The sequence below is a fragment of the Myxine glutinosa genome, chromosome 7, assembly GCF_964187855.1.
Source record: "Myxine glutinosa chromosome 7, kmMyxGlut1.1, whole genome shotgun sequence".
Classification (NCBI taxonomy): Eukaryota; Metazoa; Chordata; class Myxini; order Myxiniformes; family Myxinidae; genus Myxine; species Myxine glutinosa.
The window spans coordinates 64256373-64328461 of record NC_136267.1 but is presented as its reverse complement, the minus strand read 5'-3'; the positions used below and the strand labels follow the sequence as shown (position 1 = coordinate 64328461).

Below are 72089 nucleotides of genomic sequence, written 5' to 3'. Positions count from 1 at the left end.
GGGACGGTCTTCAAGCAGCCATCAATCGTCTGGATTGGTCTCCCATCTCCACTGCCTCTGACATCAATTCTTCCTGGGAATTCTTCCAAAGCAAACTGATCTCTCTCATGCACAGATTTATCCCATCTCGCCTTCAATTGTCTTACCCTTCCTCCCGTCCATGGTACACTGAATCTTGTGGTGAGGCAGTTGCCCTGAAACAACTTGCCTTTGCCTCTTGGAAGGCTAATCCAACTGAAGGAAATCTCAGTTCCTTCCACCAAGCTCGGAACCAGTGTGTGTCTACCCTCAGGAGTGCCAGGAAGCACTATCTCTCCTCACTCAAGAATGAACTCTCAAACCTGTCTCCTTCCTCCAAATCCTGGTGGCGTCTGGTCAAATCCGTTTCTGGTGTTTGTTCCCCCTCCATCCCCTCCCTTACCTCAAATGGACACACAGTTGACATCGCACGTGACAAAGCCGAATGCCTCAACTCTGTGTTCGCCTCGAAATCCTTAGTCCCAAACCCATCTCTCTCTGTTCCCACCTTTCCCAGTCGAACCCAACTGCTCCTGGACTCTGTGTCCTTCTCTCCTGACAAGGTGGAGGAGTTTTTGTCAAACCTCGACTCTGATTCTGCAACTGGACCAGACGGCATCAGCCCACGGGTCCTAAAATCCTGCTCTGCCGCTCTATCTCACACTCTCTCTGTTCTTTTCACCCTATCTTTTGCTCAAGGTCATCTGCCAGCATCCTGGAAATCAGCTAACATTACCGCTTTACACAAAAAAGGTGCAAAAACAGATCCTTGCAACTACAGACCAATCAGCCTGCTCCCAATTATCAGCAAAGTCATGGAATCCATCATTGCTTCGGATATGAAATCTTTCCTCTTCTCCAATGGCTTGATCTCTGATCATCAATTTGGTTTCAGACCAGGTCACTCTACTCTGGACATGCTGCTTCTGCTGTCTCAACAATGGATGGAGGTCCTCAATGCCAAACAGGAAATCAGAGCTGTCTCCCTTGACATATCAAGGGCCTTTGATACGGTCTGGCACCCAGCTCTGCTCACCAAACTTTCCTCCTATGGTATCCATGGAAATCTCCATGCATGGCTTGCGGACTTCCTCTCTGGTCGTAGTCAACGTGTGGCCCTGAATGGATTTCTCTCATCTCCCCTTCCTGTTCAGGCTGGAGTTCCCCAAGGAAGTGTGCTGGGCCCTGTGCTTTTTCTGGTCTTTATCAATGATCTCTCTGACTCTCTGGAAAATCCTCTCTATCTCTTTGCTGATGACTCCACTCTCTGCCGCTCCATTCCTCTTCCCTCAGATCGGCAGTCTGCAGCCTCCTCACTCTCTGAAGACCTGGACAAAATCACTGACTGGTCAAACAAGTGGAACATGTCTTTCAATCCTGCCAAATCTCACTCTCTTACTATGTCTCTCCGAAAAGATCGACTGGACAACCCTCCCATCTACTTTCTCAACAATCCTCTCCAAGAAGTTCTGTCACTCAAGCTTTTGGGTCTCACTATCTGCCATGATCTTTCTTGGGAAAACCACATTTCCAAGCTGGCCTCCAAAGCCAGTCGCCGACTGGGCATCCTCCGTCGTGCGAAGTCCTTCCTCGGCACACCTGAGCTCCTCACCACATACAAGGCTTTCATCCGCAGCTCAATGGAATACTGTTCTCCCCTATGGGCTGGTGCTCCTGCCTCACACCTGGCTCGGCTTCACGCTGTTGAATCCAAAGCTTTCAAAATCATTGGAATCTCCCGCGATGAAGCTATCTCTGAGGGCCTTTCACTCACTCACCGCAGGCAGGTAGGTGGTCTTTCTGTCTTCTACCGACTCCTCTCCGGCCTTGCTCCCCCAGCTCTCTCAGTGCTCTGTCCCCCAAATATTCCTACAGGTCGCACAAGATCTGCCAGCAACCCTCTGATGGTTAAACTGCCGAAATCTCGGCTCTCTGCTCACCTTCACTCTTTCATTCCTCTTTTCTCCCGCCTGTGGAACAAACTCCCACACTCCCTTCAATCCCTCTCCTCCCTCCAGGTCTTTAAAACAGCTGTTCACCACCATCTCTTATCTTCCCCCATCCATAACCTTGATCTTTTCTACCCCCACTAATTCACCCCAGATCCACCTTGTTTGAAATTCCAACTTATTTCCTGGAAATCCTGGCAGTGTCCATATGTTTATACCTCTCCCACCCCCCCCCCCCTTCACATGCCTCCCCCCCTTCACATGCCTCCCCCCCTTCACATGCCTCCCCCCCAAAGCCCTCTCCCTCCCACAGATCTCTCGATGTCTCCATGTCTCTCGGTCCCTGCTCTCAAATGTTGTGTTTGTGTCCTTCCCCCTCTCTCCCCATCTTGTCTACCGCTCCCGATGTTATTTGTTTTATGTGTCTGTTTGTCTTTCTGTGTGATTAATGTTCGCTCTTTCACGAGCCTCGATCTTGTATACAAAAAAAAAAAAAAAAAAAAAAAAACCCCCGCTCTGCGGGGGAAAATGGCCTCTAAAGGTGGTTCCTAAGTTATATTGTTTAAATAAAACAATTTAGCAACAAAATTAATGTGTTTATGAATTAATTGTCACCTTCCATATTGGAAAATAAAAATGTTGGAATTTCTTCGATTATTATATGTCACTTCTCGAGCCTTTTGAATGCCTCTTGTCCCTGAGCTGTGATGGAATTAAATCGTGTAAAGTACAAAAGCACTCTCATGTAGATTCCTTTTTACAAATGTCATCTTTCCATGGCCGCAGGATTAAACACTTTGTCAACCGTCATACTTCATCAGGCCTCATTAACTCTACAGTAATTCTGCTGTCATCCTAATAACTGTAGTATGCCACAGACTCATCGCATTCCGTCGTCTCCCCATTACCTCCCATTATAATATCATCGCGGCTCTCATTGCCCCCCTGAAAAGACTATTGATGTAGTAATTACAAGGCGAGTGCCAGATAAAAAGGAAGGTCATGGCACTGCAAAGACTTGAGGCATGCCTCACAAATGCAGCATCTCACGTATACAACGTGGGTATTCGTGGCACGCATGCCAACACAAACCTTACAGATTCCTCATATACACAGAAAAGGCATCGTCACTTTTACCTTGTCAATGCCTTTTGAAGAATATATTATCTATGCCCCAAAGAAGGTCTGAAATAAAATCAGTGTATGACTTTACTTGAGAAAGTCCAAGTGACATTATTTTAAAATGCCATTGAAACATTGCTGTAAAAAAAATTTGAAAAATTCCATCAAATATTATGTTTGTCTTCAAAAATCAATAATAGGACAATAAGTAGGCCTACACAGAAGTGCGTTAGTTCACTGATCAGTTGGGGAGTTTTCAACTGGACAAAATAATTCCCTTTGGAGAGCAACTGATTGTAATATAATTGTAGGTGGCAGACAGAAATAAAAAGAAAAAAATTCTAAATTACACAAATTTGATTTTTCACTAAGATGAATCTTCGATAATTGTGCATCACATTTAAAAAAAATGGAAAACTGGCAGGGAAATTGTTCTTGCAGTAAAGGTGCAGCTTACATTTGTTTTGTAATGCCATGGATGTGTACAGAATGGGAAACTGCTCCAGGAGTACAATTTATGCCACAGGTAACGTGCAGGTATGTACACAGCAGTAAGCTGAAGCACATGCAGAGGAATGAAGTGCACAGCATACACCAAGGTATATGCTGTGCACTTCATTCCTTTCCTTACTTATTACACTAATCACATCATCTATCATCACACCTTTTCTTTTTGCCCATCATTTGTTCTACTTTAACGACTGCCTGATTCTCTTTTCCTGAACTGAACATTTGCATCTGAGAAATTTCACTTTTTATTCAGTTGTTACAAATATATATACGTATATATATTTACGGTACCCGCCCTATGGACAGGGCTTCAATTGGGAGGCCCAAATGAAAAGGCAAAATATCAGAAATTGAAGGTTTTTTTTATTTTAAACGATTCATATAAACATCCGTTGAATCATTTCACACGCAAATCATCAAAATCTAAACAGTATCTTTAGAATTTCAATAAAAGCCACATCACTGTTCATATCGGTAAATATTATTCCATCGTGTTTCAAATCGTGATCGATACACGATGATCGTGATGATCGTGATCGTGAATCGTGATCGATAATCATCTTCACAATCGCTATGTCGTATGTACTCCCGATACGTGTTTCCTTCATTGTAAAAACGACCAAATCAACAGTGAAAAGGATTTTGAGCCGATAGGTGTTACGGCCTTGGCAAGATCGATGGAGACAACGATGTGTTAGCGTATACACCGCCCAAATAGCTATGTGGAATTCTCTCATGTGGAGATTAAACGTCGTTTGAACTTTGGCCGAGGTCATTATTTACTTTTAATGATGTTTATATACGAATGATGTTTAATGATGTTTATATTGGTTTTGTGTCGTCCTTTCCGGATATCTCGTGGGATTGTGAGTTGGAGAGACGGCCGTGATGGCGGGGAGGGGGATGAAATTCTCTCAAGCAGGGATTCAACCCGTGTCCTTATAAAAGGTCTTTGTCCAAGGTCACCGAGTCTGATCGGTGCAGCTGTGCAGCGATCGGTGCAGCCGTTTGTGCGGCACCCGGGAAAACAACATCGTCACAATGAAAACATCGTCACAATGAACGTTATGTGAACGCGAATGTTATGCGGGAGTCCAAACCTGAGAATGCTGGAGACCAAAGCTGAAATTGGAAAAATTAAATAGCCTGTTTTACTCCTGGGGATCCCAGGATTATCCATCCAAAATATCGTTGCGATCGGTTCAGCTGTTTTTGCGGTACCTTCGAACAGACAGACAGATGGACGGACATTTGGTGAATTATAGTAAGATATATATATACGGTCACGTGAAAAAGTAAGTACACCCCATGTAAAGTTTTGACCTTTTCAACATATTTCAACATACAGCTATTTGATTCTCATTTCAGCAATATTGATAGATAAAGGTGATATAATGTAACAAATATCATGAAACATTTACATTTTGTAGTCCATTGTATAATTTATATAAACATAAAGGCAAATTTTGCATGTGGAAAAAGTAAGTACACCCTTGGCTCTAATAGGTGGTATTGCCCCCTTTGAAGAAACAACCTCAAGTAGGCATTTCTTATAACTGTCTACCAGTCTCTGACATCGACTGGGAGAAATTTTTGCCCACTCCTCCATGCAGAATTCTTTCAGCTGTGCGATGTTTGAGGGGTTTCCTGCATGCACAGCTCGTTTCAAATCCCCCCACAACATCTCGATGGGATTTAGATCCGGGCTTTGACTTCGCCATTCCAGAACCCTCCATTTCTTTCTTTTCAGCCATTCCTTGGTGGATTTACTGCTATGTTTAGGGTCATTGTCATGTTGCAAGGCCCACCTTCGGTTGAGCTTCAACTTTCCGACAGATGGCCTCACATAATCCTCAAGCACCCTCTGGTACAATGAAGAATTCATAGTGGATTCTATGATGGTGAGCTGCCCAGGCCCTGATGCAGCAAAGCTGCCTCAAACCATAATATTTCCACCACCATGCTTTACAGTTGGTATCAGGTTCTTGTGGTCAAATGCTGTCTTTGGTTTTCGCCAAACATGTCTTCTGGTACTGTGGACAAATAGCTCTACCTTTGACTCATCTGTCCAGAGCACATTGTTCCAGAAGTGCTGGTCTTTGCCTAGGTGTTCATTGGCAAACTTTAGTCTTGCCCTGATGTTCTTTCTGGACAGCAACGGTTTCCTCCTGGCACACCTCCCATGTAGATCAAATTTGTGCAGCCTCTTTCTAATGATAGGCTCATGCACTTTGACATCAACAGTGGCAAGAGCTACCTGTAGGTCCCATGATACATTCTGGGGTTCTTAAGAGACTTCTTTCAGCATCTTGCGGTCTGCTCTCTGGCTGAACTTGCTGGGGCAGCCTGGCCTGAACAAGTTGGCAGTTGTTTGGAATCTTCTCCACTTGTAGATGATCTTCCGGACAGTCGAATAATTGATTTCAAATTGCTTGGAGATCTTTTTAAATCCCTTGCCAGACTCGTAGGCATCTATAACCTTCTTTCTGAAGGCCTCAGAGAGCTCTTTTGATCTAGGCATGGTGACACCACACACAACAACAAAGAGCAAACAAAACTAAATTTCTGAGGTTTAAATATGACAGGTTCCTCCAAGATCCTCTCTAACGATGTGCTAATCATTTGCACCTGAGCTGGTGCACTTGATTCAAATTTTAGGTATTTGAAGTAGTGATAAATGTAGGGGTGCACTTACTTTTTCCACATGCGAAATTTGGATTTATGTTTATTTAAATTATACAAAGGACTACAAAATGTAAATGTTTCATGATATTTGTTACATTATATCACCTTTATCTATCAATATTGTTGAAATGAAGATCAAATAGCTGTATGTTGAAATATGTTGAAAAAGTCAAAACTTTACATGGGGTGTACTTACTTTTTCACGTGACTATATATATATATATATATATATATATATATATATATATATATATATATATATATATATATATATATATATATATATATATATATATATATATATATATATATATATATATATATATATATATATATTGTTACGGATTCGTCACTTCCGTTGTGGTGGTTTGCATCCACTGTAAATATTTCTGATTCCATGTACTATTATTGTTTTCAAAAGGTTTATTGTCCATGAACTGTTTTCAAAAGGTAAAAAAGTTAATGTTAAAAGAAACAGGAAACCGGATCGGGAACTGGACGACGAAGAGGAAGAAGAGAGAGAAAAGAGGCGGAGCGAGTGAGTCGCACAAGAAAGCCGAGTCGCTCCGAGTTCTGAAGCGAACGTTGGCGAGCAAGAGTCACGAGCGAACTTTCGGGTTTCCGGGAATGGAATTCCTGTGACAGAGTTGTTATCGCTGTGACCGATCAACCTGCGTGTCAGGTTTTTGCGGTGGATTCCGAGGAGAATTATCACCGGGCTATTACGTGTCAAGAGCGGGTCGTCGGCCATTTTGACTCGCGCAGGATTTGTGCTTCGCTCGCGGTTTCGTCTCTTTTCGACCATTTTCACTGCATTCCGACGCCGATCTGGGGCGTGTGTGTGACGTGGCTTTTTGAAGGTTAATTCGTCCATACCCGAGGGTGTGATCTCTCAGTCGCCTGTAGGGCGCCTTTGGATTTCCCAGTCGCCTTGAGGGTGCCTTTGTACAGCGTCGGCTGTGTGACTGTACTTGCCATCCACACGGGATTCTGGTCTCGATTGGACTTCGTTCTGGCGATCGCTGGAGCGAATCAACTTCGTCTTGAAGCCGGTAATAAGAGACATTGGGGAATGTTCTTGTTTCACTCACTTGGAGCACAGTGAGTTATATATTACAAAACTGATGGTACCATCATAGGACATATTTATTGTACTTTTGAATACTATTGTTGTTGTACTGTTATTCTTGTGTGATCTTAATACAATATTTGTTCGTGAGTAACAATTGGGGTGGCTTCTCCATTGATCTTTGACACACAGAATAACACATTTTTCTGCCGTGACTTCTCTCAGGGCTCGGAGGTACACCGTGACCAGGGGGTCGGGGAGGGGCACGTAACAGAAATTGGGGGCTCGTCCAATTGGCTCGGGGGCACGAAATTGGGATCCTCATCCGGGATTAAATTCCCTGATAACATTCGTCCGGGATAGAATTCCCCAGCATTCCCCAAATTCTCAAACTTGGAATTTTTCTAACATGCCTAAAAATTTGGAAATTTTTGTGTGAAGGTTAACAGGTGCTAACTGATAGTCACCATGGTGTTTGACGCAGAACAGTTTGCGGCGTCCCTTAATGAGGCACAGTTCCAAGCGTTAAAACAATCGGAACTCTTGATATTGGCCAGACATTTTAACTTGGAGGTCCGAGTTAATATTAAGAAAGCAGAGATGCAGACATTGGTGGTAGAATCTCTGGTGGGACAGGGAACATGGACCGAGGTAGCCTTGGATTGGTTACCCGAGGAAAAAGAAAATGTGGAGCCCCGGAAAATGGAGATGCAACTGCAGAGCCAGGAAAGGTTAAAAGCAGAGGAAAGGAGAGTTGAAAAGGAACTCGAGGAGAGAAAAGCAGAGGAAAGAGCAAAGGAAAGGAGAACTGCAAGGGAACTCGAGGAAAGAAGAGTAGAACAGGAACGAGAACTCGAGGAGAGAAGAACAGAGGAAAGGAGAGCTGAAGAAGAAAGAAGAGCAAAGGAAAGAGCACAGGAAAGGAAAGCCGAAAGGGAGTTAAAGGAACGTGACATTGAGCATCAGAAGGAAGTTAAACTCAAGGAGCTGGAATTAATGGGAAAACGGGGAGAAGTCGTATCCATGCCGGCTGGTTCGACAACTAGTCAGAACACCTGGGATGTTGGTAGGCATGTGAGGCTGGTTCCACCCTTCAATGAAAAGCAGGTAGCCAAGTTTTTTTTACACTTTGAGAAAGTGGCTCAAATGCTAAAATGGCCTGTGGGGTCCTGGACTATGTCAATGCAAAGTGTTTTAGTGGGTAAAGCTCAAGATATATTTTCGGCTTCACCAATTGACAAATGTACAGATTATGAGGAAGTGAAGAAAGCCACTCTCAAAGCCTATGAATTGGTTCCTGAAGCTTCCCAGCAAAAATTTCGGAATGCCAGGAAGAGGGAGAGTGAGACCCATGTGGAGTTAGCCAGATTGAAGGAAACCATGTTTGATCGGTGGTGTGATTCGAAGGGGATTGGGAAAGACCTCAACCTGTTGCGACAGTTGATCTTGGTGGAGGAATTCAAACAGTGTGTCCACGCGGACATTAAAGTACATCTGGATGAAAAGAAAGTACCAGAGTTGTATGAGGCAGCAACTGTGGCAGATGACTATGCCTTGACACACAGGATGGGGTTCCACAAACCTAACTTCTCACCTAGAGTTAGCCAGGGGAGTTATGGTAAATCAGGGGCGGAGAACAAAATAATATTCGTGGAGGCGGCCGAGAGATGACTATGGGGACAAATCTGATACCGTGACTTTTAGGGATCAGAAGACTACAGTTCCAAGACAGACTTATCTTCCGGGGGGCCCGAAGCAGACCACGAGTTTTTCCTCCGGGCCTACTTGCGCTTTTTGCAAGAAACCTGGACATTTGATGTCCCAATGTTACGGCCTGAAAAGGAAAAATCAGGAGCGGAGTCAGACTAGTACAACTCCGAATGCATTGGCAAATGCGAGAAATCGTCCTTGGAGGACAGTGCCTTGTGAAGGTCCCCATGCCAAAGTTACGGCATCACAGAACGACCTTGTTCAAGAGGGTTACAAACCTTTTATTTCAGAGGGGTTTGTGTCACTGGATGGAGACTTGACTAACCAGAGACCTGTTAGGGTATTGAGGGACACAGGAGCACATCAATCTCTGATGCTTGAGGGCATTTTGCCATTGTCAGAGAAGACGGCAACTGGTGTTAGTGTTCTTTTACAGGGGATTGGTGGCTGTGTTAATGCCCCACTTCATGTCATCCATTTGAAGTCTGATTTGGTGTCAGGACCGGTCACCGTAGGGTTACAAGCCACTCTGCCTGTAGAGGGAATATCTTTTGTTTTCGGGAATGATTTGGCTGGTGGTCAAGTTTCTGGTAACCCGATGTTTGTTGAAAAGCCGAGCATGGAAAATAACACTGCACAGTTAGAGCAGAAGATTCCGGGTATCTTTCCATCCTGTACCGCGACTCGTGCTATGGGTCGGAAGCGCTTTGAAGAGAGAGGAAGGTACTGACGTCACGCTTTGCACAGGCACATCTTGTCAAGTACCCAAAAAGTAAGTGTCAGCACACACAAGTCATGGATGGAGGCAATTTTGGCAAGCTCTTTTTAGGTGGACTGAACTTCAAAACAAGGGAAGTTGTTCTGGACTCTGTCTTTGGCCAATATGGACCACTCTTGGCAGTGCGGCTGATAAAAGACAGGGGACGCAAAAGTCAAGAGGGTTTGGCTTTGTCACTTTTGAAAACACAAAGGATGCCAAAGATGCAGAAAAGGATTTGAATGGCAAGGATTTGGATGGTCGGACCTTAATAGTAGAGAAGGCAGGCCATGGGAGTCGAGGGGGCTACAGAGGAGGAAAACGTGGAGGTAGATTCAGGGATGGCTATGGCTCCTGGGGTGGGAGTAGTACTTTTGGTTGTGGCCACAGTCGATATTGCTATGGAGGCTCCCAGAGTTACGGCAGCTCCCGAAGGGATGATTATCAGAGTCGTGGCTGAGAAGGAGACCGCTATTCACGTGAATACAGCGACAAGCGTTCCAACCATGATTATTATGAGAGTTAGGAAGAGTTGAAGCACTGAATGCTGTGGAGCAGCCGAGCCAAGATTCCTACATGGATTAACCGTGAACTCCACGTGCCGAAAGGCGTCCATGCAGTGACCTTTCCTACATGGATTAACCGTGAACTCCACGTTCCTAAAGGCGTCCATGTAGTGAACTTTCCGACATGGATTAACCGTGAACTCCACATTCCTAAAGGCGTCCATGTAGTGAATACTTCCAGGCCTCACCACCCAACCACCATTAAACCTGGCTCTCAGCACGGCCTCCCTAAAAAGTGTTATAGATTTGCTTGACTTTGGATTTTTGATCACACCCCCTTAACCTTCATTCAAAAAATGAAAAATAAAATTAGAGGTTGATGAGATGGAGTTTGGCTTTGCAGGAGTTCAACTTGGAAATTGAGCATGTAAAGGGCAGGGACAATGTCGTTGCAGATGCTTTGTCCAGAGTGAACTAACTTTGGAAATATCTGTAGGTTGTTTGAAGTTTGTTGCTTTACTTTTGGGAAATATTGATTATTGTTGCTCACGGGAATTGATGATTTGAGGGTGAGTTTACTTTTGTTTGTTGGGAGAGTTTTGCCTACAAAGAAAGTTTTCACTATGTTCAAACTTTCTTTCTTGAGGGGGGATGGGGGGGGGGGGAGTGTTACGGATTCATCACTTCCGTTGTTGTGGTATTCATCCACTTGAAACATTTCTGGTTCCATGTATTATTATTATGGTGGTTTGAGGGAAATGACGGTTATTGTTGTCAAAAGGTAAAAAGGTTAAAGTTTTAAATGAAACCGGAACCGGACGATGAGGGAGCGGAAGGAGAAGAAAAAGAGGGCGGAGCGAAAGAGTGGGAGAAGAAGTGGGTTGCTTTGCAGTCTGGATCGAACGTTGTCAAGCAAGAGTCACGTACTTTGGATTTCCTGGGGAAAAAGGATTCCTGCGATAAAGTGGTTATCGCTGTGACTGTTCATCCTGCGTGTCAGGTTTGGCGTTAGATTCCAAAGAATCATCCCGGGTCGTTGCGACTCAAGAATGAGCCGTCGGCCATTTTGACTCGCACGCTTCAAACTTTCCTTGCTTCGTCAATCGTTTCCACCGCTTTCAGATGTATCTGTGGTGTGTGTGTGCACCGAGGCTTTTGACGATTACCTTGCGGCTCGCCGACTGTGAACAGTGAAAGTTCATACCTGGAGGGCGCCTTTGGATTTCCCAGTCGCCGTGCGTGTGCCTTTGTGCCGCTTTCACCACGTGACCCTTTTCTCCGCTTTGGCCGCGTGCGCCTTTGTGCCGTTTTGGGCGGCGTGACTGTGCCTGTCATCTGAACGAGATTCTGGTTTCGATTCGACATCGTTTCGTTGATCACTGGAGGGGATCAACTCTGAGCTCGAAGATGGGAATATAGAGACATTGGGGAATGTTCTTTTCCACTCACCTGGAGCATCGTGAGTTACCTTATGCATGGTAGCTGATGGTACCATCAGAGTAGATATATTGATTGTACTCTTGATTCCTATTATTGTTGTACTGTTATTCTTGTGTGATTTTTAATACAATATTTGTTTGTATTATTGGTGTTTGTATTATTTGCAATTGGTGTGGTTTCACCATTGATTTTTGACACAGGATAACATATTTTTCTGCCGTGACTCCTTTCAGGGCTCGGAGGTACACCTTGACCAGGGTGTCGGGGAGGAGCACGTAACACAATGACTGCAAGATCATTTGCAATGGGTAAAGGTGAGCAGTTCTTCAGGTGCAGGATCCTTCGTCTTCCACTAGAATACTAGATGCTCAGATTGTCTCCTTCAACACCCCAACTATGGTTTGCTGGATGTGGGGCATGTATGCTTGTGGGGCATGTATGCTTGTGGGGCATGTATGCTTGTGGGGCATGTATGATCGTTAAACGTTAATCGTGTTAACGAATGTTAAGGAACCACCTTTCGAGGCCATTTTTCTTCGCAGAGCAGGGGTTGGCCTTTTTTGGGCACCTTGGTCCCCTTTATGAAGCAATGTTTTATGGCCGGATGCTCTTCTTGCCACCAACCCATATAGTTTTCTCTTGCGACATGCAGGGAATTACCAGTGAACTGGTACTCAATTTTCCGACCTCGGAAGGATGACAGGCTGAGTCAACCCACCTGGCGTTAATTCTGCGATTGACCAGGATTCGAACCCAGGATCCTAGGATCCCAAGCCGGCACCCTAACCACTAAGCCACACCAGCCAATTATGAATTGCACTTTGATAATTTAATCTGAGGCAATGCTGCCACAAAGCATCACTAGTTGGAGACAGAGAGTGGTCCTCAATTCCTCCTACCCAAAAAAGACAATATCGAGCTTCATAAACAGATAAAACATTTCTGTCCGTGCAGTTCAGAAACAAACTGCTTGAATACCAGATGCGGATGTTCAGGAAGATCAAAGTTCCAGCCAAGTTCACTGGATGTATTGTGCTGACATTATGATGCCTGGACCATATCGAGGGACACTTGTGGCGGGCACAAGGGACAATAATTCCGCGCACCAGTGGGTGGCGCGAGCATCCAGGCGGGGAACTGAAATGCATGCCCCGCCTTTCGGCCGATCGGCCATGCCCGGGGGCAAGGCGTGGCCTCGGGAGATATATGCGGGCTCTAAGCTCGAGCCCGCCCAGTGCTGAAGTGCGAGCTCTTAATAAAGACTCTTGTTGTATCCATGCGTTGTGGCCTACCTCTCTGGCAATCAAGTCGTGTGTGCACAGCACCACACTGGTGACCCCGATTGGTTCAGCCGTTGCTGACCCCCGAACGCGCCATGGCTACCAATGCCATCGCAGTCAAACTCCCGGAGTTTTGGGAAGCGCAAGCCGACGTTTGGTTTGTGCAGGCCGAAGCTCAATTTCAGCTCCGGGGCATCACGGCGGACGAGACCCGGTACTACCACGTGGTCGCCGCCCTCGGGCCCGGCACTGCCGCCCGCATCGTGTCCATCCTTCGGCGCCCGCCGGGCGAACACAAGTATGAGGCACTCAAACGTCCCCTCCTCGCCACGTTCGGGCTCACAGAGGTCGAACGTGCTGACCGCCTCCTGGACCTTCCCGCCCTCGGCGACACACGACCATCTGTCCGGATGGATTTCATGCTGTCGCTGCTTGGAGACCGGCGCCCGGATTTCTTGTTCCACGCACTTTTCCTCCGCCAGCTACCTGTACAGGTGCGCCTCGCGCTGGCCGGTTCCAAAATAACGGAACTCCGCGCCCTGGCTGGAGATGCTGACAAGTATTTCACGGCCTGCGACACGCGGTCGGTGTACGGTGCTGCAGTAGTGGATCCCGGCGCGGAGGCTACAGCGCCCCTGCTTCCCTCGTGGCCGCTGCTACGCCCCGCCCACTGCCGCCGCCGCCACCACCACCACCGCCGGCACGGCCGCCGCGGGGGCCACCGCCACAAACCTGGTGCTACTACCATGCCAGGTTCGGCCGCAAGGCTAAAACGTGCCGCCCGCCATGTTCTTTTGATGGGTCGGGCCGGCGCTCACTTGCGGCCATGTGCGTCGGCCATTCCGGCAGCCTCCTGTTCATCACTGACACCTTGTCCGGGCGCCGTTTTCTTTGCGACACGGGAGCGCAGGTAAGCGTCCTCCCTGCCTCCACGTCCGACAAGCAAGCCACGGTCCGGGGCCCCGCTTTGCTTGCCGCCAACGGTACACCCATCCGCACATTCGGGAAGCATTGCCTCTCACTGCGGTTCAGAGGGCAGCGCTTTCAATGGTCGTTCGTTACCGCCAGCGTGCCAATGGCCCTGCTCGGCACGGACTTCCTATGTGCGCATGGGCTGTTGGTCGACGTTAAGCGCAGACGTCTCGTCCAGGCCGAAACCTTCAGCTCGCTCGCTTGTTCGCTGAGCGGCTCATTGAGCTGCTCACCGAGTGGCTTGCCAAGTGGCTTGCTGAAAGGTTCCGTCCCAGCGAGGTTAGTCTGCACGCTTCCGGCAGCGGACGAGTTTACCCACCTCCTCGCCAGTTTCCCGGCCCTCACTCGGCCCACCTTCTCAGCGGTGGCCATCAAACACAGGGTGGAGCACCATATCCCCACGGTCGGGCCGCCGGTCTATGCCCGGGCACGCCGACTCGACCCCACGAAGCTCGCCGTGGCGAAAGCGGAGTTCGCCACACTGGAAAGGCTGGGGATCGTACGGCGCTCCAACAGTGCTTGGGCTTCTCCTCTGCACATTGTGCCGAAGCCCGGCGGAGGATGGCGGCCGTGCGGTGACTACCGCTGGCTCAATGAAGCCACCACCCCCGACCGCTACCCGGTCCCGCATATCCAGGACTTTTCTGTCCGGTTGGCAAACACGACCGTGTTCTTCAAGGTGGACCTCATCCGGGGCTACCACCAGGTCCCCGTCCAACCGGACGATGTCCCAAAGACGGCCGTCATCACCCCTTTCGGCCTCTTTGAGTTCCTGCGAATGCCTTTTGGGTTGAAGAATGCGGCCCAGGCATTCCAACGGCTCATGGATAGTGTCTTGCGCGACTTACCTTTCATCTATGTCTACCTGGACGACATGCTAGTCACGAGCGCATCCCGGGAGGAGCACCTGCTCCACCTCCGCACGCATTTCAAATGCCTGGGCCAGCATGGCCTGATCATCAACCCCGCAAAGTGCCGTTTCGGCGTCGCCGCTATCGACTTATTGGGGCACCACATCACCAGGCACGGGGCCGTCCCTTTACCGGCCAAGGTGGAGGTGGTCAGGGATTTCCCATGCCCCCGCATGATCAAGGGGCTCCAGGAGTTCCTGGGCATGGTAAATTTTTACAACCGCTTCGTGCCCCATGTCGCCCAGCTCCTCCGCCCCCTGCACGAGGCCCTCCGGGGCAAGCCGGGCAAAGGTGACATCGCCTGGTCGGAGCTGATGGCTGCGGCATTTGCGGGCGCAAAGCTGGCCCTGGCCAATGCCACCATGCTGGCGCACCCGGCGCCCGATGCACCGATCGCCCTCACCACCGACGCGTCGGATTACACGGTGGGCGCAGTGCACGAGCAGTGGGTGCGTGGTGCTTGGCAGCCGCTGGCGTTTTTTAGCCGGCAGCTTCGCCCGCACGAACGCCGCTACAGCACTTTCGACCGTGAGCTGCTCGGGCTCCACCTGGCGGTCCGACACCTCCGTCATCTGCTCGAGGGCCGCCCATTCACGGCTTTCGTCGACCACAAGCCCCTTGTGTTCGCGATGGCCAACGTCGCCGAGCCATGGTCGGCATGGCAGCAGCGTCACCTCTCTGCCGTGTCCGAGTACACGATGGACATCCGTCACGTCGCGGGTATAGACAACCCGGTGGCGGATTGTCTTTCCCGGTCCGTCGCGCACGCGGTCCACCTCGGGATCGACTATGCCCGGATGGCGGAGGAGCAGACCGCCGACCCCGGCGTCCAGGCCTTGCGGACCGCCGTCACGGGCCTCCGCATCACCGAGGTGCCCTTCGACGTCGCAGGCGCAGCCCTCCAGTGCGATGTCTCCCTCGGCCGGCCTCGCCCCATCGTGCCCACTGGCTGGCAGCGCCCGGTTTTCGACGCCATCTACGGCCTGTCCCACCCGGGCATGAAGGCCTCCCAGAAGATCGTCGCGGCGAAGTTCGTCTGGCATGGCCTCAGGAAGGACGTCCGCGACTGGGCCAGGATGTGCCTCGCGTGCCAGCGCGCAAAGGTCCACCACCACAACCAGGCCCCATTGGCCTCGTTTACGGTGCCCGAGCATCGGTTCGACCACGTCCACGTCGACTTGGTGGGACCTCTGCCCCCCTCGCGGGGGTTCACTCACCTCATCACCATGGTGGACCGCACCACACGGTGGCCGGAGGCCGTGCCATTGGCGGCGACGTCTGCGACGGATGTGGCGCAAGCCTTCATCGCCACTTGGGTTACCCGGTTCGGCGCCCCCTCGGACATCTCGTCCGACCGTGGCCCCCAGTTCACCTCGGAGCTCTGGGGCACGGTGGCGCAAGGGCTCGGCGTCAAAATGCACTGCACCACGGCCTACCACCCCCAGGCCAATGGCCTGTGCGAGCGCTTTCATCGCTCGATGAAGGCCGCGCTCCGGGCCAGCCTCCGCGACGGCAGCTGGGCCGACAGGCTCCCCTGGGTGCATCCTCGGTGGAGCTGGTCTTCGGGCAACCACTGCGGGTACCGGGCGAATTTATCCCCGACTCCACGGCTCCTTGGTCCGCGCTCCACCCTGTGCGGTGCAACAGCGCTCCACCCTGCAGGATACCGCGCGGAGGTTCACCCCGGTGCCGACGGCACACCACGGTTGCCCGTTCTCCCACGTCGCCCCGGAGCTTTGCACGGCGGAGTACGTCTTCATCCGGCACGACGCCCACCGGGCACCGCTACGGCCCCCGTATGACGGGCCCTTCCGCGTGCTGGAGACTGGGGACAAATATTTCACCGTCGACATCGGCGGTGCCCCGGATCGTATCTCTGTGGACCGCCTCAAGCCGGCCCACCTCGATCTGGACCACCCCCCGCAAGCAGCTCTGCCTCCGTGTCGGGGCCGCCCCCCGGCGGTCAGACCCCCGGCACCCCCCAGCCCCGCTACCCCCCAGCCCTGCACGCATTGCCAGGGGGCGTTTCGGCCGGGTCATCCGGCTTCCCCGCAAGCTCACCCTTCAGGTGCGTGGGAATTCTGGGGGGGCACGTGTGGCGGGCACAAGGGACAATAATTCCACGCACCAGTGGGTGGCGCGAGCGTCCAGGCGGGGAACTGAAATGCATGCCCCGCCTTTTGGCCGATCGGCCACGCCCGGGGGCAAGGCGTGGCCTCGTGAGATATATGCGGGCTCTAAGCTCGAGCCCGCCCAGTGCTGAAGTGCGAGCTCTTAATAAAGACTCTTGTTGTATCCATGCATTGTGGCCTACCTCTCTGGCAATCGAGTCGTGTGTGCACAGCACCACACACTCTTCTTTCCTTTGGTTCTGAAACAACAGGTCCAGTTGCAACCCTTGAACACGTGCACACCAATGAGAGACGTGCATAAATCTTCGCCGAGGCAACGGAAGCCCTAGCTCAAATCTATTGGCCTAACCGCTTTTCCACGACCGGTATGGAAATTAACTCTTCCAAAGATATTGTACAGGCTAGACAGTAATATGATGGTGACATCCGTATCAGGACTACGTACCTGGGTGATGGAAGAGGGATTAGCATCGACTGTGTCTCACATGCAGGGCTAGTCTCGTGTCCACTTATTCATGATCCTTTACATTATAATTGAATATTTTATGAATAGTTATTACTGTATAATAAATCAAAAATAGGGGCACTACACTTGGGCTGACCTCGTAGAACCAGGAACCCACAAAATATGTAACAGAGAAGAAAGTAAATACCTATTTTGGGGGGAAACCCCCTGATTTTTTTTAATGCTGTGAACAAATTTTAGTATATCATGAGCGATGAAGGTTGTCGTCAAGTTTCATTTAAATTGTGTGTGTAGTTTTTGTTACATACTGCCACAAAGCGTCAATGCGAGTGCACCAGTTACCCCGAGGAGGGCAAGGGAGAAAATTATTTTCAGACAATAATATCGCCTCTCTGTCATAATTCAGGTGAAACCAACATACGACATGAGGCAGGCGATTTAATAAACAAATCTATTTTGTCCCTCAACCCTGCCAGGTCTCCATCTATTTTGTCCCTCAACCCTGCCAGGTGAATCTATTTTGTCCCTCAACCCAGTGAGGTCTCCATCTGTTTTGTTCCTCAACCCAGCCAGGTCTCCATCTGTTTTGTTCCTCAACCCTGCCAGATCTCCATCTCTTTTGTTCCTCAACTCTGCCAGGTCTCCATCTGTTTTGTTTCTCAACCCCACTAGGTCTCCATCTATATTGTCCTTAACCCTGCCAGGTATCCATCTGTTTTGTTCCTCAACCCTGCCAGGTCTCCATCTGTTTTGTTTCTCAACCCCACCAGGTCTCCATCGATATTGCCCCTCAACCCCACCAGGTCTCCATCTGTTTTGTTCCTCAACCCTGCCAGATCTCCATCTCTTTTGTTCCTCAACCCTGCCAGATCTCCATCTCTTTTCTTCCTCAACTCTGCCAGGTCTCCATCTGTTTTGTTTCTCAACCCCACTAGGTCTCCATCTATATTGTCCTTAACCCTGCCAGGTCTCCAACTATTTTTTAACTCAACTCTGCCAGGTCTCCATCTGTTCTGTTTCTCAACCCCACCAGGTCTCCATCGATATTGCCCCTCAACCCCACCAGGTCTCCATCTGTTTTGTTCCTCAACCCTGCCAGATCTCCATCTCTTTTGTTCCTCAACCCTGCCAGATCTCCATCTCTTTTGTTCCTCAACCTTGCCATGTCTCCATCTGTTTTGTTCCTCAACCCTGACAAGTCTCCATCGATTTTGTCCTTCAACCCAGCCAGGTCTCCATCTCTTTTCTTCCTCAACTCTGCCAGGTCTCCATCTGTTTTGTTTCTCAACCCCACTAGGTCTCCATCTATATTGTCCTTAACCCTGCCAGGTCTCCAACTATTTTTTAACTCAACTCTGCCAGGTCTCCATCTGTTTTGTTCCTCAACCCTGCAAGGTCTCCATCTATTTTATCCCTCAACCCCACCAAGTCTCCATCTATTTTTTTCCCTCAACCCCACCATGTCTCCATCTGTTTTGTTCCTCATCCCTGCCAGGTCTCCATCTGTTTTGTTCTTCAACCCTGCCAGGTCAACATCTGTTTTGTTCTTCAACCCTGCCAGGTCTCCATCTGTTTTGTTCTTCAACTCTGCCAGGTCTCCATCTGTTTTGTTCCTCAACCTGCCAGGTATCCATCGATATTGTCCCTAAACCCTGCCAGGTCTCCATCTGTTTTGTTCCAAAACCTTGCCATGTCTCCATCTGTTTTGTTCTTCAGCCCCGCCGGGTCTCCATCTATTTTGTCCTTCAACCCCACGAGTTCTACATCTATTTTGTCCCTCAACGTCGCTCGCTCTCCATTGATTTTTCCCTCAACCCCACTAGATCTTCATCTATTTTGTCCCTCAAACCCACCAGTTCTTCATCTATTTTGTCCATCAACTCCACAAGGTCTCCATCGATTTTTTCCCTCCACCCCACCAGGTCTCCATCTATTTGGTCCCTCAACCCTGCCAAGTATCCATCTATTTTGACCCTAAACCCCACCAGTTCTTCATATATTTTGTCCCTCCACGCCACAAGGTCTCCATCGATTTTGTCCTTCAACCCCGCCAGGTTTCCATCGATTTTGTCCCTCAACCCCACCAAGTCAAGTCTCCATCGAATTTGTCCCTCAACCTCGCTAGGTCTCCATGGATTTTGTCCTTCAACCTCGTCAGGTCTCAATCGATTTTGTCCCTCAATCCTGATTCGTTCTATGTTCGAGCTCCTCCACGATCCTCAACATTTTATCCATTGAAATAAAACATTACACAACGAGTGAAACGTTATCCCATTATCTTTCCACTTCCAACAGCCCACCTACCCCCAACCGACCCTAAAAGTGTGAAATGCTCAATCACTTCTCCCAGTCTCCGCAATTCATCAGTCACTGTTACAAATGACCTGTAAATGTAAAATGTCAAATTGTTAAATGTCATGGGAATGTCTTGACAAGAGCGGTATTTGTGTGACATGGTTTCTTCACTTTGACACGAAATTTCAATGACTTATCATCAGGGAAACAAACTCTGCCATCGTCCCGCGAATTGAACCCAAAACTCGAGTGTGTCATTGTTTTGGCTTCAGTCACACCGGTGCCTTATTTTACTTTACATAATATCCATTTGTGAAAAGTGCTTCAATTAGCATCCATTAAATACAGCAGTTGAGTTATCAGCCTTTCCATCTCCATTCCCCTGTGCACAATAAACATCCAATTAAGATGTATGAAAGGACTTTTCCCATGGATTGGTCACATGGAATGATAAAAGGAGATCACAGCGGTCGAAAAGTAGGTGATTCGATTGTTGAAGAACCTCCAAAAAATTGACATAAATATTATAGAACTGCATTCGGTTCACTAAGGGTGTATTTGGGTATTTAATCACAACTCCTTGAATCACTGTGGTTCCCACACAACGACACAAGCACTAACACTTCCTAACTTCTAACTACGCAAATCTTTCTATAGACTACAGTGTTACATCAATGCTTTTTCTTCTTCTTCCATATGCAGCACAAGTCTGAGGATAGCATCATTGGCTGAGGGTGCTCCTGTGCTGCTGATGCAGTGCCCCCTGCTGGGTAGGGGAGGAATTTCTAATTTGTTCAGGGTGCCGGCGATGGCTCGCCTACTCTTCGCGAAAACACCGTGGGATCTTTAACGTCCACTAACTAATTCTGGCAGACGGTTCGCCCAGTTTAACGTCCATTCGAGGGATGGCACACACGTTGATACTTCCCTTACCTGTGAGACACCATGATGACAATTTGTACCTGGGCCGAGATTCTAACCCATGTTGATGACTTCAAGGCGAGTGTGCATACCTCGAGGCCATCGTGTAATCGACGCCAAACTGTTTGTTGATAAGATTAATAACCCCACATATAATTCATTTTTTTATTATAAAAGAATCATGTAAATAACATTGTCATTATTTACTTGTCATTATTTACTTGTCATTATTTACTTGTCATTATTTACTTGTCATTATTCACTTGTCATTATTCACTTGACATTATTTACTTGACATTATTTACTTGTCATTATTTACTTGACATTATTTACTTATCATTATTTACTTGTCATTATTTACTTGACATTATTTACTTGACATTATTTACTTGTCATTATTTACTTGTCATTATTCACTTGACATTATTTACTTGTCATTATTTACTTGTCATTATTTACTTGTCATTATTTACTTCTCATTATTTACTTGTCATTATTTACTTGTCATTATTTACTTGTCATTATTTACTAGTCATTATTTACTTGTCATTATTTACTTGTCATTATTTACATGTCATTATTCACTTGACATTATTTACTTGTCATTATTTACTTGACATTATTTACTTGTCATTATTTACTTGTCATTATTTACTTGTCATTATTTACTTGTCATTATTCACTTGACATTATTTACTTGACATTATTTACTTGTCATTATTTACTTGACATTATTTACTTATCATTATTTACTTGTCATTATTTACTTGTCATTATTTACTTGTCATTATTCACTTGACATTATTCACTTGACATTATTTACTTGTCATTATTTACTTGACATTATTTACTTATCATTATTTACTTGTCATTATTTACTTGACATTATTTACTTGACATTATTTACTTGACATTATTTACTTATCATTATTTACTTGTCATTATTTACTTGTTATTATTTACTTGTCATTATTCACTTGACATTATTTACTTGACATTATTTACTTGTCATTATTTACTTGACATTATTTACTTATCATTATTTACTTGTCATTATTTACTTGTCATTATTTACTTGACATTATTTACTTATCATTATTTACTTGTCATTATTCACTTGATATTATTTACTTGACATTATTTACTTGTCATTATTTACTTGACATTATTTACTTATCATTATTTACTTGTCATTATTTACTTGTCATTATTTACTTGACATTATTTACTTGACATTATTTACTTGACATTATTTACTTGACATTATTTACTTGTCATTATTTACTTGACAAGTCTCTACCACGTGGATAATCATCTTTCCACCGAAGGTGGACCGAAGTTGAAGGTGGACCCCTGTCTGTCTGTTTGTTACATAAGAAATCGAAGATCATATAAGAATCATATAAGATCATTTAAGATCATATAAGATCATATATTGTCTTTTTATAAAATGAGTTATAAAGTTTCATAGAGAAAGTTTTCTGTAAGTCTCACTTGGCTGTGCCTGGATGGGTTTGAGGGTTGTGGAGTAGCGGCTGAAACCAGAATCCTATCCAAGTCCCTCCTGATGACTCCATCTTTGCTTATTGAGGTTCCTTCTGATGATTCTAATGTAGTATTTGGTCTTCCATATGGTTAAATCGTAGTGGTTTTAACTCACCTGAAACATAGTTCTGGGGAGCTTATGGGATGGTGCGTTGTCCGTCCGTCCGTCCGTCCGTCCGTCCATCAGTCTGTGGACACTTGCAACTTCTTCTCCGAAACTGCGAATGGGATTGTGACCAAACTTCGTACAAATGATAATTGGTATGTTGCAACTCAACTTTGTTCGCGGCATTAAAAAAAAATTGGAGTCTAATGGGGGTCTACCGGGGGTCAAAGTGCATCCAGGTTAGATCCCCCAAAATAGGTATTTGCTTTCTTCTCTGAAACTACACACGCTATTTTGATGAAACTCAACCACAACCTTCAACACCCGTCATGTACCAAAGTTTGTTCACAGCATTAGAGAAATTGGGGTCTAAGAGAGTTTAGAGTGGGGGAGGTAGGCGTCGCCCCCCCCCCCCCCATCCAAAATAGGTATGTTTTGTTTGTTTGTTCAAAGTCTTATGATTACGTTAGTATGATTCTACATGCTGCTCTGTCTCTTATCAACCATTGGAATTGGTTTAAAATACCTATAGTTGGTGTACTATAGTGATTTATTCTACCAGGCGGGCACCAGGGGTATTGCCCCCATTTTATATTTTAGTGAGAATAGTAAATAATGGGTCGTGAAGATGCCTCAATGGAGGGGGATTTTCAAAAGGCGTCGTGATAATATTTTATCATTAATACAAATTTGGGTTAAATTGATATGAAGACGAACGAATACTCCTGTTCTGCTTCCCCTTCCTCCCACACCCTGGTCCGCTACTCCCCCTCCCTTGCAAAAGATTTAAAAAATCGTGTGCACCTTAACTCCTCCATTATGAACAATTTTGCTGCCCTCGCTAGAGTAAGCGAAGCCATTTTTTCCACTGCCCACACTTTACCTTTCTTCTTCGTTTCGATTATCAAGACACCACCTGGTGGTGCCTGTGTTCCTCTACAGATCACGGAGACCATCGTCATTGTCTGAATAATGGAGACGAATATTTTTTTGAAAATCAGCGCAAGTGGGGCCATCTTGTGGCTGATCCTTTATAGTGACATTTTCTTGGTGCAAGAGATTCTGTTGTTTTTTAAATTCCTACTTTTCCAGAAAATATAACTTCAACAAATCTGAAGAATTCCCTCAACTTGTACAAAAAGACTTTGAGATGTACAAAAATTAAAGTAATCACTTGTACAACTCGTATATAAAACGCGCAAGTTGTACAAAAAGGTGTACAGCAACTTGTGACAAAATTGTGTTTGGCATGAAACATCACAATCATTAATTGAACAGTTATGGCTAAAGTAGTTGTTGTTTTTTTGTGTTTTTTTGTATACAAGATCGAGGCTCGTGTAATAGCTAACATTAATGACAAAAACAAACAAACGGACACATAAGACGAAATAAAGGGAGTGGGAGACAAGATGGGGAGAGAGGAGGAAGCACACAAGTACAACATTTGAGAGCAGGGACATCGGGAGATCTGTGGGAGGGAGAGGGCTTGGGGGGGAGGTGGGAGAGGTATAAAACACATGGACACTGCAAGGACTTCCAGGACAGAAGTCGGTATTTAAAAAAAGTGGATCTGGGGTGAATTAGCGGGGGTAGAAAAGATCAAGGTTTTGGATGGGTGAAGATAAGAGATGGTGGTGAACAGCTGTTTTAAAGACCTGGAGGGAGGAGTGGGATTGAAGGGAGTGGGGGAGTTTTTTCCAGAGGCGGGAGAAAAGAAGAATGAAAGAGTGAAGTACACTTAAACTAAGACCTTCCACTACCTGCAAGTGAGTGACCGATTTCTCCTTCTGCCGAAATCATAACTTGGGCTCCATTATTCAGAGATGCTTCAGCCTAGAAGCTCTCCAAACGATGGGTCCACAACCTGAGCCATGGGTCCACATCAGTAGGTACATGACCTCAGTTGTGTCTATATAGTCAGCCAATTAGGCAATGCAACCTCACTTTCTAATGGTCTACCTGTACCATATGTACCGATAGATGTTTACCTTCCCTGCTATAGGCTTTCATATATTATCAAAGATAAACAAGAAGAAAAAGACATAAAATGTCATAGACGAAGTCCAACGAGGACTAATAATACGAATGCATTCCATTATCTAACCATCCAAAATGGATAGACTACGTCACATTATCAATGAACACACATTGTTTTTTCACAAATGTAATCATTTATTGAACACTTTCAGCCATAATGGAGCAAGTGTATCTATATCCAGTCACTAACCCACGTGACTATATTTTCTTAGCTACGTTCTGTTTGAACGTCAGTTGCACCATGACTATGTCTATTAATTACGTACTGTTGGAATGTACCTTTTATACCTTTGGACCAGTGGTTCCCAAACTTTTTTGTCCACGACCCAAAATGTGAAATCTCAATCGCCTCGCGATCCAAATGATAGCGGTGCTTAGTTGTTAGCTCACCTGGAACGAAGTTCACGGGAGCCTATGCGATGGCGCCTTGTCCGTCTGTCCGTCTGTCCGTAAAACACGTCCGCAACTTCTTCTCCAAAACCGCTAAAGGGATTGTGACCAAATTTGCCACAAATTATGTCTGTTGTGTTGTGACTAAAGTATTTTCACGGCATTAAAAACGTCGGGGTCTAAGGGGGTCTACTGGGGTCAAAGTGGATCCACGTTTGACCCCCTCACAAAATAGGAATTTGCTTTTTCCTCTGAAACTACACACACTATTTCGATTAAACTTGACCACAACATTCATCACCCGTGATGTACCGAAGTTTGTTCACAGCACTAAAAAATCGAAGTCTATTGGGGTTTACGGGGGAGGGGAGGTGGTTGCCCCCCAAAATAGGTATTTGCTTTCTTCTCAGAAACTGCACACGCAATTTCAATGAAACTTCACAACAACCTTAATCACCCATGATGTACCAATGTTTGTTCAAGGCATGAGAAAAATTGGGGTCTGAGGAGGTATACACGGTTGGGGGAGGGAGGGAGAGGGGTTGCCCCCAAAATAGGTATTTTATTGTTTGTTTGTTTATTCTTATGATTATGTTAGTATGATTCTACATGCTGTCCTGTCTTCCAGCAACCATTGAAATTGTTTTAAAATACCTTTATTACTGTTTATAGTTGCAGTATACTGTTTATTCTACCAGGTGAGCACCAGGGGTATTGCCCCTATATTTTAATTTTTTACTGGTACTACTATAAACCGGCACCTACGATAAAAATGTCGGAAAAAATAAGTGAAAAATCCGTTCTCAAAAACCTGGATTTTGAGGGTTTATTTTTCAAGTTTGGGTCTGGACCCTGGGTTTGGGAACACCTGCTTTACACCTTTGACTGGTGAGACCCCTTAGACCTTTGAAGACTCTTTAAGGCCCTTTTGAAATGTTAGACCCTTGAGGCACCATTAGCCATTTACATCCTTTCGATTCCTTCCATCCCTTTCGGGAAGAAGTTTCGGGAACTGAGTGGCGTGCTGATGAGGAGGGGAGTGTCGTTGAAGCTGAAGGGAAAGGTGTATGCTGCATGTGTGAGAAGTGTTATGATTTATGGGAGCGAGACATGGGTAATGAACGTAGAGCAGCAACGAAGGCTGGAAAGGGTGGAAATGCGAATGGTTCGGTGGATGTGCGGGGTATCGTTGAGAGAGAGGAAGACAAATGATGAATTGCGAAAGATTATGGGAATAGAGCCTGTGATTGATGCTGTGAAGAGGAACAGGTTGAGATGGTTTGGTCATGTGTTGAGGAATGATGAAAGTGATTGGTTGAGAAGAGTGATGGAAATGAATGTAGAAGGATGTGGAGGACGGGGAAGACCGAGGAAGACTTGGCTAAAGATGGTGGAAGAAGAAATGCGGGCAAAGGGGGTTAACAAGGAGAGATGCAGAAAATAGGGCAAAATGGAGAAGATTGTCATGGGGACCGCAAGGATAACCCGCGCTCTGGCAGGGAAAATGGCCTTAAAATGCATGTTGTTGTTGTTGTTGTTGTTGATTCCTTCCATCCCTATATACCTTTAGACTCAGTTAGACCCTACAGAGCACTAAGAGCTCTGAAGACCCTTTATTCCCCAAAGACCCTTCAGAACTCGAATACCCTTAGGTCTCCTTAAGACACCTTAGAACCCTTAGACACTTAAGACCCAGTAGACCCGATATAACCCATTAGAACCCGTGAGAACCTTAAGACCTTACATACCCCGTTAGACCCATTAGAACACTTAGACCTCGAAGACCCTTTCACCCCCATTAGACCTCATTATACCCTTAAGAACGCTTAACCCCTCAGATCCTGGAGACCCTATATATCCAGTTAGAACCCTTAGACCCCTACAGGCAGTGTTATAACTTTTAGACCCTAAGATCCTCTATAACCCATTAGACCCTTTAGAATCATAAGACCTATAGTCCCCATTAGACCCTCTAGACACCTTAAACTTCCTTTACCTTTAAGACCCGAAGACCCCTTGACTCTTTTGACCTTTTATATATCCTTTATACCTCTTTTTATATGCCTAGACCCTTTAGACCTGAACACCCCTTAACTCCATGACTCCCTTTAGACACCTTAGGCCTTAACCCCCTTATAACCTTCAGACCATTAAGACATGTTAGACATTTTTCGACCCATTTCGACTGGTTGGTCCCTTGACCATTTAGCCCTTTAGACATTTAGACCCTTTAGACCCCTTCGACCATTTTAGACACTTTAGAACACTTAGACATTTACATCCTTTAGAGATTAGACCCTTTAGACGATTTCGATCCTTTAGAGGTTTAGACCCTAAGTACGATTGGAAAGTACCTATTAGACCTCGAGAACATCTAGAACCTTTTAGACGCACACCACACAAACACGTATGTCTGTAAACATTTGACTAAAACATATTCTCCTCACAAACTATCCGACTGATATTGACGAAATTTGGTATGATGCATCAGGACAGCAAGGTCTCATGGGATTGTGCTCCTCATCCGGATACACCCCTATAAAGGGGGTAAAATGGGGGTTTTGCCCCAAACATTGGGATTTCATTCAAAAATCGTCTTCTCAGAAACCGCCAGTCAGATTTAGACCAAACTCGCCACGAGGCATGAGGACCATGTCCTAACCTTAATTTGTGCTCCTCATGGCCGTATCTCCTCTGAAAATGAGGCCACAGGCCTCTTCCCTGTATCCCTCATTTTCACTGAAACATCTTCTTCTCCACAACCACCTGAGTGTTCCGGACGAAGTTTGGTACAATGCATCAGGACATCTCACGGTACAATGCATCTCATGGGGTCGTGCTCTCCATCCGGATGTGCCCCCTATAAGTAGGTTAAATGGGGGTTTGCCCAAAATATTGGTATTTTCAGTTAGGGCATTCAAAACTGGGCTTTGTCAAAATCCAATCAGGACCATATTCACCAAAGTCGATTCAGTTCAAACAGCCCCGACCCGATTTTGCTTTATCTGTCCTGTCTCCAGTCACCCGGCCTTTTGGAGAAATAACAATCAGCTCCCAACGGAGCTCTTTCTCAGCAAGTAATGCCCAAAATCCCAAGGGGTGGGTACTCTGCCAGTGATACTAATTCTACAACACCCGATACTTAACTTATCTTGATTAGAAACCTAAAAATAGTCCTTTACCTAAAGTAAAAACTTTATTAACCTTTAAGCAATTGATAGATTTTCTTACTGGCCAGAGCCCAAAACCTATAACGTCATCTGTGCTCCTTTCGTCATGGAGGTTTCAACCCTTTCGGCCCAGAACCTTTCCGAACAGTGGGACCACAACAGTGGTCACGGTCGACATCAGTAGATGCACAGCAGTGGCAGGAGAGCCTAAAAGTATGCGAAATTGCCTCCGAGCTTTCTAGCCTGGGATCAAATCTCAGGCCGACTATGAACTGTCATCCTGGTACTTCGCAGGTAGTGCGGAACATCGACCTGTGTGCCGTCCTCGGATGGAAATTAAACTGGGCATCCTGTCTGCCAGCATTTGGGTTTAATTGTGGTACTTGGACGATTAAATGTGTGAAACTGCTGAGCTTGATGGCATCCAGGTTAAGACACGTATGGGATGAACGACGTGTTAAGCAAATGCTACGGACTATGGTGTCGGAGAAATTGGCATTGTGTCTTCTGTTGTCCTTGAAGCATTCGTCAAGTTGGTTCCCACTTCAACACGATGGCTGAAATTCGGACGGAAGTTCACGTTTCAGCTTGACAACTACCCGAAGCACACAGCCAAAACTACACTGCAGAGGTTAAGGAGCAAAAAGATAAACGTCCTTGAGTGGCCCAGTCAGAGCCCCTAAATCCAATTGGAAATCTGTCATGACTTGAAAATTGCTGTCCATCAACGCTCCCCACACATCTTGACTGAGCTTGAACAGTTTTGTACAGAAGATGGGCAAATATTGCCCAATCAAGGTGTGCACAGTTGGTAGAGACCTGTCCCAACAGACTCGCAGCTGTAACTGCTGTCAAAGGTGCTTCCACCAAGTATAAACTCAGGGGTGTGGACACTTATACAACCAAGAAATTCCAGTTTTGTAATTTTAATAAATTTTCTGAAATTTGTAGAATTTATTTTTCACTTGGAAGTTGTGGGTTACAATGTGTAGATAAAGGTCGAAAAAGTCTGAATTAATGCAATTTAATTCCAGGCCATAAGGCAACAAAAGGTGAAAAATTTTAAAGGGGGTGTGGACTTTCTATAGGCACTGTATATAAATTAGATATTTCTGTATTGCATTTTAAATTATTTCGCAAAAATGGCTAAAAACAAAATTCCACTTTGACATTATGGGGACTTATGGGATATCTAGATCAGTGACAAAAAAATCTCAAACTAAATCCATTTTAAATTCAGGCTGAAACAACAAAATGTGAAAAAGGTCAAGGGGCGTGAATACTTTCTGAAGGCACTGCCCACACACACACAAACACACAAACAACCACACACACATATGCACGTGCACACACACACACACACACACACACACACACACACACACACACACACACACACACACACACACACACACACACACACATACATACATACACACACACATACAAACACACACACACACACACATACACGCACACACACATAAACATACTTACACATACATACAAACACACACACACACACATACAAACACACACACGCACATGTGCACACACACAAACATACACAAGCACACAAACAAACACACGCGGGTGTGCACACACACACACACACACACAAACATACACAAGCACACAAACAAACACACACACACACAAACACATACAAGCACGCCCACACACACACACATACACAAACATACACACACACACACACACACATGCGTGCATGCACACACACAAACATACACGAACACAAACAAATGCACACACACACACAAATGCACACACACGCAAACACACACACACACACACACACATACACACACACACACACACACACACACACACACACACACACACACACACACACAAATACACCACTATCTACTTCCAGTCTGTGATCCATTTGATTCCTACATCTGCAGCACACTTCTAATTTCACAATTAATAATGCAGTTGGACCCGCCGCCTTTACTTTCTTTAAACTTCTAAGAGCTGATTCAAGTTATTCACATATCTCTTTTTCGGGACCTTCAATTTTATTTCATTCCATGTCATTCCTTATTTTCTTCATTCCAGAGCTTCTTAAAGTAAACTTTCCATCCTTATCACGATCATACTTTTTCACTCGTTGTCCATTTTTTCCCACCACATCTCCTTCTATCCTTTACCATGTGCCTGGCTATTTTGAAAACTGTATTCTTGGCCTCTGTTGTGTTTAAGCTTTCCCCCCATTCTTCATTCACTTTGTAATGCTCCGCTCTTTCTTTCTTTGGTTCCTCCTTCAAATGTTTATAATGTTCTTTAGCTTGCGGATCTTTACTCCACCACTTTTTGAGTGCTTCTTGTACTCTAATATTCCACCATGATGTTTCTCTTTTTTTTTAAACCTGCCAGTGAATTATTCCACAAATATTTCTGGCTTTTCGCTTTATCCAAACATTTTTTCATTTGAGCCAACATCCCATCTACATCTTCAAATATTACAAACTTCATCTTATTTTTCAGATACTCTTGCTGAAAATTTTCTCTTATTTTTGCATCTTTGAGCTTCTGGAATGTATCCATGGAATTTGCTTCAGGCCCTTTCCGATTGAGGGTTCAGATGTATATGCAGTACACATATACACACAGACACACATAACCATTCATTGGAAGAAATAAGTATCTTTATTTTCCTATGAACATTCAAAACAATTAAAATTATTTCTCAATTGTAATTTTTGTGATTTAGGTAAAATTTACCATTCTTCATGAAGGCTGGGTTGTCAATATAGTATTGCTGATTTTACACCAGCAATATTACTGATATATATATATATATATAAAACAATTCTGTCATTATGACGGACACTAAAACAACTGTTTCACGTTTTTTGTAAAATGTTTCTTCATTGGACAAAAGTAACAATTATTACGACAATGAATGATCGTTTTAAGGCCATTTTCCCTGCTAGAGCGGGGGTTAGCCTTGCAGGCCCCATGACAATCATGGTTCCCTGTTTGAGGCAATGTTTTTATGGCCGGATGCCCTTCCTGACGCCAACCCTTGGTCACCTCGTTCGATGCGCAGGGATACGGTGCACCTATTCTAAATCAGGGTACACGCCGGGATCATTCATCCCAGCAAGCTGGTACTCAATTTGCCGACCTTGGAAGGATGACAGGCTGAGTCAACCCCCCTGGCGTTAATTCAGCGATCGACCGGGATTACGAACCTAGGATCCTAGGATCCCAAGCCTGCACCCTAACCGCTAAGCCAACACCAGGCTCAGGGTTAACAATTATTACTACAAACATCAGAAATAAATTCAGCTAATTGCCAAGAACAAATAATACTTAATTTCAATAAAATTAAACAATGATGAGATAAGAATCAGCAGGAGCATACATATGCTTTCCAAATGCTCCTGCTCGAAGATATCACAAAAGAATGGGAACATCCGGAAGTTCAGCACAGGCAGACATCTTTCCCCAAGCTCGTGTGATATAATCAGCAGGATTATTACATTTTCGTAAGCTTGAGTGTGTTTAGCTTAACAGACTGGCAGGTTGAGCCAGCAGCATATCGGATCTCCCGTAAAATTCCACTCCATTCTTTTTCATCCTCAAACCTGAAACAAAGTGAGGCCATACTGTCACGCAACGTCATTGCACACAGAGATCGAGTCATTTTTGTGAGCATCTTTTTCATTGAAATGTTATGCTTCCAAAACCAAATTACACCGTATGTATAAACCTCAGAGAATTGAAAACGGCTGGGCCGGTCACCAATTTTGCCAACTTGTTGAGGGTACCAGTGAACCGGGCATGGGTACAAATCAAATTGGCCCCTCACCCCTTAAATGTAGAACGCCAAGCAAGGAAACATATCATTTTTGGAGTCTTTGGTATGACTCGGCTGGAGTTTCAACCGCCGTCTCCCAAACTCAAAGTGGACTATCTAACCATTACACCGCTGAATCTGGTTAATCCCACTTGCAGTAGATTTGCACAAGAAAAGAGGAAAGGTTGGGGTGTTTGGTAGGTGTGCAAGAGCAGGTGAGTCAAAGAGCAACTCTAAACTTACTTCCAGACGTCAGTGATCTCAAGAGGTTCAAACTCCTCTTTCTCATTCTTGACCATTGCAATACCGCCAATGGCATACAAAGCTTCATTTGAGCTCACCAGGTTTATTGAACTACGCTCTTGCGGAAATTCCACAGCAACCTCCCACCTGCCAAAATTCAGCACAAATGTGGTATAACTCCTGGTAACAATCATCATTGTACCAATCACGGAGGTTATTAAAATAAAGGACACATGACAATTTTATCTCTAAAACTGCACTAATTTCAATCATAAGGTGATAACGTTTTTAGGTTGATTCCAAGATGGTCACAATTATGTTAAAATAGATGTTATTTATGTTTAATCGAGATACATCATGAACTATTCTGACTCTAAGTATACTGTATACTTGATTGCTTGCATATCGCGTGACTCCACAAATAAACTAGAAGGGCCCTCGGTAGAACGCATACCTCCGCCAGGCTGAACAGTTTGATATCCCACTGATAGGCCGGATCTGGATTCGGACCTGAACCAAAATCTAATCACCTTGTTCTTGTCATCTAACCAACTCATTCCCCAGGTTTAGTCATACCTCGTCCACAACTTTTTTAAATATAATGTTAAATATCGCTTTTCACCCGATTTGGAATTTGTTCATGGTGCCAGCAATAGCTCACCTACTCTTCGCAAAGGATCTCATAACATCCACCAACTAATGCTGGCAGACAGGATGCCAGTCCATCTGAGGGATGGCACACACATTGTTGAATCACCCTGTCTGTCACCAGGATGACAGTTTTTAGCTGGGTCTTGATTCAAACCCAGGCTAGACAGCTTAGATGCAAGTGTGCACTCCTCTCGGCCATCCTGTCAGCGTGTGTGTGTGTGTGTGTGTATTGTACACTGCTCCTTTCCTATGCCATCTCCAGGCGCTGCATGACGTAATTTCCGGGCACCGAAGGGGGCTCGGAAATGACGCACGCTGAAAGGGAGTACTCAGTTTTCACTCTGGTTGTTTGTTTGTTTGTTTGTTTTCTTGCTTGTTTGTCCAGGCAATATCTTAGCCATCATTTGAGCTAGGAAGCTGAAATTTGGGCACAATAGTGGGTAAGTACTTTGTCAAAAACTATCTTTTTTGTTTTTTGATTAATCAATTAATTGATTAGTTACTTAATTATTATCGATTAATTAAGTACTTAGACATTTCCTTTCTCTTCTGGGCATTATCTCAGGCACCTTTTGATTTAGGAAGCTGATATTTGGACATGCCAATGACCAAGTAATTTGGCTGTAAAGACTATTTTTGATTTATTGATTAATCAATTAATCGATGAATTATTTAATTATTCAATTAATTATTATTATTATTATTATTTTTAACTTACAGATTTGGATGGAATGGTGGTGGTTTATGTATTCTATTAGCCAATTGATTAATTATTTAATTTTTTTTGATTATTATTTATTTATTTTCATTAGTAGTTATTTCTTTATTTTCTCTCAGCTGGGCAATATCTCAGGAACCTTTTGAGTGAGGAAGCTAATATTTGGACACTACAATGATCAAGTGATTCGACTGTAAAGGGTATTTTTTATTTATTGATTAATCAATTAATTGATTAATTATTTATTAACTAACCAAGAAATTATTTAATTTTTTCGATTAATGACCTATTTCATTAATTTTCAAAAAGTTACAGCTTCGGATGAAGCACTGATAGTTTAGGTATGCTATTGGCCAATTGATTAAGAAAATATTTTATAATCATTGTTTATTGATTTTAATTGTGCAATTAATCAATCAATTTATTATAATAATAATAATAATAATGCATTTATTTTATACTAGGGCATGCCCGTACTATATATATATCTAAAATTATATCCCCCCCCTCTATTTACATGAAATGGTTTGGTCCAAAGCGAACGGCTTGCGAGTACGGTGACAATCCCCCCCCCTCTATTTACATGAAATGGTTTGGTCCAAAGCGAACGGCTTGCGAGTACGGTGACAATCCCCCCCCTCTATTTACATGAAATGGTTTGGTCCAAAGCGAACGGCTTGCGAGTACGGTGACAATCCCCCCCTCTATTTACATGAAATGGTTTGGTCCAAAGCGAACGGCTTGCGGAGTTTGGTAAAGAAATCGCCATAGCTCGGTAACTACTTGTCCGATTAATATGAAACCTTGAAAAGGCACATCCTCAGGTCCCCAGCAATATACCTGGCAAGTTTCAAGTATATCGGACCCGTGGTTGTCGAGAAACAGCGGTCACATACAAACATACAAACATACAAACATACACACAGAGATTACTGGAATTATAGATAGATAGCGCTTTTCAGGGAGCCCAAAGACGCTTTGACAGAGTGCAAAACAGAATGCATAGCAGAACATAAAAACAATTGCAAAAAAACAAGAATCAATAGGGAAATATTCAAAGCAAAAAGGAGGGAGAAGGAGAAGAGATAGTCAGGGGTTAAATGCTGTGGGTTAAATGTTGAATGCAGTGTTGAACAGGTGGGTCTTGAGTGATGTTTTGAATGTGGTGAGTGAGGAGGAGTCTCTGATGGTGTGAGGTAGTGAGTTCCAGAGGGTGGGAGCAGCGATGGAGAAGGCCCTGTCCCCCCAGGATCTGAATTTGGTCCGGATGGGGGGGGGGGGGTCAGGAGGTTGGTACCAGCACAGCGGAGGTTGCAGTTGGGAGTGTGTCTGGAGAGGAGGTCAGCCAGGTAGGAAGGGGGCAGGTTATGGAGGGCCTTGTAGGTCAAGAGGAGGATTTTGTACTGGATTGCACCTCTCCCTCCCAATACAGTCTCTATGCGTTGGAGGATGTTTTTTTTTGTTCGGCATGGGGGCGGTACTTTGAATGTATCTGCACTTGTCTGTTTCTTTGTTTGATTGTTTGTTTGTCCAGGCGATATCTCAGCCATCCTTTGAGCTAGGAAGCTCAAATTTCGGCACAACAGAGAGAAAGTGCTTTGACAAAACGGTATTTTTTTTTTTGATTAATCAATTAATTGATTAGTTATTTAATTATTATCGATTAATTAAGTACTTATTTATTTCCTTTCTCATCTGGACATTATCTAAGGCACCTTTTGAGCTAGGAAGCTGATATTTGGACATGACAATGACCAAGTGATTTGGCTGTAAAGGCTATTTTTGATTTATTGAAAAATCAATTAATCGATTAATTATTTAATTATTCAATTAGTGACGTAATTAATTAATTATTTTTTAAGATATAGATTCGGATGAAACCGTGGTGGTTTAGGTATTCTATTAGCCAATTGATTAATTATTTTATTATTTTCTGATTATTATTTATTTATTTTCATTATTAATCTTTTTTCTTTTTTTTTCTCATCTGGACAATATCCCAGGCACCTTTTGAGCTAGGAAACTGATATTTGGACATGACAGTGACTAAGAGATGTGGCTATAAAGGATATTTTTGATTTAGATTAATCAATTTATTATTTATTGATTAATCAATTAATTATTTAATGTTTTCGATTAATGATTTCTTTAATTAATTTTCAAAAAGTTACAGCTTTGGATGACGCACCGGTGGTTTTGGTATGCTATTAGCCAATTGATTAAGAATATATTGTTAATCTAACTAACTCTATACAGTCACGTGAAAAAGTAAGTACACCCCATGTAAAGTTTTGACTTTTTCAACATATTTCAACATACAGCTATTTGATCTTCATTTCAACAATATTGATAGATAAAGGTGATATAATATAACAAATATCATTAAACATTTACATTTTGTAGTCCATTGTATAATTTAAATAAACATAAATGCAAATTTCGCTTTTGGAAAAAGTAAGTACACCCTTGGCTATAATGGGTGGTATTGCCCCCTTTGGCAGCAACAACCTCAAGTAGCCGTTTCTTATAACTGTCTATCAGTCTCTGACATCGACTGGGAGAAATTTTTGCCCACTCCTCCATGCAAAATTATTTTAGCTGTGCGATGTTTGAGGGGTTTATTGCATGCACAGCTCGTTTCAAATCCCCCCACAACATCTCGATCGAATTTAGATCCGGACTTTGACTTGGCCATTCCAGAACCTTCCATTTCTTTGTTTTCAGCCATTCCTTGGTGGATTTACTGGTATGTTTAGGGTCATTGTCATGTTGCAAGGTCCACCTTTGGTTAAGCTTCAACTTTCCGACAGATGGCCTCGCATTATCCTCAAGCACCCTCTGGTACAATGAATAATTCATAGTGGAATTCTATGATGGTGAGCTGCCCCGGCCCTGATGCAGCAAAGCTGCCCCAAACCATAATATTTCCACCACCATGCTTTAAAGTTGGTATCAGGTTCTTGTGGTCAAATGCTGCCTTTGGTTTTCGCCAAACATGTCTTCTGGTACTGTGGCAAAATAGCTCCACCTTTGACTCATCTGTCCAGAGCACATTGTTCCAGAAGTGCTGGTCTTTGCCTAGGTGTTCATTGGAAAACTTTAGTCTTGCCCTGATGTTCTTTCTGGACAGCAAAGGTTTACTCCTGGCACACCTCCCATGTAGATCAAATTTGTGCAGCCTCTTTCTAATGGTAGACTCGTGCACTTTGACATCAACAGTGGCAAGAGCTACCTGTAGGTCCCGTGATGACATTCTGGGGTTCCTCGAGACTTCTTTCAGCATCTTGCGGTCTGCTCTCGGGTTGAACTTGCTGGGGCGGCCTGGGCTGAACAAGTTGGCAGTTGTTTAGAATCTTCTCCACTTGTAGATGATCTTCCGGACAGTCGAATGATTGATTTTAAATTGTTTGGAGATCTTTTTAAATCCCTTCCCAGACTCGTAGGCATCTATAACCTTCTTTCTGAAGGCCTCAGAGAGCTCTTTTGATCTAGACATGGTGACGTCGCACACTTCAACAACAAAGAGCAAACCAAACTAAATGTCTGAGGTTTAAATAAGACAGGTTCCTCCAAGATCCTCTCTAACGATGTTCTAATCATTTGCACCTGAGCTCGTGCACCTGATTCTAATTTTAGGTATTTGAAGTAGTTATAAATGTAGGGGTGTACTTACTTTTTCCACATGCGAAATTTGCATTTATGTTTATTTAAATTATACAATGGACTACAAAATGTAAATGTTTCATGATATTTGTTATATTATATCACCTTTATCTACCAATATTGTTGAAATACCGCCTCTTCCTCATATGTGGTGATTTCAATTGTCACCATGCCAGTTGGCTGGGTGTGGGTACCTCTCTCACCAGCCATGGCTCTTCAGCAAAGGACTTCTGCGACTCACTGGGACTGACACAATCTGTCAATTTCCCGACCCGGATCTCAGTCAACGGAGCATCTTCTCTTCTGGATTTGGTTATGACAAACTTCCCTGAAAATGTCTGCTGCTCTTCTTCTGCTCCAGTCGGCTCATCTGATCATGTGCTTGTCAAAGTGGACATCTCTCTGACCATTCTCAGAGAGCCTCCTCAGCATCGACGAGTCTGGCATTTCACTCAGGCCAACTGGCACGGTCTTCAAGCAGCCATCAATCATCTGGACTGGTCTCCCATCTCTACCGCCTCTGACGTCAACTCATCCTGGGAATTCTTTCAAAGTAAATTGCTCTCTCTCATGCACAGATTTATACCATCTCGTCTTCAGTTGTCATACCCTTCCTCCCGTCCATGGTACACGGAATCTTGTGGTGAGGCTGTTGCCCTGAAACAACTTGCTTTCGTCTCCTGGAAAGCAAATCCAACGGAAGGAAATCTCATTTCCTTTCACAAAGCCCGAAACAAGTGTGTGTCCACCCTCAGGAGAGCCAGGAAACAATATCTCACCATTCTCAAGACCGAACTCTCTTATCTGTCTCCCTCTTCCAAATCCTGGTGGCGTCTGGTCAAATCTGTTTCTGGTGTTTGTTCCCCCTCCATCCCCTCCCTCACCTCAAACGGCTTAACGGCTGACTCCGCACGTGAAAAAGCTGAATGCCTCAACTCTGTGTTTGCCTCTAAATCTTGTTTCCCAAACCCATCCCTCTCTGTACCCACCGTACCCAGTCGTACCCAGCTGCTCCTGGACTCTGTGTCCTTTCCTCCTGACAAGGTGGAAAAGTTTCTGTCAACCCTCGACTCTGATTCTGCAACTCGTCCTGACGGCATCAGCCCACGGGTCCTAAAATCATGTTCTTCTGCTCTTTCACTCCCTCTTTCTGTTCTCTTCACCCTCTCTTTTGCTCAAGGTCATCTGCCATCTGCTTGGAAATCAGCCAACATCACCGGTTTGCACAAAAAAGGTGCAAAAACAGATCCCAGCAACTACAGACCAATCAGCCTTCTCCCAATTATCAGCAAAGTCATGGAATCCATCATTGCTTCAGATATTAAATCTTTCCTCTTCTCCAGTGGCTTGATCTCTGATCATCAATTTGGTTTCAGACCTGGTCACTCTACTCTGGACATGCTGCTTCTGCTTTCTCAACAATGGATGGAGGTCCTCAACGCCAAACAGGAAATTAGAGCTGTCTCCCTTGACATTTCACGTGCCTTCGATACGGTCTGGCACCCTGCTCTGCTCACCAAACTCTCCTCCTTTGGTATCCATGGAAATCTCCACGCATGGCTGGCAGACTTCCTCTCTGGTCGTAGTCAACGTGTGGCCCTGAATGGGTTTCTCTCATCTCCTCTTCCTGTTCAGGCTGGAGTTCCCCAAGGTAGTGTTCTGGGCCCTGTGCTTTTTCTGGTCTTCATCAATGATCTCTCTGACTCTCTTGAAAATCCTCTCTATCTCTTTGCTGACGACTCTACTCTCGGTCGCTCCATTCCTCATCCCTCAGATCGGCAGTCTGCAGCCTCCTCACTCTCTGCAGACGTGGACAAAATCACAGACTGGTCAAACAAGTGGAACATGTCTTTCAATCCTGACAAATCTCACACTCTTACAATGTCTCTCCGAAAGGACCGACTGGACAACCCTCCCATCTACTTTCTCAACAATCCTCTCCAAGAAGTTCTGTCGCTCAAGCTTTTGGGTCTCACTATCTGCCATGATCTTTCTTGGGAAAACCACATTTCCAAGCTGGCCTCCAAAGCCAGTCGCCGACTGGGCATCCTCCGTCGTGCGAAGTCCTTCCTTGGCACACCTGAGCTCCTCACCACATACAAGGCTTTCATCCGCAGCTCAATGGAATACTGTTCTCCCCTCTGGGCTGGTGCTCCTGCCTCACACCTTGCTCGGCTTCACGCTGTTGAGGCCAAAGCTTTCAGAATCATTGGAATCTCCTGCGATGTAGTCAACACCGAGGGCCTTTCACTCACTCACCGCAGGCAGGTTGGTGGTCTTTCTGTCTTCTACCGACTCCTCTCCGGCCTTGCTCCCCCAGCTCTCTCTGTGCTCTGTCCCCCCAATATTCCTTCAGGTCGCACAAGATCTGCCTGCAACCCTCTTATGGTTAAACTGCCAAAGTCTAGGCTCTCTGCTCACCTTCACTCTTTCATTCCCCTTTTCTCCCGCCTCTGGAACAAACTCCCCCACTCCCTTCAATCCCACTCCTCCCTCCAGGTCTTTAAAACAGCTGTTCACCACCATCTCTTTTCTTCCCCCATCGAAAACCTTGATCTTTTCTACCCCCGGGAATTCACCCCAGAGTCCTTGCAGTGTTCATATGTTTTATTCCTCTCCCACCTCCCCCCAAGTCCTCCCGATGTCCCTGCTCTCAAATGTTGTGTTTGTGTCCTTCCCCCTCTTCCCCCTCTCTTTTGTGTCCTTCCCCCTCTCTCCCCATCTTGTCTGCCGTTCCCCTTGTTTTTTGTGTTTTGTGTGTCGGTTTGTCTTTTTGTGTGATTAATGTTAGCTCTTTCACGAGCCTCGATCTTGTATACAAAAAAAAAAAAAAAAAAATGAAGATCAAATAGCTGTATGTTGAAATATGTTGAAAAAAGTCAAAACTTTACATGGGGTGTACTTACTTTTTCACGTGACTGTATATAGAATTTATATATATTTTCTATATATCTATATTTTTAAATTATGTGGCTATGAGGTGTCTTGAATTACATGGTGGTGAGGTGTTTTGAATTACATGGTGGTGAGGTGTTTTGAATTTCGTGGTGGTGAGGTGTTTTGAATCACGTGGTGGTGAGGTGTTTTGAATTATGTGGCTGTGAGGTGTCTTGAATTACGTGGTGGTGTGGAATTTTGAATTACATGGTAGTGAGGTGTTTTTAATTATGTGGTGGTGAGTTGTTTTGAATTACGTGGTGGTGTGGTGTAATCGTCCCAAATTTCCAGTCTGCACCTACCCCTCCTGTGTGTATGTGCTGAGGGGTTCTTTTTTTTATTTATTTTTTCAACGTAAATTGTTTATAAAAATGTAATATCACAAACACTACAAATAAATTTGTGCAAAGTAATTGTTTGTATTATGATTGGGGTAAATCATGACAACACAGCAACTCAGGTACAATCATTATTCTCAGCTAAAACAAACCCGTTCTCCTGTAATGAAGCATGGTGAGGCGAGCATAGCTAGTATATATATATATATATATATATATATATATATATATATATATATATATATATATATATATATATATATATATATATATATCACAGAATAGGATTGGAAACCTTACCTGAAATCCTTAAACAAGAGGGAGGGAAAGATTGGGCCCATTAAAGTAGACAAATTTATCAGCTAAAAACATTGAAATAGGTCATTAAAATTGTCCAACAAAGTATGGTGCACGGTTTGGAGCATCAATAGTTGTTTTCCGAATTTCATAAACATCCTGTTCTATTCTGTCATTTAATCATTTGATTTAATCAATCAACTTTAATAAATGACTTACTTGTTGCTTGCAATATCATACATTTCTACAGAGGCTGTAAGACCATTGTCCACAACTCCAGCCGCAACCCAGATCTTGTTCTTGTGCACAGCCGCACCACAGAGGGAGCGGGCCACATTCATGGGAGGTAGCTCTTTCCATTCAAATTTTTTCGGATTGTAGACCAACATCTTGTTTAAGCACTTCCTGCACCACAGTACATGGATTTTAAAGAAACCTCCATTACTCTGGAAATGCGTTTCAAAAATTCAAGCAACAATCATAAAACATTTTTCGCCGAATCTTTTTTTTTTTTTTTTACATACCTCCTATTAAAAATGTTACCAGATTTTTCTTTGTCTGCAAGATTGATTGTGATCATAACATAGATGCAAATCCTAATTAACTTGGTAAAAGGGAATGTAGAAGCAAATTTTGTATTAAAAAAATATATATTTTGCCTTGATAATTCTTCCCTCCAATCATTTGCTTCCCTCCAACCTCCCCTCTCCTCCAGGATGTACATGTTCTTCCAAAAAACCTCCTTCTGTTTAATTGCACACCTTCACTCCTTTTGTTCTTCTTTCTCCAATTTGTGAAACTGCTTTCCAGAGGTGTTTCAATCCCACCCTTTCCTCCAGGGCTTCAAACTGACAACACACCACCATCTCATCTCTCCTTCCCAATTCCCACAAACAATCTATTCTATGCCCATCAACCCGACCTAACCAAAGCCTCTTAGCTGCAATTTATTGTTTCCTCTCCTCGTTTCTCTCTCTCCTATTTTCCCGTTTGTTCTTTCCCTTGCTTCTTGCGTACACCTGTGGCCCCACTCCCACTCTGTCTGCACGTTTCCTTTTTACCCACTCTTCCATGAGCCTCGATTTTCTATCTGTGAAAAACCAATCGGTGAAAAGGAAGAGACTATTGTATCCTGGAATTCCTGGATAAATTTTAAATTCCTGCTCTAATCTACGTAGACACTACATCAGTGGCATAACTACACGTTGTTAGTAATGCAAACAACAAATCAAATATAGTGCACAGTGTATCTACCATTTGATAAAATAGTGCACAACAACATCCCTGGTGTTGGGCTAGTGGCTAGGGTGCCGGCTTAGGATCCTAGGATCCTGGGTTCGAATCCCGGTCGATTGCTGAATTAACGCCAGGGGGGTTGACTCAGCCTGTTCATACCTTCTGAGGTCGGCTAATTGAGTACCAGTTCACTGGTAATTCCCTGTTTGTCGTTAAAGGCGGCAAAAAGGGTTGGCGTCAGGAAGGGCATCCGGCTGTAAAACATTGCTTCAAAAAGGGGACCGAAAAACAACAACAACCACGGTTCCCGAAAAAGGCCAACCCCTGCTTTGCGGGGAAAAATGGCCTCTAAAGGTGGTTATATATCTGTACAAAGCAATAACCTGGAAAAAACAGCCATGCTGCTTGCATATAAAGGGAAAGAAGTTTAATTTTCTAAAGATATCATGTTTAAGAAAAAATACATTGAATATTTATTATGATACAGGATAAAACTTAGATGGATGTCCTCATATTTATTTAGGAATTAAAAGTGCAAGTTCAATGTTCAAACCAATGCGACACACATCTTGAGGGTCTTAATTAACCTACAAACATAACCATTGTCTTGTTGAGCAGCAATTATTGAGGATCTTGAGAACCTCGATCCAAGTCAAGTGAGTGACATGACTGACCTGCCAAGCTACTCACTTAACCTCATCGTGATCAAAGAGATCCAAGTGCTCATATCCTATAAAGAAATAGCCCCATGGGGGACTGATGGTTATTTCTCCAGTTTCTCAGAAGATTATAAGATAAATTACCTGAATTTGAGGTGAAACCCCCATTTTCAGCTCATTTTAGGGTGCAGGTCAGAATGGAGAGCACAACCCCATGGGACCTTACTGTTCTGTTGTATCGTACCAAATGTGGTCCATATCGGTAATGCAGTAATGTAGTTTGTGAGGAAAATGCTTTGGTGAATATGAGGGATTAAGGGAAGGAGCCTGTGGCCCCCTTTCCATGGGAGATATGGCCATGGCGAGCACAACGTAATGTTAGGGCATGGTCACGATGCTGCATTTCCACTTTAGTCTGGATCTGGTTGTCGGTTTCTGAGAAGAAATTTTTTGAATGAAATACCAATATTTGGGGCAAACCCACCTTTTGTCCCCTTTAAATGGGTGGATCCAGATGGGGGGGGCACAACCCCATGAGGCCTTACTATCTTGATGCATTGTTCCAAATTTGGTCCATATCGCTCAAGTAGTTGTGTAGAAGATGTTTTCGTGAAAATGAGGGATTTGGGGAGGGGGCGAGGCGGCCCCCTTTCGAGGGAGATACGACCATGAGGAGCACAACTTAAGGTTAGTGGATGGTCTCGATGCCTCTTCACTGTGCGTACCTCTATGACAGTGGTTCTTAAACTGGGGTGCACGCACCCCCTGGGGGTGTGAAACATCCCGGCCGATTCAATGACAACGTTAGTAAAGGAGTGCGAATAATCTAATTCCAAGTCTTTAATTCTAAGACCTGTCCTAATTCATTTATTTCTGACAAGGGGTGCGAAAAATTATTCTGAGAACCAAAGGAGTGCGGGCACCAAAAAGGGGTTAATAACCACTGTTCTAGGGCATAGGCCATAATGCCAGGCCCTGCTTGAGCAGTGGACAAATCAACAAAATAGAGCAGATTTTCAACTGGCATATGGGGTATTTTCCTGGAATTTCAAACTGGGAGCCATGTGTTCAGTTTGGAACACTAAATAGGACAATCTGAGTTTTATTTTTTGGATGATTATTGTATATATAGTTTCCTTAAAGTTTCCTGAAATAATTTTCATTTCCTGAAAGATTCTTCTTCTAACCCTGCATTGATGCTGTTTTACACCTGCAATGACTTCTCTGAGTTGAAGCCTCAAATAAACACTACTGTGGCTTTTGATTCTCTGATTTATATCGTATAGTAGTAACAATGTTGACAAGTAAATAAAGAAATATACCTTTGTGTTTTTGGATTATCATGATTTGGCAATGGAGTAAAATAGTGAAAGCTAGAACGGCACTCAGTAGAGAGCATACCTCCGCCTGGTTGGCCATATCACTCAATGGTGAAGAATCACTTAAAAAATTAAATAATTCTATTATCCGAATCCATAATTCAGATCTTCACCAAAATCGAATCGATTTTGCCTTGTCACACATACAACCTGTCCACCAAGTTGCGTCCAAATCCATCCATAATTTTTGAGATATCCCGCAATGTATAGTTTTTGGCCCTATCTCCCAATGGTGAAAAATCACTTAAAAATTCAATCATACTCATATCCGAATCCACATTCAGATCTTCACCAATTTCGAATCTATTTGTCCTTGTCAGACCCCTAACCAGTCCACCAAGTTTCGTCCAAATCCGTCCACAACTTTTTGAGATATCCTGCTATGTATAGTTTTTGGCCCGATATCCCATTGGTGAAGAATCACTTAAAAAATTCTAGTAGCCGGATCCGAATCCAGATCTTCACCAAAATCTAATGATTTCGTCCTTGTGGCATACGCTACATCTCTGCCAAATTTCGTCCGAATCCGTCCGAATCCGTCCACAACTTTTTGAGATATTTTGTTCACAAACAAACAAACAAACAAACAAACAGACAGGGGTGAAAACATAACCTCCATCCACCTTTGGTGGTGGAGGTAATCAATAGTATTGCTGGTGAATGAGGAGCTTACTTGTCTGGTGTCTTCCCTCCAAGGACATACACAAGTCCTTTGTGAGAAACGACAGAGTGACCATACACCTTATAGGGCAGTGGATCAGATTCTCCCCATTTAAAAGACCTGCAGAAGACATAGTACAACAACAGATGTTTAAGAAAAACACGCAATTGGAATTTAATTTTTCATTTTGCTAAAACCATCGTATTAATCCAAGAAAAGTCATATAGAATGGGGCCATTAGGATTATCACATTTCTACATCAAATTTTACATTTTTGCTACTTCTTTACCAATGCCTTTTTTATTAGTCTCCTACGGATTTCACCGGAGAGGACTATAGGTTTGCTCTCAGTCTGTCCGTCTGTTCAACTTGTTTTTTTTTCCAGACATTTTCCCATACACTCTAACATATTCAACTAAAACTTGGTCCAGTGCCTTCAGAAAATATTCACACCCCCTTGACTTTTTTCACATTTTGTTGTGTTACAGTTACAGCCTGAATTTAAAATGGATTAAATTGAGATTTTTGGCAGCGATTACAGCTTCGAGTCTTCTTGGGTATGTCTGTATCAATGTTGCACATCTGGATTTGGGAGTTTCTCCCATTCTATCTTGCAGATTTGTCCGAGCTCTGTCAAGTTGGATGGAAAGCGTTGGTGAACAGCAATCTTCAAGTCTTTCCACAGATTCTCAATGGGATTCAGGTCTGGGCTTTGGTTGAGCACTCAAGGACTTTCACGTTCTTGTTCTGAAGCCATTCCAGTGTTGCTTTAGCTGTATGCTTGGGGTCATTTTCCTGGTGGAACGTAAATCCGCAGTTTAAGGTCTTTTGCACTCTGAAGCAGGTTCTCCTCAAGGATTTGCCTGTATTTGGCTCCATTCATTGTTCCATCTATCCTTACAAGTCTGCCGATCCCTGCCACTTAAAAGCATCCCCATAGCATGATGATGCCCCTACCATGCTTCACGGTAGGGATGTTGTTACATGGGTGATGAGCTGTGCTTGGTTTCCTCCAGACATAGCGCTTTGCATTCAGGCCGAAGAGTTCAATTTTCATCTTGTCAGATCACAGAATATTTTCCCTCATGCTCTCAGTCTTTCATGTGCCTTTGTACAAAATCCAGGCAAGCTGTCATGTGCCTTTTTCTCAGGAGTGGCTTCCATCTGGCCACTCCCATAAAGCTTAGATTTTTGAAGGGCTGCAGAGACTGTTGTCCTTCCGGCAGGTTCTCCCATCTCAGCCAAGGAACTCTGTGGTTCTGTCAGAGTGTTCATTGGATTCTTGGTCACCTCCCTAACCAAGGTCCTTCTTGTCCAGTTGCTCAGTTTGGTCAGACGGCCAACTCTAGGAAGAGTCTGCGTAGTTCCATATTCTTTCCATTTGCTAATGATGGAGCTCACTGTGCTCTTCAACACCTTAGAAACTGTTTGTACCCTTCCCCAGATCTATGCCTCCTCACAACAGACAGTTCACATCTTCTGCAGACAGTTCCTTGGACTTCATGTTAGCGTTTCTGCCCTGATAAGCACTTTCAACTGTAGAACGTTCTATGCGTAAAAAGGTGTGTTTCTTTCTAAATCATGTCTAATCAATTGAATTGGCCACAGGTGGACTCCAACCAAGTTGTGGAGACATCTCAAGGATGATCAAAAGAAATTGGATGCACCTGAGCTCAATTTGGAGTGTCATAGCAAAAGGGTTGAACACTTATTGACCCAATACATTTCAGATTTTCATTTTTAATTACTTTGTAAAAAGTTCAAAAAAATCACTTTGACATATGGGGTATTATCTGTAGATCAGTGACAAAAAACCCAATTTAATCCATTTTAAATTCAGGCTGTAATGCAACAAAAGGTGAAAAAAGTCAAGGGGTGTGAATACTTCCTGAAGTGTCTGTCGGCTTTGAAACAGCTTGCCTTCTCTTACTGGAAAGCAAACCTGACCGAAAGCAATCTCACATCATTCCACAAAGTCTGCAACAAGTGTGTGTCCACTCTCAGGAGAGCCAGAAAACAACATCTGTCCAACATAAATATTGAACCTTCAAACTTTCAATATCTGAAATATTATAACTTGCTACTTTTCACTCTACTCTACTTTTTGAATAAACAACTTGCCTCAGCAAAGATTACACGGTCATATGAAGTAAGCAGTTCGATCCACATCGAATCACAAGTATACATGTGTGAACATCACACAGAACCAATACACCGCATAATAGTTGCTCTTAAATAATTTGCCACAAAAACAAAACTGTCCTTTTCACCTACCACCAACACCCACTTCCCACTACGTGAAAGATTAGGGATTAATGGGGATCTTTCATCCAGTGTGAATTTTGTTTCAGTTCTTGTCTTTGCACTATTTGAACTTTAACTCCGGAGAAGCAAGAATTCCAAATATTTCCCTTCCCCTCCCTCCTCATTCCAACCCTTTCTCCATACCTCCTCCATCTACTTCGTTCTATCTGCCACCCCTCCTCCCACACTCCAGCCCCAACCCCACAACCACAACAACTGTCACACACTCGTACCACTTGTCCTATGAAACTCATTTCCGGAAGATCTTTATGGAACACATCTCCACCTTCTTTTCAGACCACACTTTAGGTGGGCCAATGTTGCCAACTGAAAATAATTATTTTTGGTATACATTGGTCAGCCGTGGCCAAGGTGACCTTGCCACTGCAGTCATGAGCTTAGTGACTTTTTCTTGTTTAAATTCCTGTCTTTACAGTGTTTGAACTGTTTATAATTCATCACTTCATCATTGCCTAACTTACTGTGATGTTATATGTTGATGCCACTGCTGTCTGTTAGAGATATCTGGAAGAGTATGCATGCATCAGTGATGAAAGGAGTATATAATGAAGCTATATCCATGTGGCCCTCAAACATCGCGCGATAGATATCCATGTGATAGCCTAGATCCATCCATTTATCACCCTCATCCTCTTTTGATCCAACACGGACATTGAGGTCTCCTAGCACTACTGTATGGGTAATTTGGTGACGACTCATTCAATGCCAGTTGGATATCACCAAATAATTTGTCCTTTTCTGCTCTGCTTGCTGCACACGTTGGTGCATAGCAAGATGTTTAATGGAGGAGGTCTGAGATCCTATTTCCTCTCTACAGTGTGACCCTAATCAATATTGAGCTCCAGGCCTTCCATTGCTTTCTTCCTGTTTTCCATGCAGATATAGCTGCGCCAATGGCCCTCTCTTAATGGCAAACACCTTCTCTCTCTCTCTCTCTCTCTCTCTCTCTCTCTCTCTCTCTCTCTCCCTCTCTCTGTCTCTCTCTCTCTCTCTCTCTCTCGCTCTCTGTCTCTCTCTCTGTCTCTCTCTCTCTCTCTCTGTCTCTCTGTCTCTCTCTCTCTCTCTCTGTCTCTCTGTCTCTCTCTGTGTCTCTCTCTGTCTCTCTCTCTCTCTCTCTCTCTCTCTCTCTCTGTCTGTCTGTCTCTCTCTCTCTCTCTCTCTCTCTCTCTCTCTCTGTCTCTCTCTCTGTCTCTCTCTGTCTCTCTCTCTCTCTGTCTCTCTCTCTGTCTCTCTCTCTGTCTCTCTCTCTGTCTCTGTTGGCTTGGTTTTCAGGTGTGGTGGCAGCCAGCTGTGAGTGCTGCACTTACTCCTACTCGATATATTGCATTTTCAACCATGGAATATATCCAGTTGTCTTCGTACCAAGTTATATTTGGTGGTTTTCAGCCTGTCACTTCACTGCCCTACAAAGTGGTCTCAATAGGGCGATCAATGTCTATAATCGATCTCACAATCCATAAATAAATTAACCAAACTGGAAAACGTTACTTTAATTTGTGTGCAATTGATTGCAGCCGGGAGACTTGTAAACTCTCTGTGGGTGAGCATTCAAGGGATGAACAAGTTGATGCCATCATGTGGTACCCAATAGGTGCACTCATATTTGTCTTTTACACACACACAGACACTCTCTCTCACTCTAACCCTCAAGCATATATAGATACGGAACAGTGAAGTGAAGTAACTACAGTATGTGTTAAAGTGTCTGTGTGTTTCAGTTTTTCTGTGCTTTACCGTTTCTCATTGTGTGTGAGAGCGGCCATTTTGTAACATGTATACTTGTACTTCCTTCGTCGCTGCATTAGCAAATGGAGATCATTAAACTGCTCAATTGGAGGGAGCTGGCAGTCAAACGCAGCCTGGGCAATTTTCAATCAAAATGGGTGAACCTTGATTTACTGTATTACTGCTTGGGCAAGACAGGATTAATTACGATGAATATTTAACACATTTATTACCTCACATAAATGTAAAAAATTAAAATAACAATTATTTAATTGCACAGTAAAAGGGGTTGTATTGTTGCAATTAATAACAGGGTAGAAAAATAAGAAAAATTTTGCCTATTAGTCTTCAAAACTACAGATTAACACACATGATGTACAGATGTTTGCCTTACTTCCTGTCATAGCAGAGTACTGAGTCAAGGGTCGTGTTTCCTGTGACTTCTTGGCCCCCAATTGAGTAGATCGAATTCTCCGCTTCGCCCAAACTGAAGAGACATCGTGCAGATGGCATTGGAGGCATACCAATCCACTCACATTCCAGATGGTCAAACTGCAAGAGGACATGTAGGTGGATAGCCATTATGATAATAAATAAATAAATAAATAAATAATTTAAAAAGGATAGATTGAAGGCACTAAATTTCATATTGAATATGGTTCATGCAAAAAGGTGAATATCCTAGATACGGTAGGCTATTCTTAAATACGTTGTTACATAAACAGGAACAGCACAAAAGAGAGCATCTTTGTGAAAAATTTCCAATGAGTAATTGAAATTTTGAAAAGTTTACTGAAAAATGAAGAAAGGTGACCAATTAACCGAACCTAAAAAAAGAAAATTAAACAAGTCAAACTTTCCTCAGGAATACAAAAGCTCGAGATACACCTTCCTGTATGCAGACAGGAAGCTAGAATATAAAATGAAGGGGAGAGGGTTCCAGGTGACCTAAAACAATCATAAATTGATGAATTTGTTCGCAATAATATGTGGAATATTTAGTTGTGGGAATAGTCAACTATGGGACCTTATATACGTAGAAAGGTGTTTCTTTCTAAATCATGTCCATTCAATTGAATTGGCCACAGGTGGACTCTAATCAAGCTGGAAAGATCTCAAGCATGATGAAAGGAAATTGGATGCACCTGAGCTCAATTTGGAGTGTCATAGCAAAAGGTTTGAATACTTATTGACTCAAGACATTTCAGCATTTCATTTTTCATTATTTTGTAAAAAGTTCTAAATGAATTTTTTTTTTTGACATTATGGGGTATTATGTGTAGATCAGTGACAAAAAAAATCTCAATTTAATCAATTTTAAATTCAGGCTGTAACACAACAAAATGTGAAAAAAGTCAAGGGGTGTGAATACTTTTACGTTTGTAGGGGGTAGGCAATACCTTAGTCCAAGTAGAATTGTATAGATTAGTGTGCTCTGACTGTCATGAAGAAGAAGAAACCTCGATGTATCCGAAGTAGGAAATTTGTGTCGACCGGATGTCATGTAAGTGTATCTTCATCCCCATGAGAGGGGTGGGGTTTGTTAATTAGCGAGGGATTATGGGTAATTAACCCCTGTATGTAATTGCCTCTGTGATCTTTTCCTGTGTTCCTTATGACACCACACTACAGACACCTAGTAATAAATTGGCCATTAACCACACTAATTAAAAACCAACTGGAAACCAGGCATCAAGCACCATCACTGATAACATCAACTTGGTGAGCACACAGGCACAGGCAGGGCCATGAGCCATGCCCCGAAGGGCAGTGATTGGACCGGGATTTGATTGGCACAAGCACTGGTAAGATGAGAATCGCTGATATGAGCGGAGACGGAGACGTTGTGAGATGACGCCAGAGCCTCAAGTACAAAATAGTTGGAGCGGCGGACATCTTCTCTCTTGGGGTCCGGACTTTGTTAGTGAACAGTCGCTGAAAATCTCTCTCTCTCTCTCAGCATCGACGTCCCCTCTCACTCCTGCTCGTTTTGGGATCTGGTGGTGAACGGTCATGTGCCGACATCTTGCCTTCTCGTTCTGGATCCATAGCGAACGGTCGCTATTGCTCTTGCACAAGGAAGCTTCATCGCGAACGGTCGTGAGGAGGACATCTTGCTAGTGGTCGTGAGGAGGAAGAGCTGCGACCGAGGACTGCGGTTTCCCAAGCAAGAATGACGAGTGGACGGGTGCTGCCAGCTCGCTGCGCTCTCGGGCAGGCCAGGAGTGAGCAGAAACGCGGTGAGGCCTAGTTTATGCCAACGAACGTGCATTTCCTGCCAAGGCCTCAGACAATCTTTGACGATTCCTGACGAGATAAATCAGCCGATTGGAGATAGGTGCCACAAATCACACGTTTTTATTTTCCAGTTTTATTTCCCTTTGTCTGTATTCGGGTCTGTATGGGAGCGCTACAATTAGGAATTTAGTTTATCATGCATTTTCTTTGTTACCGGCATTTCTTTCATTAAACCTGTTTATTTCTACATTTTAATTCCGTCTCGGTTTGACGGTCGAGGACGTCGGGTGGACTCGTGAAGGTAAGCTCTTCGGCTCCCGCCCCCCCCCCCCCCCCCCACACGCGTATTCTCCGCTATATTTTGACAACGCCTCAGAGTGTTAAGCTCGTTTGGTTATCTGTGTCACCCTGTGGTGTTCATCACACAGTGTAGTCACACGACAATACTTTCTGAAGGCACTGGAGGCTTTGAACCAACTTGCCTTCCCTTACTGGAAAGCACACCTGACCGAAAGCAATCTCACATCGTTCCACAAAGTCCGCAACAAGTGTGTCCATTCTCAGAAGAGCCAGAAAACAACATCTGTCCAACATAAATATTGAACTTTCAAATCTGTCACCCTCCTCTGAAACCTAGTAGAACCTTGTTACATCTGTCTCTGGGGCTCCCACTCTATTCCTTCCTTTACTTCATATGGCACCACAGCCGACTCCGCTCGTGAGAAGGCCGGATGCCTCGATTCTTTGGTTGCTTCTAAATATTGTGTCCCCAACCCCTCGCTCTCTGTGCTAACCTACCCAGTCACACCTAACTGCTACTGGACTTTTTCACCTGAGAAGGTGGAGAGGTTTCTGGCAACCCTCAACTCTGATTCTGCAACTGGACGGGACAGCATCAGCTCACCTATTCTGAAAACCTGCTCTGTTGTTATTGCACATCCTTTCTCTGCCCTTCTGACCTTGTCATTTGACCGAAGTCATTTTCCATCTGCTTGGAAGTCATCAAACATCACTGCATGATAGAAATAAGGTGCAAAATCCAATCCCTTCAACTTCAGACCTATCAGCTTACTTCCAATCATCAGCAAGGCTATGGAATGTATCATCGCAGTTGACATACTGTATAATCCTTCCTTTTCTCCAAAGGCCTCATTCAGATAATCAATTTGGTTTCACACCAGATCACTCCATCTTGGACATTCTGCTTATACTCTCTCAACAATGGATGGGGGCACTCAATGTCAGACATCTGGAACGAACATGAAAACATGTTTCATGAATATTAAAGAAACATCAGGGGCGTTTCCCTGGACATATCTCCTGCTTTCGATAGTCTGGCATCCAATCTTGCTCTCCAAATTCTCTGCCTATGGTATCCAAGGCCAACTCCACACACAGCATGACTTCCTCTACTCTCGTAGCCAATGGGTGCCTCCAAACCACGGATGGGGGATGAGCTAAGAGGAGGGGAGAGGTAAATTCTACACCTTCTTCCAAATTTCCAGTTTTTCCTTATTGAGAGTTTGTCTTGTATCTATCTTGTCCACCCCATGCATCCTCCCTACTACCCCTATTTTTTTTCGAAGTCTCCCTCTACTTTGTTCCTCATCCCTGCTGTTGGTGTTTCCCCACTTTTTCTACTGCTCTTTTTGTTCTGTTGAATCATTATCCATAATGTGTTCTAGCTTTTGCATTGCCTAGAGGTATACAGACTCACCTCTAAGCTGTCTGGCCTGGGTTCAAATCCCATCCAGGCTATAAACTGTCATCCCAGTGTTTCACAGGCATGGTGATTCATCAAAGTGTGTGCCATCCTTTGGATGGATGTTTAACTGGCATCCTGTCTGCTTGCAATAGACGATAAAGATCACACGGTGTCCTTCACGAAGACTAGGTGAGCTATCAGTGGCACTTCAAAATTTTCTCTATGTGAGACTCGGTGAGAACAAATTCCAAATTATTGTCCTAATTACTGCTGGGACAGAGCATGACTCTTGCCAAGAAACTGCTTCAGCAGAAGTAATGCTTTGTTACACAGAGTACGGTACATTTGTCAGTCAGTCATATACAAGTATATGAAATATATATATATATATATATATATACACACACACACATATACATATATACTGTGGGGCCCAGATATTTGCGGAGGATATGTTCCTGGAAAATGCCGCGAATGGGGGATAGGTTCCCGAGTCATGAAAATCCACGAATAGAGAGGACCAAACCGTGAATGGTGAGGCAAAATCTGCGAATGGTGAGGCAAATCCCGAGAATGTCGACAGTAATCTGCAAACGTCGATAAAAGTCCAGAAAATGGCGAGACAAAACCCGCGAATGTCGGCGATAATCCTGCAAATGGTGAGGCAAATCCCGTGAATGTTGGCGATAATAACGGAAATGGTGAGGCAGATCCCACGAATGTCGATGAAAATCCATGAATGCATGCCTTGCCAGTTTCATTGGGGGAAAGGGAGACAGCTAATTGTACTAATAGATACGGTGGAGTGTTTTCATTCTGTCCAGTAACTCACGCGGATGTGTGTTTATGCAGCTGGTGGAACATCCCGCTAAGCTCTCGATTATAGTGCGGCTAAAATTCGTGGCTGCGAAAACCATGAAAACGCAAAGCCCGCTAAGCTCTCGATTATAGTGTGGCTAAAATTCGTGGCTGCGAAAGCCATGAAAACGCAAAGCACATGCAAAGCCATGAAAACGCAAAACGAAGAGTGATGGAAATGAATGTAGAAAGAAGTAGAGGACGGGGGAGACCGAGAAAGACTTGGCTAAAGATGGTGGAAGAAGAAATGAGGGCAAGGGGGTTAACAAGGAGAGATGAAAGTAGAAGCAGGTCATGCTCGCGGCTCGTAGAAGATGTTTTTTTGCGCATGTCCACCTGCTTTATGCATGGCTGGTGAAATGAAAGATGGGTTTTATAAATGTGTCAAGCAAGCAGCTCATGAAATTTTTTTTGCGCCCCTGAAAAACCCCGAATTCGTGGAACACAGCCACAAATAGGAAAAAAAGAACCGCGATTTCACGGAACACAGCCGCAAATAGAAGAAAAAAAACCGCAAATACACGGGACACTTTTCCGCGAATAGAGAAACAGGTCACATTTTATCAACCGCGAATAGCGGAACCGCGATTAGCGGGGTCCGACTGTATATATTATTTTATTTTATTTTTTAAGGAAGATGTTATTGTTGAATTAGGATGGACAACGAACATAATTTGTTTTGTTTTTTAAGAAAAATTATTGTCCTATTGATGAATTGCGAAAGATGATGGAAATAGAGCCTGTGATTGATGCTGTGAAGAGGAACAGGTTGAGATGGTTTGGTCATGTGTTGAGGAAGGATGAAAGTGACTGGTTGAGAAGAGTGATGGAAATGAATGTAGAAAGAAGTAGAGGACGGGGAAGACCGAGAAAGACTTGGCTAAAGATGGTGGAAGAAGAAATGAGGGCAAGGGGGTTAACAAGGAGAGATGCAGAAAATAGGGTAAAATGGAGAAGATTGTCATGGGGACCGCAAGGCTAACCCCCCGCTCTAGCAGGGAAAATGGCCTTAAAAAGCATGTTGTTGTTGTGTTATTGTTAAGAAAAATTATTAGGATCCCTTGGACTCCTCCCTCCTGAGTGCAAAGTTGAGCTCTCACCTGCAAAAAGTATGACTGATATGGATTCTCCTTGTTCTCTTCATTTTGGTGTAGCCCACCAGCCACAAATACTTGGTTTTCGCGAGTCACGATGCAACTGTGATTCTTCGGCACCTGCTCTGCCGAAATTGCTGCAAGGTAGCATTCATTTCCCACTGGGTCATATGCCACAGCTGCTACGTCATTCACCAGTAGGATAAGTTCTTTGGTGAACATTCCAAAGCGACGGTTATCGTTGAGTATACTGGGTAGCAAAGGCATTTCTTGCTCCACATCGCTCTCCACATCCTTGTTTTCACTGTCTTTTGCACTTCCTGCATCCTTGTTGGCTTCTGGAATCTTGCCTTCAAATGCATCTTTCACCTAATATGGAAAACATGTTAAATACAGTTTATAGAATTGTATGTATAGAATATAGATCATCTTAGTTGTACTTTATATTAAAAGAGGATAATATGGTGACGCTCTACTTGTAAAGATCTTTAAATAAAAAAAAATTCAAAGATTATTTACAATGCTTCAAACATTGGTTGATGGAAACTTTTATACACAATCAAAATCATTCGTCGACGCAAAGTGGATTCCAGCCAGAAAGTGAGCTGACATTCTACTCCATGCCGAATTATGACGTCCATGGAGCCAGAAATACCTCCACGGATTGATTCCTTCCCAAAAGAGGTGGGCTTACAATGCTTCCCAAAAGGCTTCCAAAGTTTTGCAGAAACATTAGGCTTGCACCATCTCTAATTTCTATCATACACTGTGGCACAATTGCCAAAATGTCAGCGGTCTGGCACAATTGCTTCCGAGGCAGAAAAATAGACAACATGGAAGATAATGAGCACAAAAATATTATCCTGAACTTTGTGTTGACTGCAGCTCTCAGTAGAGTCCTTTTTCATCTAATTCACATAAGGGCCTCGGACAACATTCCACAACATGATCAAGGACTTATGGACACTTATTACTCGTAATTACCTCCGTCACCAAAGGTTTTCACACTTGTCTGCAGGATATCTCAAAAAAGTTATGGACGGATTCAGACGAAACTTGGTGGACAGGTTGGGAGTGTGACAAGGATGAATTTGATTAGATTTTGGTGAAGATCCAGATCCGGATACGAGAATTTTAAAGTGATTATTTATTTTTACCATTGAAAGAAGGGGCCAAAAACTATATATAACACGAGCAGGAGTACCCGGCCTTGCCGGAGGGGTGAGGGGGGGGGGAGCAGGAGAGAGAGAGGGGGGTGGAAGGGGGAGGGGAGGGGAGAATGAGGGGAAAGTTAAACTACATATACATCCTTTAGGGGGGGCTGGGGATGCCTTTGACAGGCCCCTCCGTTTTGGGGGAGGGGAGGAAGGTAAAGAGGAAAAATTTTCCCATGCAAAGAGTGCTTCATAACCTCAGTGTTGCACAAGTAAAAAATGAAATTGTAATACCCTCAGCCACCAACACCAGGTGGAGCTACACGGTACACATTTACATAGATAATTTACGCCCCTCTCCCAGTCCCCCACACCACAGAATGAGGCCGCGGCCACATAGCCTATGTTACCGCCCAGACAAATTTGCATTTGTATTTGTACCCCGAGTAAAGTATAAAAGTGTTTATAGCTGGAGTACGCGGTGTTGCTCAAGCGAAAAAGAAACATCAACATATTTCAAATGAGGGCAAATATAATGGAAGAGCAATTACATCCAAATCAGAATCCATCACAAATGTCAAATCATCATTTTACCTTTTCGTTGAATATATGCTGGTGAATTTTTTTTTTTTTTTTTTTTTGTATACAACATCGAGGCTCGTGAAAGAGCGAACATTAATCACACAGAAAGACAAAGAGACACATAAAACAAATAACATCGGGAGTGGTAGACAAGATGGGGAGAGAGGGGGAAGGACACAAACACAACATTTGAGAGCAGGGACCGAGAGACATGGAGACATCGAGAGAACTGTGAGAGGGAGAGGGCTTTGGGGGGAGGCATGGGAAGGGGGGGGGGGGGTGGGAGAGGTATAAAACATATGGACACTGCCAGGACTTCCAGGAAAGAAGTTGGAATTTCAAACAAGGTGGATCTGGGGTGAATTAGTGGGGGTAGAAAAGATCAAGGTTTTGGATGGGGGAAGATAAGAGATGGTGGTGAACAGCTGTTTTGAAGACCTGGAGGGAGGAGTGTGATTGAAGTGAGTGTGGGAGTTTGTTCCAGAGGTGGGAGAAAAGAGGAATGAAAGAGTGAAGGTGAGCAGAGAGCCGAGATTTCGGCAGTTTAACCATCAGAGGGTGGCTGGCAGATCTTGTTTCAGATGTACCGTTCATCACGTTTCTGAGTTAAGTATGATGACATTCAGGAAGAAGAAGAAGCCTTACCACCAACTTCGACCGCTTCCGGAATTGTTTTATTATTTGTGTTCAAATGTCTGATGATTGTTTTGTATTTATTTATGTGAATGTATACTTGTATATAACTGTCATTAATCAAAAAGGCTTCGGTACTACAGAACAATTTTTTTTTTCTTTCAAAATCCGAAAAAACGAACATTTTTTTCAAAATCTATTATTATTATTTTGGCCTAAAACACTCCCAAGCACTCACTGATGGACCTCTGAAAGTTTGACGAAGATCCGTTCAGCCATCTCTGAGAAAAATGGCGACACACACAGAGAGACAGCTCTCTTGTATAATAGATGGTATTTCAAAAGGTTTTGGATGGATTATTATAAAACTAGGTGGATAAGTTGGATAGGTGACAAGAACAAGCCGATTAGATTTTGGTTCAGGTCAGGATCCAGATCCTGCTTATCATTGGGATACAAAACGTAAACTATTCAGTGCTGTTCTAGTTGACTGTGCTTGGAATTATCTGCGTTGAGGTGATCGACCATTGGAGTTTTCCTGTGAGTGACGAGCTCCTTCACCACTCACCTGAGCACACGGCAGATGAAGGTTATTCCAGATAAGTTTGAATCCCATCCTGCACTCCACAACGTCACAACAGGTACAAACACGATGTTTGTCCCACCGGGTCATTGTACGAATGAGGAGTTGCTGCTCAAGGTTCAAATTCAAGCTCCGTCCTTCTCGTATCGTTTGAAGATTATTACTTAATTTCTGTGTGAAAAGGTCATTTTGAGGACGAGTTGTCTGGTTTAGTAAGTAAATGAGTTTGTGTGTGAATTGAAGGTTGCAGTTTCGAATTTCATCCTTTTACCTATTTGTTTTTTTACCCTTTACCTATTCACTCGGCCATTTATTCCTGATATGTGAAACACCCACACGTCACAACACCAATGCCTGCAGAAAACTGATTTTGTGGAACACCAGTCACACTTTCCATCCAATTATCTTGTACGTTTGTTTTTAAAAAATCTCCATGGTCGGTGCTGCAAAGTTTAAAGTTTTGTATCGTTCGCTCAAGCGGTTGTGCGAGTGGGAAGGGGGCCTTATATTTGGTGGACCCGAGTGGAAGGAGGACCTGAGAAAGATGAGGACTGGTGGCGGTGACGTGTGCCCACGCACACACATGTACAATGGTCTGTCTGATTTGCACATACACATGCATGATTATGGTTTATACACATGTTTTGCATGCTATTGTATACACACATTATTATTATACGTTATATTATTATTATTATACGTTATATTATTATTATTATTATTATTATTATTATACGTTCTATATTACTAGCAACGGTACCCGCCCTATGGGCGGGGCTTCAATTGGGAAGCCCAAATGAAAAGGCAAAATATCAGAAATTGAAGGCTTTTTTTATTTTAAACGATTCATATAAACATCCGTTGAATCATATCACACGCAAATCATCAAAATCTAAACAGTACATGGCACCCATTTTGAAAAAAAGATTGAATTCTGCAAAACGGAAGCGGCCGCTGCACGTCTTTCTCAGTCGCACGTTTATGTGTGAAGAGTGCGCGCCGAATCTGTAACACGGATGCGGCCGCTACACCTGTTTCTCAGTCGCTTTGCACACGCTGCCATGTTACTTCGGAGCTGCACGTTTATATAGGAAAAGTTCGTCAGGAGTCGATCTACTCTCTTCTGGTACGTAGAATAAACAGTATTTGTAGAATTTCAACAAAAGCCACATCACTGTTCATATCAGTAAATATTATTCCATCGTGTTTGGAAAAACTGGAAAATTGGAAAAAAAATTGGAAAAACAATATCGCCTATTTTACTCCAGGGGGTCCCAGCATTACCCACCCAAAATTTCGTTGAGATCGGTTCAGCCATTTTTGCGGTACCTTCGAACGGACAGACAGACATTTGGTGAATTATATAGTAAGATTATTATTATACGTTTTATTATTATTATTATACATTATATTATTGTTATTATTATACATTATATATACATGCATATTATACACATAGTGTATTGTATATACACATAGACATTTGGTGAATTATATAGTAAGATTATTATTATACGTTTTATTATTATTATTATACATTATATTATTGTTATTATTATACATTATATATACATGCATATTATACACATAGTGTATTGTATATACACATAATATGCATGACATGTTCTACAGTAGTATATTATGTACACATCTTGTGAGTGACATATTACACATTTTATACACACACATGCACAAATACACACAAAAATATACACACATACATACTTGAGCACGTGCACATACACATACAGTCAAGTGAAAAAGTAAGTACACCCCATGTAAAGTTTTGACTTTTTCAACATATTTCAACATACAGCTATTTGATCTTTATTTCAACAATATTGAGAGATAAAGGTGATATAATAAAACAAATATCATGAAACATTTAGATTTTGTAGTCCATTGTATAATTTAAATAAACATAAATGCAAATTTCGCATGTGGAAAAAGTAAGTACACCCCTACATTTATCACTCCTTCAAATACCTAAAATTAGAATCAGGTGTGCCAGCTCAGGTGCAAATGATTAGAACATCGTTAGAGAAGATCTTGGAGGACCCTGTCTTATTTAAACCTCAGACATTTCGTTTGGTTTGCTCTTTGTTGTTGAAGTGTGCGGCATCACCATGCCTAGATCAAAAGAGCTCTTTGAGGCCTTCAGAAAGAAGGTTATAGATGCCTACGAGTCTGGGAAGGGATTTAAAAAGATCTCCAAACAATTTGAAATCAATCATTCGACTGTCCGGAAGATCATCTATAAGTGGAGAAGATTCCAAACAACTGCCAACTTGTTCAGGCCAGGCCGCCCCAGCAAGTTCAGCCTGAGAGCAGACCGCAAGAATGTCAGCATGTCATGTCATCACGGGACCTACAGGTAGCTCTTGCCACTGTTGATGTCAAAGTGTGCGAGTCTACCATTAGAAAGAGGCTGCACAAATTTGATCTACATGGGGGTGTGCCAGGAGGAAAGCTTTGCTGTCCAGAAAGAAAATCAGGGCAAGACTAAAGTTTGCCAATGAACACCAAGGCAAAGACCAGCACTTCTGGAACAATGTGCTCTGGACAGATGAGTCAAAGGTAGAGCTAATTGGCCAAAGTACCAGAAGACATATTTGGCGAAAACCAAAGACAGCATTTGACCACAATAACCTGATACCAACTGTAAAGCATGGTGGTGGAAATATCATGGTTTGGGGCAGCTTTGATGCATCAGGGCCTGGGCAGCTCACCATCGTAGAATCAACTATGAATTCTTCATTGTACCAGAGGGTGCTTGAGGATAATGTGAGGCCATCTGTCGGAAAGTTGAAGCTCAACTGAAGGTGGACCTTGCAACATGACAATGACCCTAAACATACCAGTAAATCCACCAAGGAATGGCTGAAAAGAAAGAAATGGAGGGTTCTGGAATGGCCAAGCAAAGCACGGATCTAAATCCCATCGAGATGTTGTGGGGGGATTTGAAATGAGCTGTGCATGCAAGAAACCCCTCAAACATCGCACAGCTGAAAGAATTCTGCATGGAGGAGTGGGCAAAAATTTCTCCCAGTCGATGTCAGAGACTGGTAGACAGTTATAAGAAACGCCTACTTGAGGTTGATTCTGCCAAAGGGGGCAATACCACCTATTAGAGCCAAGGGTGTACTTACTTTTTCCACATGCGAAATTTGCATTTATGTTTATTTAAATTATACAATGGACTACAAAATGTAAATGTTTCATGATATTTGTTATATTATATCACCTTTATCTATCAATATTGTTGAAATGAAGATCAAATAGCTGTATGTTGAAATATGTTGAAAAAGTCAAATCTTTACATGGGGTGTACTTACTTTTTCACATGACTGTATACACACAGATAAATAAACACACACACGAACAGAGGTGTATACTTTGGGACATGGTGCATCTCCCTTCCATCTCCTGGGGCCACCCATGTGTGGGGATGGCAGGCAGAAACAACTTACATGCATACACACACACACACACACACACACACACACACACACACACACACACACACACACACACACACACACACACACACACACATACACACACATACACATACACACACACACACACGTACATACCCGGTGGATCTGTGATGTAGATGTAGATGTAGATGTATGTGTGTGTGGATCTGTGATGTCGATGTGTGTGTGTGTGTGTGTGTGTGTGTGTGTGTGTGTGTGTGTGTGTGTGTGTGTGTGTGTGTGTGTGTGTGTGTGTGTGTGTGTGTGTGTGTGTGTGTGTGTGTGTTGTACTCACCAGCTGTAGCTTTTTCTGCAATTTCGGGTTCACTTTGACAAATTCATTCTTCTCTACTTTGTCCCGAAAAAAGTCTATGGACATTAGACGGAATCGAATGCAGTCAAAAACATCGGTCAAGCTGTCCGCGTGTGCTTCTCGGTCTGTTTTTACCCAGGAGATCACCGTTTCAAACACCTCTTCCTCCCGTTCGACGTTCAGCCCATTGGCGGAGATAATGGCGATTAACTCGTGCGGGGCGAGCTGCAGGAAGTCCGGGTCCTTGCTTACCACCCTGAAGCGCTCGGCGATGAAGTCCCGGGCGACCACAGCGAGGCGCGGACAGTCGAGCAGGAGCCCGAGGCGAAAAACGGAAAGACAGTTCGTGATACCGAGACGTCGCTGCAAGTAGGACACGCACACGGTGAAGATGGACGGGATTTGAAGCATGTTTGCTACGGTAAAAATCCCGTGAACGTTGTCGTCCGTGATATCGATCTCTGACGTGTACAGGTAGCGCAGTATGTTCTCCATGATTGTTGGATCGATGTCGTCCAAGACTACTTCTTTCGATACCTCAACGTCCTTTTGTGTCTCCCCTTTGCTCTTTGCGGCCGATTCGTCACCTTCGTCCGCGTCCGGCAGGAACATCGCTCGGAAGTACGGACTGCAAGCAGCGAGCACCAGTCTGTGGCAAGGAAGGTTCTTGTCGCCAACTTTAACAAGACAATCTATAAACTTGTCTTCGTCCAACAAGTTGCGGAAGCCTTCTTGTAGGAGAGTCATTTGGTAAACGCGCAATTCCTCTGCGAGGGATCCAGCTCGGACATCCATTGCGAGGCTCTCGGTGCTGGGACTCAGGTACTGCTTGCAGGTAAACCGTCGGTCTCCTTCGGTCGCTGCTCGTGCTGTGTACGAATCTGTACTCGAACCGGCCGATCGTATTAGCGACGACCGCCCTTAGTCTGCGGCTATTATTACCACGTTGCTCTAAATATGGATGGATAGCTTGTGTCAGGTGGAAAGAGCCAAAGTATGAAAGTAAGGAGTGAAACTCGAGCCTTGTCTGACTCATGATAAGACAGCTGCCACAAGCTTTTAACAAAACCCGACAGCGGTTTCACCCTCGCCCATTCACTTCGTCTTGAAATCTAATTTTAGGGACCTCAGAGCATTCAGTCATTGTGACCTCAAACTTCGGCAACGTTCTTTTTATAACTAGTTTGTCACAAGGACTTTTCGAGAAAGAAAGAAAGAAGGAAATAAATAAATAAAAAGAACGAAATAAAGAAATATATAAAGAAAAATTCAATAAATAAAGAAATCAATAAATAAATAGATGAACAAATAAATAAAAAGAAATGAATAAATAATCAATAAAGAAATCGATGAATAAAAAAATCAATAAATCAATAAGTAAACAAATTTAAAAAATCAAATAAAAAAATCAATAAAGAAATCAATAAAAAATCATTCAATAAAGTAATCAATAAATAAATAGATCAATAAATAAGAAATAAACAAACAAATAAATAAATCAATAAATAAAAAAATCGATAAATAAATAATCAATATAAAAACAAATGAAAAAGAAATCAATAAATAACAAAATCTATGAATAAATACATAAATACATCAATTAATAAATAAAGAAACAAATAGATAAAAAAATTAATTGAAAAGAAATATATAAATAAAAAATCAATAAATCAATAAATAAACAAATTTTAAAAATCAAATGAAAAATCAATAAAACAATAAATAAACATTTTAAAAATCAAATAAAAAAATCAATAAAGAAATCAATAAATAAAAAATCATTCAATAAAGTAATTAATAAATAAATAGATCAATAAATAAAAAATAAACAAACAAATAAATAAATCAAGAAATAAAAAATCGATAAATAAATAAATAATCAATAAATAAACAAATGAAAAAGAAATCAATATATATAAAAATCTATGAATAAATAAATAAATACATCAATTAATAAATAAAGAAACAAATAGATAAAAAATTAATGAAAAAGAAATATATAAATAAAAAATCAATAAATAAAGAAATCAGCTTTAAAAAAAAAAAGGTTAATTAATTTTTAAAACATCCTGAACCAACGTGTCGTCCCAATAATAATGAAATATATAATAGTAAAAAAAAACCACAATAGTAATAAAAAGTTAGATCTCATTAATTTTCTAATCAAAGCAGTAAAATACGTTTCAAAAGTAACAGTAAAATACTTCTTCGATCTTCTTTTTTTTAACAGCCATTATTCCAACTTTTTTGTGGGATCGGTTTTTTCTTTCACGAACTGGCTGGCCAGGCCTGACGTTCAACAATTAGTTGGAGTATGAATTTGGAATGTGGTCATGGTGCCGGAGATAGCTCGCCTACTATTGGCGAAGGACACCATGGACCATGGTATCTTGAGCTAATGTTGGCAGATGGGATGCCCAGTTTGACTCCCATCTGAGGACGGCACACACATTGTGAAACACCAGGGCGGCAGTTTATAGCTGGGTCGGGATTACGAACCTAGACTCGATATCTTAGACACGTTCACAGTTCATGGTGTTTTTACATTGTCCCTGGTAGTCGTGCTGGTGCACACTAACACCACAAGACAATGAACAATTCATTCATTAAAATGTAACATTGGGGAAAACCATCAAAGTTTTTCCTCTCTCTGATATAATCTGAACGAGATCGAATGGCAAGAACAGCCTCGTATCGTCACGGTGATAAAATGACGCATTTATCTGACACTGCCAGGTAATAATAGCTCATGCATACCTGTGGAAGCTCCAGCACGTGTGATTTGGCTAATGTATTTAAACGTTCTATGACTGATAAACCATCACCTTGGAAACGCACTCATTACCATCGATCTGCGATGGATGGAGGTTAAGTTATCACCCATGTCTGTCTGTCTGTCTGTCTGTCTGTCTGTTTGTGAACAGGACAAACGAGTATCAACAAGTTGTGGACGGATTCGGATGAAATTTGGTGGACAGGTTCGCTGTGTGACGAGGAAGAATTGATTCGATTTTAGTGAAGATCTGGATCCGGTTATGAAAATTTTTAATTTTTATAAAGTGATTCTTCACCATTGAGAGATGGAGCCAAAAAATGACATGTATGATGTTTCGAAAAGTTGTGGATGTTCGAAAAGTTGTGGATGAAAAGTTGTGGATGTTGTGGATCCAACATATAAACTTCCTGGCAATACATGAGTTTGTTAGGAAACAAGATCAAGATGATTACATTTTGGTTCTTGTCAGAATCCAGATCCGGTCTATCAGTGGGGTACAAAACGTAAACTGTTCATCCTATTGGAGGTATGTGCTCTCCTGAGTGCTATTCTTGTTTATTTACTAATCATACCTGTCACCTTGTAATTTTAACCTCTTTGCCCACTCACAGAATATCCGGATGGAATTAAGTTTCGGGATGATGAATACGGCAAAGCATGTGGCCCCAAAGGGCTGCTTACCCATCTCCCAAACGTTTCGACATACATTCACATTAAGACGTTACCACATAATGGGGAATGTGTACGTGTAACGGGGGGACACCTTGAAGAATAGTTGATTTCATTAACCTATAGTCAGGTTCACTATGTTAACAAATATAATTTCGTTCAAAATTTTGGGATTAGCAAACCTGTACATTTTTGGAATCTTCAGAGCATGGAGAATCTGAAAATCAATGTTGGCATTTGCACAGACACCTGCATGGCCGCCATTTTGGATTTTCAAAATGGCCGCCATAAAATACATATTTTGCGCGATCTCGGCTTCTAGTCAACCGAGAGACTTAATTAAATATGCTAATCCTATGTTTTCTGGGTCAAGGAATCCAATAAAGGCCTCAAAATAGTGCTCAGGATTATAGAAAAGCAACAAACAAAGGTTATTGAAAACCATTGTCTTTATATTTGTGATATAACTGTATTACATAATACATGATATTGCAAGTCCTTTGAAGTTATAGGTTGTTATAGGAAGTTATAGGTAGTATCAGATTGAACTATAAGTCCTATACACAGGATCTACGAGGTCTATACCGTTCAGGAATATGCTTTTACAGATCTTCATCACTGTCCTGAGTGTCATTTTCGCAAAGGTGTCTACGGAAATGTAAACATTAATTTTTGGATTCCTCATGCTCTGACTATTCCAAAAATGTATAGTTTTGCTAATCTACCAAAATTTTGAACGAAAAAACATAGTGAACCTGACTACTACTTGGCTGTACCTTTTCATATTCTAGTATATATGTTGGAACCCATCTGTGGATCGGTCCCATCGGCCGATGGGTCTGCGCCATCTGCGGATGTGTTGTTCACCTTGAAGGTGAACCCATCTGTGTTTCCTATGCATCAATGGTGGATGAGAATGTTTATTTGAACCTAAAAATAAGCAATTGATGTCATAAATGTTTATAAAGCAGTCCGTGACATGTGGTTTAATCTGTTAAACATTTAAAAATCATCTCTGTTAAATTCCTACCACATGTAATTCCAATGACTGTGTACCTGATTGAAGAGCACCATTCTGTCAACACATTCCTTCAAGGTGAACAACACATCCGCAGATGGCGCAGACCCATCGGCCGATGGGTCTGCATTGTCATTTCTCGTGCATCCACAGATGGGTCAGACCCATCGGCCGATGGGACCAATCCACAGATGGGTTCCAACATATAAACTTCCTGGCAACCTTGCACTTTTTATCCCTCCGCCCCCAAAGGTGGCCGAGGCATGTTTTCGGGTTGTCCGTCCATCCGTCCGTCCATCTGTACGGGCTGAACCTCGTTTTTCTCAGCAACCAGATGTCCGATTGAGACGAAACTTTCAGGGTAGGAATGAAACCCATGCAGAATGTTTTTATGATAATTGTGACGTCATAGGTCATCCACCTTGTTCCACCCTCCTTACTTCCACCTATCCCCTCTTACTCACAAATGTTTTAACTCCATCTGGCCCCAAACTGTGGCTCTCTTTCTCCCCCCTGTCCCACCCCCATATTGCCCCACAAATCGTTCTGCTTGCAGTATTTTTCCACCCTCTAACCCGCCTCCACCCCACTATCCGCCCCCTGCTTTTACACCACCCTGTTCAACATGAAGCCCAAGAGGGAATACTGGGACCAAAAATATGAAGGCACTTCACCAAGTAGGAGAAAAGAGGAACAAAGTAGTGATGGTGAGCATGCCTGAACTTTGGGGGTTTAACGAGGGATAAACTGAAAGAATGTGTGTGGCGTTGAGGAAATGGAGGGCCAAAGGAGCAGAGGGAACAAGGGTACAATAAGGGTTGTATAAAAACAAGACCGAAAGTCTAACATCGGCATAGCCGGGCTTGTTTGATACTTTAGTTGAAGAGGATAGTATGACCTGGGTGAAGATACCAGTTAGCAAATAATGTAAGTATTGAATATATTTTGAAATACTGTGTAATTAATATATTTTTAATAAATTATATATGTAATATAATTATATAATATATAATATAATATATATAATATAATAATTGTGTTATGTCGATGTGGTAGAGCAATATGTAGAGCAGTTAGATCTGAGTAGGTAACATGCTTCGTGTGTCGCGGTAAGGAAAACTACCTGTAATAAGTTCTTCATGTGTAGGCGTTTTGTCAGTTAAGATGTATAATTGTGAATCTACCAGGAGGTTCGAGTGATAAGTAGTGTTGGGATTAAGGAGTAGCGCCCTTGTATGTTATGTCTCACCTGGTTAGACAAACCTTTGTCCCTTTTGGCACTGCACACCACTTAGACATTAGTTAGGACATTTAGTACAACACTAAGTAACGCCCTCCCCTGACATGACTTGGGGAGAAACCGGGCCAGGACACCGCCGAATGGCCGCCGCCACTTACACCTCCGAGAGGCCTATCCATCTCGAATAGTACGCGCTATGCCATAATGAGCAGGGAGCGTGAGTGGGAGTGGCGCAGTGGGCGTGCACCTGGGTGAGCTGGCGAGTCGGTGGAGGAGACTGATTGGTTGGCAGTGCGCCAATGCTGATGTCACGGGCCAGCAGATACTATCGAGGCCGAATGCCATTTTTCGGGCAGTTGATGAACGAGCGCCGAACGCCATTGCGAGCAGTGACATTCCTAGCAGACGAGTTGGGAAAGCAGTTACATTCCTGAGAGACGAGTTTGATCTGAAGTTGAGAGGAGAGTCGAGTTGAAGAGGAGAGGGCAGTTCATGTGGCAGAGTTGAGTGCGCAGAGTTGATTCCGCAGAGTTGAGTGCACAGAGTTGAGTTGCGCAGAGTTGAGTTGCGCGGCAGTTGGGTTGCAGTTCACGGCCTGAGGTGACGAGTCGTTGAGTTGCTCTCTTGGTTTTGGACATCTACGCTCGTGCTCTGGCAGTCTCTAGCGGTGCTCGGTGCTTTGGAGTTTGCAGCGGGGGACCTCGTCGTGTGCGGGCAGAGTGGGCGTTGGTTCGGGCCTTCACGTTGCTGTGGTGCTTGGAGCGAGGCCTGGTGGCGGCCGAGCGGGGCCGCGTTACAAGAAGAAGACGACAAGACAGATAAGGCCATTACCCATTCCCCCAAACATAACGAACGTTTTTCTTTATTAATTCATCTCCGTCTCGTCTCCGAAATCTGTTGTGTGTGGGATCCTATGACACCAGGAGCAGGGAGCGGGAGTGGGAGTGATGCAGTGGGCGTGCACCTGGGTGAGTCGGTGGAGGAGACTGATTGGTTGGCAGCGTGCCAGGGCTGACGTCACGAAGAAGGTGATATTAGCGAGCGCCGAACACCATTGGAGTTAGTTGAGTTCGCAGAGACGAGGACTTTGGTTCGAGTGAGTGAGTTGCGCAGCACGAGTTGTGTTTTGAGAAGCGAGTTGGAAGGACGAGAGTGAGTTGAGTTCGCAGAGACGAGGACTTTGGTTCGAGTGAGTGAGTTGCGCAGCACGAGTTGGGTTTTGAGAAGCGAGTTGGAAGGACGAGAGTGAGTGAGTTGGCGAAGTTAGATTCCTGGCCCTGGCAGTCTCTAGCGGCGCTCGGTCTTCTTCGTCTTGCCTTGCCCGAGTGGAGTTCGCTGCTTCTGACACGTTCCGTTGTTTCGCTTGGACGTCCTTTTGCTTGGCTGGTAGCGTGCAGTCACACCTGCGTTCTCTCCGTTCCTGTCTTTTTGTGCTTTGTGTGGAGATCAACCTCGTGTGGAGCCGCTGGCCTGTGTTTGGCTCGTGGCGCTTGGAGCGAGGCCTTGTGGCACTTGGAGCGAGGGACCTCGTGGTGGACGAACGGGGCTTGTGGAACTTGGAGCAAGGCCTCGTGGGTACATCAGGGCCGAACGGAGCCATGTTGGAAGGCAGCCAAGAACAGGACGATAAAGACCGGATAAGCCCGAGCTCCGCGGTTACACTTTACATGACGAGACAATTGTTTTCTTTCGTATTCATATTCCCTTGTCTTGTATTTGATATCTGTGTGTGTGGGATCCCAAATTAGGACTTAGGTTTATCGTCACATTTTCCTGTTCTTGCTTTTATTTGAATAAACCCTTGTATTATTTTGCTTCCCCTGTTAAACCTGTGCCCGCTTGAGTTGATTGCCCTACAGGGTCGGAGTGTCGCAGTTAAGCGCTTGTGCAGCTTCCATTCTCCTCCTTCCTCCCGCGCGGCCATAGTAAAATCCGTGTTTGGGTAGTTGCCTCCAATACGACCGTTTAGGCCATCCGCGACTCTAGTGTTAACCGGAGTTGCGCGACAATATTATATACTAGCGGGGTCACCCGTGGGAATCCCACGGGCATGGATGTGTGTGACATTTCGACATATTGAGTTATATGCTGCACATTCATTTTTACAAAATGGTTACTGGCAAGTCATCAGATCCAGAAATGGTGTGAATTTAGTTATTTCACATAATATGTGACCCCTCACTCCTCTCCACCTGACACTCTCCTGTCTCCACCTGACACTCTCCTGTCTCCACATGACACTCTCCTCTCTCCACCTAGCACTCCTCTCCTCTCCAAACCCTCACATCCCTCTCCTTTCCAATCCCTCACCTCTCCAATCCCTCACACTCCTCTCCTCTGCAATCCTTCACACGCCTCTCCAATCGCGCCTCACACTCCTCTCCAATCGCGCCTCACACTCCTCTCCAATCGCGCCTCACACTCCTCTCCAATCGTGCCTCACACTCCTCTCCAATCGTGCCTCACACTCCCCTCCAATCACTCCTCTCCAATCGTGCCTCACACTCCTCTCCAATCACGCCTCACACTCCTCTCCAATCGTGCCTCACACTCCTCTCCAATCGCGCCTCACACTCCTCTCCAATCGCGCCTCACTCGCCTCTCCAATCGGCTTTCCCCGTCTCGTTTCTCTCCTTTTTCTCCCGTCTCGTTCTTTTTCTTGCTCCAAATCGGCCCGTCGGAATCGGAAATCGGCCCGTCTCGCCCGTCGGCCCGTCGGAATCGGAAATCGGCCCGTCTTGCTTTTGTGCTTGTGCGTAAATAAATTGTGTTCATGACACCATTTCTGGTGTTGGGCTAGCGGCTAGGGTGCCGGCTTAGGATCCTGGGTTCGAATCTCGGTCGATCGCCGAATTAATGCCAGTGGGGTTGACTCAGCCTGTCATCCTTCCGAGGTCGGCTAATTGAGTACCAGTTCACTGGTAATTCCCTGTTTGTCGTTGAAGGCGGCAAAAAGGGTTGGCGTCAGGAAGGGCATCCGGCCGTAAAACATTGCTTCAAAAAGGGGACAAAAAAACAACAACTACCACGGTCCCCGAAAAGGCCAACCCCCGCTTTGCGGGGAAAAATGGCCTCTAAACGGTGGTTTTTACACCATTTCTGGATCTGATGACTTGCCAGTAACCATTTTGTAAAAATGAATGTGCAGCATCTAACTCAATATGTCGAAATGTCACACACATCCATGCCCGTGGGATTCCCACGGGTGACCCCGCAAGTTTGCATTGACGTTCGTCGATGGACTCGTTCGCCCGTCTCATTCGTTTTCTTGCTGCATCCTGTTCAAGTCTGCGTTCTTCATCGATCGTCTCATTCATTTTGGAAATAGAAGTTTCCACGCAGCGCATGAATTGTCACGATCCTCAAGAGGAATTTGTCTCGTAATCATCAAATGATAAATGGCAAGTAAATTATATTGTGGAAAATTAAAGATTTCAAATAAACCTATTTAAAGTGTATTCGCACATAACTAATTTTAAAAAACGAAGAAATATCTCTCGGTAATTTCCTGAAACATATTTTACTTCCGGCTAATAATGTTGAATTAAATAAAAACGAAGAAATATATGTCGGCATCATTGTTGACGTTTTTGTGACGACTGTCATCAAACGAAAAAGTAATATATCTTAACGGAAAAGCAAAAGCGAATTTTTAATATATATCGACACGTTGCCGTCGGTGTCATGTTGGGCGGTGTATGATACACCATGACGCGATTTTTAAAAATATATCTCTGCATTTTCCCGCGTGTGTGGAATGTTCTCAATTATTGCTGACACCGAGTCCAAAACCATCGATAAAAATGAAATCATATGGTGAGTTAGATTGGAGATAAAGGCGTGAGAGAGACTCAATGGCCTTGAAGTTGAAGTTACAGGCGTTTGAGAATTCATTTCGTTCTATAAACGGCAACTTTCATTGGATTTCCTTCCCGTTTTTTTTCAACCGAGTCGAAAACTATGTTAGCGACTGTGAAAAATGAAATGATATATCGAATTTTTAATATGTATCGACACGTTGCCGTCGGTGTCATGTTAGGCGGTGTATGATACACCATGACGCGATTTTAAAAAATATATCTGCATTTTCCCGCGTGTGTGGAATGTTCTCAATTATTGCTGACACCGACTCTAAAACCATCGATAAAAATGAAATCATATGGTGAGTTAGATTGGAGATAAAGGCGTGAGAGAGACTCAATGGCCTTGAAGTTACAGGCATTTGAGAATTCATTTCGTTCTATAAACGGCAACTTTCATCGGATTTTCTTCTCGTTTTTTTTCAACCGAGTCTAAAACTATGTTAGCGACTGTGAAAAATGAAATGATATATCGAATTTAAAATAGATATCGACACATTGCCGTCGGTGTCATGTTGGGCGGTGTATGATACACCATGACGCGATTTAAAAAAAATATATCTCTGCATTTTCCCGCGTGTGTGGAATGTTTGTGGAAAATTAAAGATTTCAAATAAACCTATTTAAAGTGTATGCGCACATAACTAATAAAAAAAACGAAGAAATATCTCTCGGTAATTTCCTGAAACATATTTTACTTCCGGCTAATATGTTGAATGAAATAAAAACGAAGAAATATATGTCGGCATCATTGTTGACGTTTTTGTGACGACTATCATCAAACGAAATAGTAATATATCATAACGGAAAAGCAAAAGCGAATTTTTAATATATATCGACACATTGCCGGCGGTGTCATGTTGGGCGGTGTATGATACACCATGACGCGATTTTAAAAAATATATCTCTGCATTTTCCCGCGTGTGTGGATTGTTCTCAATTATTGCTGACACCGAGTCTAAAAGTAAAACCATCGATAAAAATGAAATCATATGGTGAGTTAGATTGGAGATAAAGGCGTGAGAGAGACTCAATGGCCTTGAAGTTACAGGCCTTTGAGAATTCATTTCGTTCTATAAACGGCAACTTTCATCGGATTTTCTTCCCGTTTTTTTTCAACCGAGTCTAAAACTATGTTAGCGACTGTGAAAAATGAAATGATTTATCGAATTTGATTTGAAATAAAACTGGGGGAGAGCAAGACACCACGGGCCTACAAAACAGGACTCAAAGCT

The 72089-nt window shown here is 43.5% G+C and overlaps 1 protein-coding gene across 1 annotated transcript; it reads right to left on the bottom strand.

Moving 5' to 3' along the window:
• Positions 1-30645: 30645 nt before the first annotated feature.
• Positions 30646-62250, bottom strand: KLHL41 (kelch like family member 41). The gene is made up of 7 exons (XM_068122468.2): positions 61274-62250; positions 54554-54916; positions 49047-49204; positions 44615-44722; positions 40887-41072; positions 32064-32210; positions 30646-31608 (listed from the first exon to the last, which is right to left on the bottom strand). Exons 1-7 carry the CDS (start codon positions 62084-62086, stop codon positions 31500-31502), a joined length of 1884 nt encoding a protein of 627 aa, XP_067978569.2. The 5' UTR covers positions 62087-62250; the 3' UTR covers positions 30646-31499.
• Between the last annotated feature and the right edge of the window lie 9839 nt (positions 62251-72089).

What these genes read in the sequence shown, in the direction of transcription:
- KLHL41 (XM_068122468.2), bottom strand. Translation starts at nt 62,086, where the DNA reads ATGGATGTCCGAGCTGGATCCCTCGCAGAGGAATTGCGCGTTTACCAA. An exon ending in TGCAGAAAAAGCTACAGCTG is followed by an intron (nt 54,917 to 61,273) that starts GTGAGTACAACA and finishes TTTCCATATTAG; the next exon opens with GTGAAAGATGCATTTGAAGG. An exon ending in GAGATCACTGACGTCTGGAA is followed by an intron (nt 31,609 to 32,063) that starts GTAAGTTTAGAG and finishes ACTTTGTTTCAG; the next exon opens with GTTTGAGGATGAAAAAGAAT.